At 35.2% G+C, this 72,089-nt stretch overlaps 3 protein-coding genes and 1 long non-coding RNA gene across 4 annotated transcripts; 2 read left to right on the top strand and 2 right to left on the bottom strand.

The window, feature by feature from the left end:
• Positions 1–23,041: 23,041 nt before the first annotated feature.
• LOC142643416 (L-type lectin-domain containing receptor kinase IX.1-like) lies at positions 23,042–25,669 on the top strand. Its single transcript, XM_075818031.1, has one exon. The coding sequence runs from the start codon at positions 23,336–23,338 to the stop codon at positions 25,358–25,360; it is 2,025 nt and encodes a 674-aa protein (XP_075674146.1). The 5' UTR covers positions 23,042–23,335; the 3' UTR covers positions 25,361–25,669.
• Positions 25,670–37,949: 12,280 nt separating this feature from the next.
• On the bottom strand, positions 37,950–38,709 carry LOC142642800 (uncharacterized). Its single transcript, XR_012845733.1, has 2 exons — positions 38,586–38,709; positions 37,950–38,451 (listed from the first exon to the last, which is right to left on the bottom strand). It is a non-coding gene; the product is annotated as an uncharacterized LOC142642800 (long non-coding RNA).
• Positions 38,710–38,782: 73 nt separating this feature from the next.
• On the bottom strand, positions 38,783–42,089 carry LOC142644175 (uncharacterized). Its single transcript, XM_075818845.1, has 5 exons — positions 41,615–42,089; positions 40,978–41,243; positions 39,991–40,078; positions 38,997–39,036; positions 38,783–38,880 (listed from the first exon to the last, which is right to left on the bottom strand). Exons 1-5 carry the CDS (start codon positions 41,876–41,878, stop codon positions 38,783–38,785), a joined length of 756 nt encoding a protein of 251 aa, XP_075674960.1. The 5' UTR covers positions 41,879–42,089.
• Positions 42,090–63,309: 21,220 nt separating this feature from the next.
• Positions 63,310–65,623, top strand: LOC142642421 (L-type lectin-domain containing receptor kinase IX.1-like). Its single transcript, XM_075816771.1, has one exon. It carries the CDS (start codon positions 63,366–63,368, stop codon positions 65,388–65,390), a length of 2,025 nt encoding a protein of 674 aa, XP_075672886.1. The 5' UTR covers positions 63,310–63,365; the 3' UTR covers positions 65,391–65,623.
• Positions 65,624–72,089: the final 6,466 nt, after the last annotated feature.

Here is a 72,089-nt window from a genome sequence, read left to right as displayed (position 1 = left end):
CTGGACCATATAAATTCATTCTTTTGTTGTCTGCTCTATCCTTTAACTCGCTCTTTCTCGCACTCGCCTCTCACCTGACGCTAATGCAGCGATGCTTACCTGGGCTCTCGCCGTTCGCCTAAGCTCTCGTCGTTCGCCTAAGCTCTCGTCTCGCTCACCAGTCACGACAACCAATGGTAAGCCTCTGCCTGAAAGCATGAATGATTCTTAAGCATGAAAAATCTCATGTACTTCGTAGTTTTTTAGGGTTGTAAAATACGGTACAATGGGTTTTAGCCTTTTAGGCTTGTGAGAGAAGTGAAATTTATGATTTTGATTTATTGGTGAGAGCTTGTGTTTGTGTTTGTGTCTATATTTGTCTTTGTGTTTGAGAGTGTTTTACTGTTTTGTATTTGGTGAGGATTCTGACTCTCTGAGTGTCGTGTGTATCATAGGCATAAAATAAAATAATAAATGACATATTGTTTTGGAATATGCTTGTGTTGGCTGAAAGTAGAAAAATATTATTTGGCATTTTTACTTTTTTTTTTTATTTGACTTTTCTTTTGCTTCTGCTTTATGTGTGACTAGGTTGGCACTGGTTTCTTGAATTATTTGGCACAAGTTTCTTCAATAGGTTGATATATTGATATTGGGCTTGAAAGCCCAATTTTTTTATTATTAAAAAAAAACAGTTTTTTTTTTAATATTTCAAACCGATCAAACCGACTAAACCACACTGCAAAAAATCGCACCGCTATAGCTCGAATAACTGACCCTAAGGGGTGTGCATCGATTCCAATTATGAAAAAACCGATCTCTATCAGTTCGATAATATATTTGGAAAAAAACTGCCCCTACCAAACCACGCACACCCCTATGACTCTATGTGCTTTGACTTTGAATGCTAAATTGGATTCTTAGAGAGGTTTATAGCACTGGTGTTGTCACAGAACACACATTGTATCTTGAGGAATCCCGTAGTCGTGAAGCATCTTCTTCATCCAGAGAAGTTGTGTGCAGCAACTCCCAGCAGCTATGTACTCTACTTCTGCCATAGAGAGTGACACTGAATTTTGTTTCTTGCTCATTCAAGAGACATGGTTGTTGCCAAGATAGAAATAGCCACTTGAGGTACTCTTCTGGTCATCCACACTCCCAGCCCAATCTGCATCTAAATACCCCACAAGGCATGCATTGGAATCCTTTGAGTACCACAAACCGTAATCCAGAGTGTCATTAACATATCGTATGATTCGTTTCACAACAGTCCAAGTGGGATTCCTTCGGAGCGGCTTGATGTTGAGCACAAACTCCCACGCTAAAAGCAATATTCGGTCTACTTGCCGTAAGATAGAGTAAACTCCCAATAATGCTCCTATACAAAGTTGGACTCACTTCTACTTGAAGGATCAAGATTAAGCTTTGTGGATGAACTCATGGGAGTGGAGGCATGCTTTTTGAAATCTAATCCAAACTTCTTAGCAAGATTTCTAGAATATTTTTCTTGTGAAATGAATATACCTTCCTTCTTTTGCTTAACTTGAAGACCTAAGAAAAATGTAAGCTCCCCCACCATACTTATCTCAAATTCTTTCTTCATCTCCTCGAAGAACTCTACAGCTCGAGCATTAGTGGTAGCTCCAAATACAATGTCATCAACATATACTTGAGCCACAAGAAGGTAGTTCTCATCAGTCTTGACAAATAAAGTTCGATCAGCATATCCTCTTTTGAATCCTCTGTCCAAGAGGTAATGCGTAAGCTGATCATACCAACTCAAGGTTGGTTATCCTAGTATGTAAGTATATATACTCTGTAGTTTATCAAAAGTATATATACTCTGTATTTATTTATTGATTAATGTTAAGCACATAATTATTCAGTCCATAGCAAATACTTTTGAAACTCTTTGTTCTCCCTTTTCTTTTCATTACATTCTTTTTATTTGGTTCATTGTATATTCAGGCTGATATGTTATATATTACATATTCTTACAATTCATTTTACTCTTTGTCTTTGCCTAATTTTTTTAATAGGTGATGAAGGATGGAACATCTAGTACCCACAATGACATACCCGAGTCTCCAACCACAAGTAATACCAATGCACTTCCTCCTATGTGTCCTAAAAAAAACAAATCTTAAGTTTGGGATCACTTTTCGATGATGGGTGATTGTGATCCTAATCACCCTAGAGCATCATGTAATTACTATGGTAAAGATTATGGGTGTTGTGGGAAAAGGGATGAGACTAGTAATTTATGCAATCATCTTTATAATCAATGCCCCACATTTTTAAGGAACGTGGCTTAGGTAGGCAACATCATTTCTCTATCTTCCATTTACTTAAACTTGATTAGATTGATTATATTATAAATGATAGCATGAATAATATAATAACAGTAACATTCATTTTATCTTATGTTGTGGATGATTGATTAGGTTGCTACTTGCTTTGGAGGTATTCAGCTTAATTTTTGGAGTGGTATTAGACTTAAAGTTGATTGATTTGGTCTATTTTGTGAAGAACTTTTGTTAGACTTGTGTTTATTTTCAGTGAGTTTAATTTTGATTACATTGTGGCTTTTGTGACAATGCACACAATTTCAAAGTTTATTTGCTAGGTTGGTATGTTATTATTTTGAATCTTTGATGTGATTTTGGAAATGTTAAGACTTTCAGTTTATTGATTTAATTTTCCTTAGTTGTAAGGTAGTAGCTTACTTTTTTCCCCCCCTTTTATCTTTTTTTGAGTAGACAATGTCTAATAGAGATGATATATCTCTTTTTCATTGACCCTATGTTTGTACTGGAATTGAGATTATTCAATGAAATTTGTCCTTAGTTGTTTGTGTGCATTATTATATTTTGAAATTATTCAATAACAAATTGTAATTTGGGATAAATTTTTTTAAAAGAACATTTTTAATGCTAACCCGCCAAATAGCTTGGGAGACTATAGTGACTTAGAGTGAGATCAGCATGGACCAACCTTATTTATTTATAAGTTATTATTACATGATGGAGCCATAACCATAGAAGGCAGCAATCACAATAATACAATTTTTTTTTTAAAGTAATGATTATTACTTACAATGTCTACACAGAGAATAAAATTGTGTTTTAAAAATATTATTTTAATTAAAATTATATAATCGTATTTTCAAAACAAGATTTTACAATTTTATAATTATAATTGAAATTGTGTTTTTACAAATAATATATATGATTGTATATAGATAGTTAGGCCAAAATGGGGATATACCCCTTTCATCGAAACTTTCCAGCAAAATACCTCTTGTTTGAAACTATTTAGAGATATGTCCCTATTTTAAACTCGATTTTTAGAAAATCGAGTTTCAATGAAAAACTCGATTTGGTGAAAATTGAGTTGTAGTCAATCAAACTTAAAAAAAAAAAAAAAACCAGCATGGAACTTGAGTTCAAGAAACTCGATTTTTGATAAATCTGAAACTCGATTTTCTAAAAATCGAATTTCAAAACAAGGACATATGTCATTTTAGCCATTTTGGCGAAAGAGGCATACCCTAAAAAGTTTCAAAACTGAGGTTGAACCATGATGACGTCATAATTAATTTAATATTTATTTAAATTATAAATAAATATATTAAATTAGTAAAAATTGAAAATTTAACTAAAATAATCCAAAACAAATATAGATAGTATTTTTTTATAACATAAATTTCATAATACAAATAAGAGTTTCTAAATTATTTTTAAGTTTTAGTACCCAATAAATTTTATTTTTATTTTTATTTTTATTTTATGAAACCCAATAAAATAGTTAAGAGAAATTATTACTTTGTTTACCCATGGGCACTGGCGGCGCCACATATAGGTCAGGGTGGTCCCAGGACCACCCTGACCTGAATTCTTCTTCTTTTTATTTTTTATTTTTTTTATATACATATAATAAAAAAAATTTATTTATCTACCTTTAAAAAAAATTAGGAACACTCTAAAAAAAAATTAGGAACACTCTCAAAAAAATTTTATGCCAATAAAATTAAATTTTAGTAGATTATTTGTTACATTTTGGCTGGTACCAGTTTTTAGAAGAAAAAAGAAAAACTCTTAAACTGACAAACTCGTCAGCACAACATGTCATTACTTGCGTCGAATGTCTAAAAAACAAATCCAGCTATTGCAAAGGTCACCCTTTCTTCTTCTTCCTTTTCGTCTTCTTTGCTTCGTCTCAGACGTTCTGCTAGTCTACCTCTTCTTTCTTTTTTTACTCTAGTTTTTGCTTTGTTAAGTTTTTTCTTTAGTTTGTTTTTTAGACTTTTAGCTTGCTAACCCCACCCACGTGACAAAACTCAAAAAGCTAACAAAATATTCTTTCAAACTTATTTATTGAGTCTTGCCTCTTCCCAATATGATATACATATATACACTCTTATTGTACTATTTTTTGTTGTTGTTTTTCATTATTTAATTACATATTTATATTTTAATATTCTAAAACAGTAATTGTTATGTAATAACTAAATGATTTGAGTGTCAAAAAAGAAAAACTAAATGATATTTTTTATTTGAGGTTTATTTATTTAGATCAATAACTTTATGTTGTATAAGAAAATATAAATATAAATATATATTATTTTTAATTTTTTTTTAAAACCCCGAAACACCCTGAAACGGTACGTCGAAATAGATCTGTACTGAAATATTCCGTTCCACTAAACAAACCGAAACATGGTCCAAAACGGTATTCATAACATTGCTTTCAAGCAAAAAGAAAAAGCTAAAAAAAAATTCGAACTTAAATCTAAAAAAGAAAAAATTGTAACAGAGAATCTGAAAAAAAAAAAAAAATTGTAACAGAGCAAGCCCACCGAGGAACACCCTGATAAATAATCCTGGAGCCGCCACTGCCCATGGGCCATGGCCAAGCCCATTTGACTGACGATCATTTTTTTTTTTTTCCAAACCCATTTGATTAGTCAGTGGTCACCATTTAATATGAATAAAAAACAAATAAAAATCAAATGCCAGAAGATCTGAAGATGTCAAATTGTCAATGCATTTAAAAATTGGTTAAAGCAAAATAAAGAACAAATCCCAGAAGGAAGTGCTTGACAGCAAGCAAGCATTATATGTTAGTAGTTGACAGCAAAGCAAATATTAGTGGTTGACACAATGACACTAAAGCAAGCAGCAGCAAAGATGTAGACTTCAGAAGCAGCGAAGAAGAAGACTGAATATTTCAAAAGCCAAAAATGCAGAAACAACATCAGCAAAAATGAAAAATGCAGAGAGAGAAAGAGAGCAAGCGAGACAAGGAATAAGAACTGAAAGATGGCGGTGTAATCTCATCTGATAGCATCTCACGTGGTTGAAGCTTCAGCCTTCAACAATGGCTGTAAATCTGTAAGTATCCAATAAAAACTTCTAATGGTCTGACCTGTGAAAACCGTTTACGGTTTTCAAACCCGGAAGGTTCAACCGCGGTCAGAATGGTTCACTGACTTTCTCACGTAGGCCGATTCTTGGGGTTTAAAGAACCGTGTTGATGAACGGTTTTCGGTTAACCCGGTCAGACCGTACGACCGGTCCGAGTTTTAAAACCATGCTTGTGAGTGGTGTACTCCATACATCAGGTGCATAGAATAATTCTCCAGTTCGATGATGCTCTACAAATTAAATTCACGTAGGATCTACTATTCATTTAAGAGCAATGAGTACCACATACTAGACTCTAACAATATTGAATAAATTTTCATGACACTCTATTTTCTATATTCCTTTCTTTCTTAAGAAACATATAAGACTTTTTGGGGGGAGGGGGTTGATAACAATTGCTGTCTGAATTGGGGCCAGATTTAATTTCCATAGTGCTAGGATTAATGTGGTGGTCCATATTGAAATAAATAACAAAGAAAAAATAACGAGTATAATGTAAGACAATCGTTTAGTAGGTGAAATGTTAAGATATTCAACTACGACCCACATTCAAGCTTGCGCAGGTGGGGATAGCATCACATGAAAAACAACTAGCAAAGAAGATCTGAGATCTTCACTTGGTCCACTATTGCGGTTGGCAGTAGCATATGGTTAGGACTTAGGAGTGGGTTTGATGGGAGATTTAATTTGAAGACAACATAGCTCGGCTCTAGTTGGCTATAATTTCATGTGAAAGTAATTGAGTAATTGAAAGGCCAAAATGGCAAAATACTTCCTTCGCCAAAATTTTCCAGCAACGTGCCCCATGTCTAAAACTATTTAGGAATATGCTCTTATTTTAAGTTTCAATAAAAAACTCGATTTACTGAAAATTGAGTATCTTGAAAAAACCAGCATGGAACTCGAGTTCCATGTTTTTTTTTTTTTTTTTTTTTTTAAAGTTTGATTGCCTATAACTTGATTTTCACCGAATCGAGGTTTTTATTGAAGCTCAATTTTTAGAAAATCGAGTTTAAAACAGCGACATGTCTCTAAATAGTTTCAAACGTGGTGTTTTGTTAAAAAGTTTTGTCGTAAGGATTATATCTCCATTTTGGCCGTCAAATATTTGTTAGGTGTCCATATCCCAAGCCTTATGTGAGCGTTATAAGTACCAAGCAATTTACATTTATTAATGGTAGTTGAATAGCTTCTCATTCCACCTACTAAATGATTGTTTTACATTATATCCGTTCCTTTTTTTTCTTTGTTATTTATTTCCATAAGGACCACCAGGCAAAAACAACAAAATATTTTTTTCGCCCAAAAATTCCAGCAAAATGTTTATATTCTGAAACTATCTAGCGAAATACCTATGTTTTAAAACTCGATTTGTATAAAATTGAGTTATAGGCAATCAAACTTAAAAATAAAATAAAAAATTATGGAACTCGAGTTCCATTTGAAAATTTTCAAGAAACTCTAGTTCCATGAACTCGAGTTCCTTACAAAATTCGATTTTAAGAAAACTGAGTTTCAAAATAGGGGCATTTTGCTAGATAGTTTTAGAATATGAGCATTTTGCTAAAACTGTTGAGCGAAAGGGGTATTTTGCCTTTTTGGCCTAGATAGTTTCATCAACAACAGTAATTAAAGATTATAGAGAAGTGTCCATGCTACAACCGTATGATCCTATAATCTGTTTTCTTTTATACAAAATTTCTCTTTGCACCCAAAAAAAAAGGTGTAAATGCACTTTTAGTCCCTACATTTTGGTATTTTTTCATTTTAGTCCCTACATTTTAATTTTACCACTTTTAGTCCCTAATTCAATTAACGCGTTTCATTTCGGTCCTTTCCGTCAACCTACCAACGGAAATTGCTTAGGTGGCAAACGGATCCCGACGTGGCCAATTAAAAAATAATGAAAAATTTTAATTAGCATTTAAAAAAATTATTAATCAATTTTAACGAAATTAAAAAATTAAAAACAATAAAATACATCAATTCAGATCTAATTCCTTTTGAACAAGAACACAATCACAAATTTAAACATCAACACAAGAACATAAAACACAACCCAAGAACTAAACACAAAAAACACAAACTCAAATTTAAATATTAACACAAGATCACAAACACAAACAACACAATAACAAACACAAACCAATTAAAAAGAGTAACTAAAATTTTTTTCTTTTTTTTCTTTTCATTATTTTCGGAAGAACAGAGTAACATGTTCTTTATGTTCTTTGAGAATGTTGCCTAGAAAATTAAAATAATCAATATTTTCTTTTCATTTATTACATTTTCCCAGCAAATAAACATGCAAAAATTCATTCAAAATCCCTTTCCTCCACCGTATCCTCCAACAAATCAAACCCATAAACCTAGAAAAATAATAAAATCCACAGAAAAAAACAAACCCAAATAAAATTGATAAATTAAACATGAACATATTATATATTTGAACAAGAACACAAACCTAGCAAATTTAAAACCCAAAAAATTAAATTCAAATCCAGTAAAATGAAATTTGAGCCTCCAAATCTCACATGCCAGCAAACCCAAGCAACCACCAACAAATTGGCAAAACCCAGCCCACCACCACTCCACTGACCACCCACACCACCAACAGATTCGAACAAAACCACCCACCTCCACTCCACCAACCACACAACCCCCACAACCTCAACCCCAAGTGGGCCTTACATCAAACAAGGCTTCCGCTCACGCCGGCGCCCCAGATCTAACCCTCCCTCTCCCAATACGGGACCCAGCTTTAGCCATCCCTTTCTCTCTCCCCCCAACCTCGCCCCCTCCTCCGCCAACTCCAACTCCGCCACGTCATCCTACGAAGAAACCTCGAATCACAGAAACAGAAACGTGACTCCTCTATGCTTCCACTACTCCTAGCTCGAGCAAGCCAATCAAATCGGGAGTGGCATGGGAGGGACGGTGTACCAAGTGATCCACAAGCCCACCGACAGGGTCTTCGCCCTCAAGGTCATATATGGGAACCATGACGACTAGATGCGCCACCAAATCTGCACTGAAATCAAGATCCTTCGCGACGTGGACAACCCAAAATCAGAACTGAGAACAGAGGCTTGGAAGATCAAAGCCGATCTCGACGTTAAGCTCAATTCCTACGATAAACTCGGCGCTAGGTTCACCCAAGGAAGATTTAGATCTTTAGAACTTTGATCCCAAATCCACAATCTGAGAGAGACTTTAGAGCTTTAGAAAGTTGAAAGAGAGAGGGAGATTTTGGTCCGAGAAAGAGATCTTAGAGATTTTCGTTTGGGTAAGCAAACCCAGATCTACGATCTCTCTCTCTTCACCCAACTTCCAATCCAATCTGGCAAAACCCAGATTTTCTTTTTTAATTTCGTTAAAATTAATTAATAATTTTTTTTTGTATTTAGAAACTGATGTGGTATTTTTTTAAATACTAATTAAATTTTTTTACTATTTTTTAATTGGCCACGTCAGCATCTGTTTGCTACCTAAGCAATTTTCGTTGGTGGGCTGACGAAAAGGACTGAAATGAAACGCATTAATTGAATTAGAGACCAAAAATAATAAAATTAAAATGTAAGAACTAAAATAAAAAAATGCCACAATATAGAAATTAAAAGAACATTTATGCCAAAATAAAATCTGTAATTAAAGATATCTTTTGACATTTCAACGAGATGGAACATGTGGACAATACGAGATGGAACGGGCGGCTATTGCCAACATACGTGGAAGTTGTGACACAAGGGTCAATTAAGGACAAGTCTTCTATTGCTTTTTCCAGTGACTTGGACAAGTCTGCTGTTGCTTTTTCCATGTCTATCCCATCACTGTGGAGCGTGGTCACCATCTCACACTGCTCAAGGATCTCCACCGGCTCATCTCTAGCACCACTTGCTTCTATAGCAACCATGGCATCCTACGAATCCAAAGTATTTTGAATCCAGTTGGATCGGTTGCTTGGAACTGAAGATTTTGAATCTGAGTTTAGCCCGGATTGTTTCTCCTCTGTTGTGCTGAGATGGCTTGGTGTAGTTTGTTTTTTCTTAATAAAAATTTCTGATTATAAAAAAAAAATTAAGGAAAAAGAGAAATATCAAAAGATTAATAATGAAAGGACACAAGGACATAGCATCAATAGTTCGGATATTCCTTATCTGTTGAAGATAAGTAAGGGACACATGATTTTTTCCCTTGAGAGTTTATTAATGGAGGGATGAGAATATAGTCTATTCTCTATGGTACTTATTCACCTGGTTACAAACAATGCATAATTGCCCTGGTAAAAAGAATGTTTTATATTTTTTTTATTAACAATTGTAATTGCCACATAATTTTGTAATTACCTAAAATCTTGTAGATGAATTGGTATTTTTTTTTTTGTGTTTCTCACTGAAACAATCAAAGGTTCAAATTAATCTCTCCAATTCCATTAACCCTATTTTTCATACTTTCTTTCTTAAGTTAAGAGCAATATAATTGGAAATGAACAAAAATACCAAAACTATATGGTTTGAGACACTTAACGGTAACCCATCAAACGGAAATAGATTAAATGACTAAATTGAAAATAAATGAAAGTTATATGACTAATGTAGTAAATAAACAAAAAGTTAAGTGATTTGATTTAATTTTGGACAAAATTAAGGAGTGCAACTTGTAATTTAGCCCGTATATTTGCATAAGTTTTTCAAACTAGTTTTTGACATTTAACTCGCTACTGGACAATATATCCTGCCAAAATGATCCACTTTTGGGAGAAAACAAAAACCACAACTAAAGAAGTTCATGTGGACAGCAAAGGAGAGAAACATATTGACAACGTATATATTGTTATTTATTAACTAATGATTACCATATTGTTTATACATTCATATCTAGATGGAAGTGTTTGGCCTCGTAATGCAGGCTTGTCACCAAGTGACATTAATGATCCGTTTGGATTAAGGCAGAAGGAGGGGAATAGAGTAGAATAGAGTATATTTAATACAAAATTAGCTTATTTTAAGTCAACTCTACTCTATTCTTCTCCACTCCCCCTCCTTCCTCCTTCCAAACAGGCCAAAAGAGTAGTTGGATTTTAGATTTGTCAAGGTGGAGCATTGACGCTGGTCTTTGAAGAGCAAGAAGTAATGCCTTTGTCTGTCTCTGAAGAAGATGAAGCTATTCATGATAGTCATGCCGGTGCGTTTAGAATGCCACTCGAGAGGATAAGAACGAAAAACAAAAAAATTACAATATAATAAATCCAATTACTAGTATTAATTTTCTTTAGTATGACAACACAAATAAGCTTGCTACAAGAAATGTATTCATTGGTCAAGCAGCGATAAACTTTTGTCTCATTTTTATTATTATACACAAGAGTGATTACCTAGTTCTCAAGATGGGAACAACTTGGATCATATCCACTTATTATTTATATATATATATATTCTAAGCATTATATATGCCTAGAACTTCTTGAATAACTCTTAGATAGGGACGCTGATTGACATAGTTGCCTGGGGGGTCATAGTTGCAACTAATAATGGTGCCACCATTGTTGCATCGAACTTTGGCTAAATAGAGCTGTAAAGGATGTATATTGTATAGTTCAAAATCATAAGGTTTGACTAAATAGAGTTGTTTGGCGTTTTTTCATAAATAACTATAAAATCCAAACAATATTATTAGTCAGCTAACGTTTGAAACTAATTTCATTTCTAACAAATCGAGTCCAATGGACTTGATTTTCGGCTTATAAATCGAGTACAGTGTACTCGATTTCCTATTGTAACACCGGTTGAGCTGGACAAGGAGTCCATGTAGATATAAAAATCGAGTTCATTGAACTCGGTTTTGGGTCAAAAAAATCGAGTCCTTTGGACTCGATTTCCTAGTCTGTCACACCACGCCTTTCACACTTAGGTCACGACACTTACGTCACGTGCGCACGCGAATAACTTTAAAGGAAATCGAGTCCAGTAGACACGATTTTGGGTCCCCCACCACTTTCCGGCCACATGGATAACTCGAGTAAATTAGATTCAATTTCTTTGCTTTTGAAAATCGAGTCTACTGGACTCGATTTCCGTGAATGGTCCCCAGCCAGTCCACGTGTCGTGTGGGTCCCAACTGGGACCTTTTTCTCCCTTTACCCGGCTCACAGATGCATCTTCAACTCTCTCATATTCTCTTCAGCTCTCTAGTGCCACCCTCAAGCTCACACTCACATTCCTCAAGTCTCACACAATTTGTCACATTAACAATAGTCTCTCACAGGTAATGTTTATACAATATTGAAAATATTTTTTGTTAGTTAATATTATGATTATTTGCTAAGTTTTTTTTTAAGAAACAATTAGAACGTATTAGGTACTTTTTTTTTGTTAGTGGAAATATTGTGATTAATTGCTAGTTTTTAAAAAAAATTAATATTATGATTAATTATTGGGAATATTTACTTTTTTTTGTTAGTGTAAATATTGTGATTAAAATATTTGCTAAGTCTTTTTTTTTAAAAAAATATTGTGATTAATTATTGGGAATATTTGTTTATTTTTTGTTAGTTTAAATATTGTGATTAAATTATTGAGAATATTTGTTTATTTTTTGTTAGTGTTACATATTGTGATTACATTATTTGCTAAGTTTTTTTTAAAAAAAAATTAATATTGTGATTAATTATTGGGAATATTTTTTTTATTTTTTGTTAGTGTAAATATTGTGATTAAATTATTTGCTAAGTTTTTTTTTTAAAAATTAATATTGTGATTAAATTATTGGGAAAAATTAGTATTAGGGGAATATTTAGTACCAAATTTTGTGATTAATTATGTTATTACAACATATTGGGAATATTTTTTTTGTTAGTGTAAATATTGTGATTAATATATGCTAGGTTTAAAAAAAAAAATATTGTGATTAATTATTGAGAATATTTAGTACTAAATATTGTGATCAATTGTTAGGAATATTTTGTACTTTTAGGTCTTTATCATGGGTATGAAATGGATTATGAGTTTGATACCTAAGATAGTTGTAGTCTTTTTAGCATAAATTATTTCAAGATATATTTGTTTAAGATTTGTAACAAAGATTTCAATGGATAACTGGTTGGTCTAATATTTAAGTTTGATACCTAGAATGATTTGGAATTTTAAAAGAATATGAAATTGGTAATGACTATTTTTGTATGTGACCTGAGGTGAGTATACGCAAAGTTTTGTGATTGATGTTGATTGAGAGTTATAAATTTGTAACTAACACAATTGCACTTGATGATCTATAGGTTGACAATGATCTATATAAATATATACTACAGTGGACTCCTTAGCAATGCCAACCCTTATGACGGATTTCCATTTCAAGGTTCGGGTATCTAGTGCTGTTATATGATGATACGCCGTAAGTTAAAGACCTTGAGTGATTTGAAGATAAAAATTATGGAAGGGCTGCAACTGAACCCTGCTTTGCATGACATACATATTACTTTCCGTTCTCCATATGAAGTCTTCAATCAATGCATTAATTACAGATATATGACGATAACAGAAGACAAACATGTGAAGATCATGTTTAACAAGATGCGTCAATGGGAACAAGTAGCAAATTTTGAGTTGTACGTCACTTTGGAGCCGCGTGCGGAAGTTGGCATAGAGGAAATTGTACAAACAACTACATCTCTACAGTTTGCAATCCTAGATGATCAATGCACCACATTGGGAGGCTATACACCCTCTTTTCAAGAGACACCAACAACAGTTGAAAGCAAACCTGGCAATAGATCTGAAGATCAATTTTGTCCACATTAAGGTGAATCATCTACACTTCCAGTAGTTGAAGATGAAGACGAACATTGTGTTAGGGAAGATCTTGATGATAGAGATGAGTATGAAGAGAGGATTAAGCGAGGCGACTTTGATAGGGGTGTTCATGACCATGAAATTCTCATATTGATGATATGGATGAATGTGATGAAGATGATGCAGACGCTATTGTTAGAGTTCAGCATGTTACAAATACGACCCCCGTTTATGAACCTCCCACCTCATCATTTTATGAAAATACTTGGGAAAATATGGTTGATCCTGAAGTTGGTGAGCAAGCATTTGCTTCTTCTTGGAATGCGGACATGAATTTTTGTACAGGGTTGCTTTTTGTGAATAAAGAAGCGATGAAACGTGCATTAACAATTTATGCTGCAAAGCATAACAGAAACTTTCTGACTAGTAGGTCGACTAAAACTAGACTGTATGAGAAATGCATGGATGGGTAATGCAAGTGGTACGTTGGGCCAGCCTTGTGTCCTGCTCAGTGACCACCTGTCCCACAAGGAGGTGCTTTTGTTATGCGTTTAAGTCGACCTTGTGGAGGTGAGTGTAACCCAACTACCTGCTCATTCTCGACATGCACATCTAGTTGTTTTGCTTGACTCCCAACAACTGAAGATCCTACAACTGCGGGGGAGGATGGTGTAGCAGATGAAATGTGAGTGAAGCCTGTAGTCATGGGATCTGTATGCAGTCCAGGAGTGGGCATGAATGACATGGAGTGAGTATGGGGTGGTACATGGTCTATATGACCAATGCTGTACGAGGGGGATTGAGTGTGCATTACAAGATGGGTCTCACTAAAATCTAAGCCGAGATCAAAGGATGGTGGAGTAAGTGAAAGATGAGCGGAGTTAGAAAAAGTACGTGGGGTGGGTGAAAGGATCTCGAGGTGAGAAGATGCAAGCGCAATGGGTCGAGGGATCTCTAGGTCAGGAACTGCATGAGCAGTATGTGGAGGGATCTCTAAGGAAGGAGATGCATATGGAGGTTAAGGGAACTCTGGGGCAGGAGATGCATGTGGGGGTAGAGGGAACTTTAGGGCAAGAGATGCATGTGGGGATGGAGGGGGATCTGGCCTACTGGCTAGCTGATAGGGTGCAGCACGCTAGGGATCTGGCCTATTTACAACCTGATGGGGTGCACCACGTTGACCATGGCTATGGCTGGCAGGAGTTGAGCTCATGCTTGGTTGTCCAGTATCTTCTGGCGCTTCTGGATTTGCCCCATCGGTATCTTCCAAGGGAAGTTGGGCAGTTATACGACGAAGGCATTCCACTGCCTTAAGTACAGCTGTAATCTGCTTGTACTCAGGACTATCTACTGCATAATGCGTCAGCATCTGCTTGTGACTGGCAACCTGCAAGTAAATAAATACAATTAGTATATCTAACACACCAATGGTGATATGCAACAAAATTTGAAAAGAAAGGTCGAAGTAATTACCATAATAAGAAGTGCAACGGTAGTGTGGTCAATGAACCTCCAAGTCACCTTATCGTACTAATGGAAGTATGGATGAGCAGGCGACATATCACCCTGTAGTCGTTCTCCATGACATAGTAATTGTGCTCGACTATTCCATACTTAGATATGGCCAACAAGTTTGTCCCTCCAATTCACATTGGTCTTCCCCCTCAGGTCAATGGCATGAAGGGCGTCGTCAGTATCAACATTTGGGGGGATTTCTTGTACCATCCCAAACTGACGAACAACACGGTCCGGTGTATGTTTCTCTACTAGCCAGAAACATACAAGCGGCACCCTTGCCATCTACACGTCCCTGCCTGTGACACAACGCAGGCAGGTGGCCTAATTCAGCTTCATATGGTTGCCACACCATTTGAAATAGCCAAATAAAAGGGCAGCACATTATGCAGTGTTCCATTATTTTCGACTATGCACTATTTTACAGTTATAACAGGATACAATAGACGTAAACAATAGAAGAAACACAATTTGGGTACCTGGTTGGGATGCATAGAATTTAGAAGCTGATGATACCGGACCAGACAGATTTCGGAGGGGCTATTCTTCGTGCTCACGACCCACATGGTCCTACAATCGTAAATTTAGCATTACATACCACTAAGTTTATACCAATAATGATTATCTAAACATATGATTAGTGGTGGAACTAGAAATTAGTAACACTTGTATTATACATCAATCATAACATATGACCTCAGTGGTTGTAAAACGATATATACAAATAAATAAAAAATCCTATTAATTTTCAAAATTTGAGGAATATCAAGGTATGAAATTTTATTTTCTATGTCTAACAATGTGTCATGTCATTTAAAATTATGGATTTATTTCTAATAAAGAGAATCGATGAAGGAAGAGACTTACTTAATGGACAATGGAGAAGGTGCAAATGGTGGGCCATATGTATCATCTGGTGGGAGGTCCATCCTTGGGCACAAAAAAGGGAATCTGAACCATGCCCAATACTGAACCAGTATCAAGGCCCCACCAATCTGACTGGCACCTCTGTCGGTTGCCCTGCATAACTCTCTGTACAACCATGCAAGGCAAGCGCTCCGCCAACTGTATCGAGGTGGATTGTGAAGGTCCCTCAACATCTGCAACCACATCGTATGCACCCTATTGCCAGACTTGTCAGCGAAAATTGTGTCCCCCAAGAGTGCTAGAATATAACACCGTGCATATTGATGCACAACCAACTCTGCTGCACCATCAGGCAACCCTTGGTCAACTTTTTGAAGTAGCCTGTTAATTAGGATCCTTTGTCCATTAAGCACCACACCACTATCGGGCTTCATTTTTGGAACTCGTCATTACGACCACCGCATTTCAGTGCCCTTGGATCCCGCACATGATAGAACCATGGTGATGAGATGCAATATGCCATAACTTTTGTATATATGATTGTAGCTATTGATCCCAAAATAAATAAATAAATAAATAAAGCAGTTATCAAGAGAAATTAGAATATCATCCCAAAAAAAAAAAAAAAAAACAACTGGAGAAAAATAAAAGGATGCAATGCACTTGACACATTTGTTTTTAGCCGTTTATCCTGCTACTTATGCCGTGAATGCTAGTGTAAACATTGCCATAATAGCAATACAACCCATTACCCACCATGTTTACAACGAATACATACATCAAAATTTGATTCTCTTTGGCTCTCACAATTCAATTTGGTTATCTTAGTCCAATGCTAAAAGACTGAAATAGTCAAACCTCTCTAAATCTTATCAATGGTAATGTCTTTAATTATCTAAGAACCTTTATGTAAGGGTGTGCAATAGTCAACCAATCTAACTCAACCCAACTAATGGGCACAACTATGCATTCAAAGCTAGTAATACCATTTAAAAACTTAGAATTTTAGAAATGAGAAAAAAAATATCAACATAATGTAAAAGGATAAAAAGAGAATATAGAAATTCAGCAGGTGATCGGTTTTAATTTTACCTCGCCTTCCCAAACAGCGCATGATCGATGTTCTTTTAGAAGCCTTAACACCGAACCCTCTATGGGACCAGGTTCGAACTCATTAGGGATCTCAGCAGCAACAACAGCCATACTGCACGAAATTTAGGGAGTCAGGAGTAATATAAACTTGAGTTTCACGTGAACTCGACTCTTTAACACTCGATTTCCCTAAAACAAAAACATAACCAAAAGGAGAAAATTGGCATAAGACACCCATTTTCAAACATATTCGTTAGTTAATATCGTTTTCAAACTAATTAGCAAACTAACATTTCAAGTTTCTTAGACTCGATTTCACTGTAGCAACTCTCAAAACAGTAACACGAAGCATGGGACTTCATCTAAGTTTTGTGTAAACTCAGTTTTCTTTATTTCTTTTCATTGGTGTTGTTTTTCTTTATTCACACGTTTGATTGCATCTTTGTTTTAGTAAATATATTTGTATAATAATTTGCTATTATCTAGTGCAGGATGAGAGGGAAGTCTTGCCTCCAAATTTAGAGGTTACAGGTGCAGCTACTGCTGTCACTACTGCTTCTCATGGGATTGAAGTAGCAGTGGAGTTTAAGCTAGTTGAGCATCCAAGTGAACCTCTTAACACTGATAAACCAATTCAATATCCATTACCTGAACCTTCAATTCTTAATGTAAGCTCAAAACTTGGTGTGCCTTCTAGAATGTTCTGTTAGACATTGCAAAGGGTGTAGGCAGATGTGTGTGTGTGTGTGTGTGTGTGTGGCACATTGTTGGTTTGGTTTGCTCTGGATAGACTAGTTTGGATAGTTAACATTAGAAACATTTTTTTATTTGCATCTCAATTTGACATTTTTGTCATCCTTATTAGCAAAGGAAGTATTTTCTCCAGTGGAAATCTGACCAAAAGATTGTCAAGAAAACTAAAAACAGCATGCATGATTACTTATTGTTTTGTGCATCATCAGAGTTTTGTAGAAAGCATTTTTTCCTTCAACATTAAAATTTGCTGTGGATCCAAGAACACAGTACAGGTAAGGCATTTTAAGGTATTAGAAGAATTTGCTAAGAAGCCTCTAGGGCATGAGGATAAGTATAGTAATTTCAAGTTTCAAACTGATATTCGGGGATCAATTAAAATAAAATAAAATACAACAAACAATCATATGGGTCATAATCACAAATAAAAAACAAATCAAACAAAATAAAAACAACAAACAATCATATGGGTCATAATCACAAATAAATAACAAATCAAACCATTGGACTTCATCTCATAAAAAATAAAAATTATCAATTTGTCAGAGTGAGAGTGAGAGGGAAGATTGAGATTGAGAGTGAGACGGTGTGAGTGTTTGAATTCTCCTCTAATGTGATGCATAGAATTGAAACCCCTACCAAGTCATAGAAGTCATTCATACAAGATATACAAGATATTATACTAAGTTAAAATCAAATCTCCATCAATAGCAGCCAAACACTCTAGGATGAAAACCAATCTCACTAGCAGATTATAGAGAAACAAATTCAATGCAGAGAAAATATATTAACACATATAATCTCTAATTAAAATTCAAAATAGGTATTAACTTCTACACTACATTAAAAAAAAAAAAAACAATGAATCTTAAACCAACTATAAATCATATATCATCATCACTATACAATTGATGAAACCGACTGGGCAAATACATTGAGTGCGATAACAAAGCTTTGTTTGACTGGTCTTGGACATGGAATCCCACATCTAGTGATTCCTTCCCAATGTTTATTGACTCTTCTTTCTTGTGCATAGCATTTAGTTTTCTTTGTATTTATTTGGCTGGTTCGTGCTTGTTTTGCATAAAGTAGTTTTCTCTAATAAAAATTTTGACTTATCAAAAAAAAAAAGAAATTGCAAAGAAAACAAAAGGTAAATATGATATGCCACTGCTAGTCTGCCACCCCTTCTTGTATTGCAGTATCTCTTCATTACAAGCAAAAATTTCCTACATAGAAACTGAAAAGGTCGTGTATAAATTTCAAATGAATTACCAGAAAACCAACAAGGTTTATACCTCAGAAGCATATCACCCAGCCAAAATTTATGCATGAATGGATCAAAGTAATATATAGCAAGCGTACATATTAGTTTGAAATTTAATTAACAATTGGAGTCTAAAGCTAAGTTTGCCACTCTACTTCAAACATCCAAAATCTAAAACAGAAGCTCATACTTCCGGGTATTTGTTTCGTTTACAATAATGATGCACTAGAGTTCAAAATTTTTGTGTAGTTTAATGATTTAACTATTGGATTCTTATAGACCTTCAAATCTCTATTTTAAATGATCTAATATTAAGTTTTCACCAATCTAACTAACAATCTTAAACATCACCTCATATGATCATCCACAAATAACCCACTTTCAATATAACACATTTTACAAAAGAGAGATAATCTAACAATCAAAAGAGCAGACATAAATATATGCCACAATAATGCTGTAGAGATATGGACACACCTTGAGCACATTCCATTATACCAATTATGTACTACAAAGATCACATTGAAGTTTTATGTGAGGACACTGCGAATTACTCACAATGAAGCTAACATACATACTAGCTGTCGTTCCATACAAAATTAAAGCTCTATATGGAATCAAAGATTTTCCCAATTCCAAGCAAAAAAATATGTACCTCTTGCACCAATCCTTTGCCTCTATCACACGTTTCTTTAGTGCTACAATTTGAATATGAAATGCTAGAGCCTAGAAGAAAAGAAAGGAACCCGGTATAATTGTGGAGCCACATCAGGCATTATTAAGTAATCAATAAAGAATGTAAAGAATAAAAGGACTGGCAACCATTTCTAAACAACAGGGTAAGACCATTTGGTTGGGGAAAGGTTAAGATAGTGAATTAAAGTATTAGAAAAGGAATCATCAAATTAATTGAACTAAGAATGACAAAAATCAATGTACTTTGATTTTTGATTCTTGATCAGACTTAATGTATTTGATTAGCTAGATTAATTTATCCCATATTATGTACAAACTTTTATAAAATGTGGATACTGTACCATATTATGTGAGTAATTAATTTTTTTTTTCTTTAATTTATTTTTGAAAAGTAGGTCAGTTGCCATGATGAAAGTGTATTTAATAATAGATGAATCCAAATTCTTGACCTTCTGACAAATAAAAATTTCCTCTTTTTCTGTTTTCTGCTGGAAACAAAATTAAACATGATGTAACATCTAATGTGGGCACTGCAAATATCAGTTGTCATAGGTAATGGAATAACACTATAATATTATACTAATTTTCTAGATTTTTTTTAGTCTTGTTAAATTGTGTAAGAGGGCATGTGAAAGATAATATTCTGCTTTGTTTGTTTAGAAAATGTCCTAACTTTTAGCGCGTGTTGGAGAGAGAGTGAGAGATTCTATGGAGCCCTACATTGACATCAGGGTTTCCAAAAAGAAAAAATTTAAACAAAAAGTCTAACTTCTAAAGTATGATTTTAAGCTAGTATTGCTCTATTAAGCCTTGGATTTACAATATACTAGAGTGGTGGATTATATATATTCTTTAATACAAATTTGGCATTGTTGCACTAAAAAAAAACACTGACCTATATCAGTGCTTCAATAACACCGCTATAGGTCTTTAAACCGCTGACATAGGTCCAGTTGGGCTATTGATCCAATGCTAAGATTACCTTAAGGACTTGAACCCCACTACTAGTCTACAAGGCAACCTTCCTTCACTCAGACCTTTCAAAATATGATTAAATCCTATATGGAATCCCTCTCTCAGAAGCTTAGTAGGGTATATATTTTTGGATAAAGGAGGGCTAAGACTTAGGAGGGCCTATATAGATATAAATATCATATTTTCAAACTGATTTCAAACTTTATAGCATTTGAATGCACAGATCATTATAAAGAAAAAATAGTAAGGCCTGTCATATAATCATAAAGTGTTTACATAGTCATGAACTCTAGTATATATGCTAAAAGAAAAGGAAATCATTCAAGCTTAACTTTCATCTCAACACTTTAGTGACTTTACTGTGGTCCTTCAAATCAGTACTACTAGTTTCGTATCTATATAGAAGTGAAAATATACCTTGAATTATACAATCCTCTTTTTCATACATAAGATACAACTTCACAGGAATAAGCAAGGAAGATTCTTTGTGTTCCTCCCATAATGAAAAAGACAAACACAAAATTATAATGTATCCTTTTTTGTTTTTCCTCTCTACTTTCCCAATGCCAGAATATTCCATGGCCGACCATTCACACTACTTCTTCTCCATTGTAGGACAAAAACTTTATATTATCATTCCCAGAAATATAGGACAAAGGGATAAATAACATATGGCTGATGATCCTCTTGTCACCTCACACTAAATATAGGACAAAGGGACAAACTACCCACTAAGTTTTTTTCTCACTAAAGAATGTTAAAGGCTGAATTTTTCTCCAAAACCCATTTCCTAAAGTGTCTAGTAAACATGAATATAACCATTAATTCATCTTTAGATTCAATAACTAAATATTCATACCATGGGATCAGAAAAAAAAAGTTTAAACCTTTGATCAAAGATCTAAGATTGGTAAATGATAGTATTAAGAAGCGATCAGTAGCAAAGGCAGATGTAAGAATTAAGAGACAAATGCAAGCAAAGTGTTAGAGAGAGAGAGAGAGAGAGAGAGAGAGAGATACCTTGAGAAACAGTGTTTGGTGGTAATGAATGGAAACCAAAATTGCGATATGTGTTTGAAAGCTTATTTGAACCTTTTCTTGACCAACTGGAGACGGTAATGGTAATTACCCAAGGAACTTGTGACAAACTTTAAAAGGAAGCTATATGTACAAAACCCTTTAAACAAAAAAAAAAAAAACAAAAAATAGAAAAAAGAAGAAGCAAGGAACTTAGATAGAATCAATTACTTGAGAGTGAGAGAGAGACCGTGAATGACCCAACAAGGCTTGAAAAGATGCTGGGATCGCAGAGATGGTGGGTCAGAAAGATGGTCAAAGTCCGACGAGGAGAGGAGCCATCGACGACAGAATGAGTCATCGATGAGGCCGAGCTGCTGATGAGTTGAGAGGAGAATGAGAGAGAGAGAGAGAGAGAGAGAGAGAGAGAGAGTCATGTGCTTGAGTGGGTTCGAGTGTCTGGATGTTTGAGAGTGAGAGACTGTGAGAGAGACGGTGTGAGATTGAGTGAGTGTTTGAATTTTTGTGATTTTAAGAGTGAGAGATGAGTGTGATCTGTGGTTTTGAGAGTGAGAGCGAGAGACTGAGTGTGTGAGGTGTTTGAGAGTGTTTTGTTGAGAGTGATTTGGTGAGAGTGATCTAGGAGTTTGAGTGTTTGGGACACGTGGACGGTTGAACAGAAATCGAGTCCAAGAGACTTGAGTTCTTAAAACGACTCCAATGCACTCGAGTTTTATATCTACGTGGACTTATTGTCCACCTCAGATGATGCCACGATGGGGAAATTGAGTACAATTTACTCGATTTATAAGCCCAAAATCGAGTCCATTGAACTCGATTTGTTAGAAACCAAATTAGTTTCAAACGTTGGCTAACTAATAATATTGTTTGGATTTTATAGTTATTTAAAAATTTTGGCCGAGTTGTTTAGCAAAAGCATCAAATAGTGCGTATAAATGGACTCGCCAAAATTTTTAAACCACCCAAGATAGTATTTATACGACCTCTTCGATCTTTTCATAAAATATTCATAAAATAAATAATTAATATATGTTTTAAGGTTACTCTTTTAATATAAATAGAAATAGACTTTAAAAAAATAGAAATAGAAATAGAAATAAAATAAGCAGTATAATATATAGACTTTGTATCAAAAAATGATAATAATAATAATAATAATATATTGACTTGTAGTTGAGTCAATAATTTTGAAGAAGGATGGTATATCAGGTTGATGTCGTAGCTTGTTGTGAAAATTGGGTGAAATAATCTGACTTTAACACAAGGTTTAAATAAGAGAGAAGAAAATATGACACAAGGAATTTACGTGGTTCGGCAATATGCCTACATCCACGGGAGGCAACAGAATAAATTTCACAATAACTGTGGAGATTACAATAACAGTTTGAAGACACTTTCACACAACTCAAACCCCAAATACACCCATAGTTCTCTCACAAATAAATAGAAAACACCCTACTGTATTTAGACAAATTACAAGACACTAACACTTCCTTTGTTATCTCTCTGTTTCACGCTTGAAGTATCTCTTGCTCACACCACTAATGTTCTCATTTGCTCCACCTCAATTTATAGCCAACCTTCATCCGAAATACAAATAGTTTCAACACATGAGAGTCTTCTATTGTGGAAGCAAGTCAACAATAGTGGCCAAGCAATCCTACATCATTTAACGCATGAGTGTAGTAATTCTTTACGCAAGCTTAAATGGTGAATTGCACATCTTTGACTTTGTTAACAAAGCAATTCGGCTATGTATGAATACACAGAGAGTTGGTGTTGTTCCTAGTCATTTTTTTTGACAATTCATAATTTAATACTTACTTGTAATATTAATACACGGAAGTTAAATTCAAGCCATTTCAACATAGCCGTCCAATTCTTTTCATATTTGATAACAATTGGCAAACCTCTAAGCCCCAAACCCACTTTCTCTAGCCATGGTTTTCCAGGCACCGAAGCTCCGTATCATCTACTTGTTAATAAGCATTTTCCTCTTGCTCATAAACCCTTGTGCAACTCAGATATTCTTCAACTATACCGATTTCAACAACAAACCTATAATCCGAACAGGAAACGCTTCGATATCAGGTTCAGTGATCCAACTCACGCCAGATGAAGTGGACAACTGGGGTCGAGCCACATATTCAGAGCAGATGCATCTTTGGGACGAGAAATCAGAAAAAGTGGCCAGCTTCACTTCCAACTTCTCCTTCATCATCGATTCTCAAGGTAAAGACAGCTATTCAGATGGGATCACGTTCTTCCTCTCAACCCCAAATTACCCTATTCCTAGCCCAACAGATGGCTCCGGCCTCGGCCTTCTGAGCCGCGGTCAACTGAGAGATTCCACTTTCCTGGCTGCAAATAAATTTGTTGCAGTGGAGTTTGATACATTTCGAAATACAGAATATGATTCACTGAATTCAGTTCGTGAACACGTTGGTATCAATATCAACAACATGAAGTCTCAGATCTCTACACCATGGTATTGTACTATTAAGGAGAATAGAACATATAGTGCAAGTATCAATTACGATTCTAGTACGCAAAATTTAAGCGTTACCTTCACTGGTTTCAATTATGATAACACCTCTATTCAACAGCACCTTTCTTTTGTAATTAATTTGACAGATCATTTACCAGAATCGGTTGATTTTGGGTTCTCAGCTTCGACAGGATTGATTTCTGAGTTGCATATTCTTTCCACTTGGTCTTTTGAATCGACAGCACCTTCTACGATTCAGCAATCGCCACCACCTCCTAGGATTCAGCAATCGCCACCACCTTCTGTGGAGAAGAATAAAGATGAGCCAAAGACAAAATTGGTGGTGGGCCTGAGTTTAGGTGTATGCATTTTAATTATTGGTTTGGTGTTGGTTTGCTTTGTGTATAGGAAAAAGTGTCGTGAAGGGAAAGGAGAAAAAGAAGAGGAGCTAGGCTTTAATCTTTCAATGGATGATGAATTCGAACAAGGTATTGGACCAAAGAAGTTTTCTTATGACGAAATAGTTTCTGCAACGAGCAACTTTGCAGAGGAAAATAAGCTTGGACAAGGAGGGTTTGGTAGGGTTTATAAAGGATATTTGAGGGTCATAAATTCCTATGTTGCTATTAAGAGAGTTTCAAGGGGATTTGAACAAGGGATAAAGGAGTATATATCTGAGGTGAGGATTATTGGTCGACTTAGGCATAGAAATTTGGTGCAATTAATTGGTTGGTGCCACGAGAAAAATGATCTTCTTCTAATTTATGAGTTCATGTCAAATGGCAGCTTAGATTTGCATCTTTTCAAAGGTAAAAGCTTGTTAACATGGGTGGAGAGGTACAATATTGCCCGAGGCCTAGCATCAGCACTGCAATACTTGCATGAAGAATGGGAACAATGCGTGTTGCATAGAGACATAAAGTCAAGCAACATCTTGTTGGATTCAAATTTAAATGCAAAGCTTGGGGATTTTGGCTTAGCTAGACTCGTGGACCATGTAAAAGGATCACAAACCACAGCTTTGGCAGGGACCATGGGCTATATGGCCCCTGAATATGTTTTCTCGGGCAGGGCCAGCAAGGAGACAGATGTATATAGTTTCGGGATTGTATTATTGGAGATAGCTTGTGGAAGAAAACCAGCTGAACCTTATGCAAAACAAGATGAAATTATTATGTTAGACTGGGTTTGGGAGCTTTATGGAGCAAGGAATCTTCTTAAGGCAGCTGACCCTAGATTGGGTGGAGATTTTGATGAGCCGCAAATGGAACGGTTGATGGCTGTTGGACTTTGGTGTGCTCATCCAGATTACAATGCCAGACCATCAATAAGAAAAGCCATTCATGTCCTTGATTTTGAAGTTACATTACCCATTCTTACCCCTCCAATTATAGTATCAACATCTTCAGCTAGTCTATTAGGAAACCACGATGCTTCAACATCTTCAACTAGTAAATCAGGAAACCACGACGCTTAGTCATCTAGCCCTATCATAGGTCAAAGCATCAAGACTCAGGGAAAGAAGAGGCAGAGCAGATCAGTGAAGATGTACATGGCTAAGCTACTTGTGGTTTTAGTCTATGTACTGTATTAGCTTAAATTGTGTGTAGTTTAGTTAGTCTTGTAAATAGTTTAGTGATGCACGTGATTGTGCACGTGTGAGCTTTTAGTTTTTCTGTTAAGAAGCTATTATAGTTGTTAAGTTAGTTACTTAGCCTCTGATTTTATATAAGGATCAATCCCATGTATCATTAAGCAAGTTAATGAGAATTTCATTCTTAGCAAATCTCTCATAAGCCCTGGTAGCAACACTGATTCCTCACAGTTCACAGCATATTCTAAAGCTTATGCATCTACTTAATAAATTCTATACTCGCACTTTGTTGATGCTAGGTAAATTAATTCTTGGAACATAATGCATTTAAGCTATCAAAGAGGAGGGAGAAGAGCCTGAACCTTTACTGAAGTCTGCCTAGAGTTTTTGCGTAAACAACTACAGCTTTGGAACTAAGAAATAAAATGTGTCTCTTACTACATGTCGTTTAGTTGTTCACAGTTTACTTTAGGGAAGTCACACTTATGTCACGTGACCAATTTGTTACAACCCTAAATATATTCACTATCTAATTCTTTGTAGATTTACTATTCATTATTGACAAGTATTATTACGTTCTTTTTACCCAGATTTTGATTGGTGGAGTGAGTGTTGGGTGCAGTGAATGGCATCATTGTTGTCCAGCTCATCACACTCAATTAGACACCTCATTAAGGCAAGACTCAAACTCTTCTTACCATTTCCTTGGGCAAAGACTTTTGAGTGTGTCTCACACGCAGGTGAGGTCAAAGGGTTGAAGATATTAATTGTGGTCATTCGGCCATTTGGTAATATGAGAACAGCTTGAGAGAGAGAGAGAGAGAGAGAGAGAGAGAGAGTTGTCTCATTAAGGCAAGACACAAAGTCTTCTTGCCATTTATTGGGCAGAGTTTGAGTGTCTCTCACACGCAGAAGAGGTAAAAGGGTTGAAGGTATTAATTGTGGCCATTCGGCCATTTGGTAATATGAGAACAACATGAGAGAGAGAGAGAGAGAGAGAGAGAGTTGTGCGTTTAGAAGAAAATAGGGGGAAAAGTGCAAACTGCAAAGGGTTGCGGTTTGTGAAAGAAAAATAGTAGGTGTAAGAAAAAAAAAATAATGAGATTTTTCTTTTGCCCTAAACTATATACAAAAAATTTATTTCAATTGATTTGAAAATAGTGAAATTATTAAGAGATTGTCTCATGGCTTTGAAAAGATTTTACTTGTAAAGTTTTGTGTTTTTTTGTGATTTGTTTCTACTATGTTACTAACATATATTTTCATTTATATAGAATTTTCCCAACAATGAGATGGGATATGTGTTTATAAGTTCAAATATTAAGTAACGTTCCTCAAAAATAATAATAACTAAACGTAGACCCGCGCAATGCGCGGGAAAAAAAAAACTATTTACTACTGTGAAAAATACTATTTCTCTTTTAAGAACTCAAATGATAAAGCTAAAAGCTAATGATTCATTAAACCAATATAATTTTTTCCTATCAAGGGTCTTAAATTTAAGTATGAATTTCAAATTTGTGTGCTTTCTAATAACAGGAAGTCTCAAACAATAGGATGATTAAATAAAGATGGATTGAGTATAAAAATAAAGTAAAAAAAAACCAATAAAATGGAAAAAATGCAATTTTAATTAAAAGTTAAAAGTGAAATTTCAAGTTCCATTACAATCTCTCACAACATATTTGGTTCACAAACTACAATCATTGTTACTCATACGGAGTTTGGATTGTGCACCTATACTTGCAGTTTAGAATCTTGACATTGAAATTGATAGATGGTAAATTCTCTTTAGAATCATGTATATCCTTCGAACCTCAACTACTTCAAGTACTTTGTTTGATCCACATGACTCCTGGAATCAAAACTCAAAATGAAATACTAAGGTCATCACCATAAACTATAAATGCATCTAATTTGACAATAAGATCTGAGAAACTAATCACTCACCAAATACAATTATTCCTACCAATCATAACCATTTGAGCCAAATATCTAAACTAAAAATCATTTAGATGGAGACGGAGAAATCAGGAATGAAACAACATTCCTACAGAATGCAATATAGAAAGAGAGGCAGAGACAAACCAACTCTTAAGAACATAAGTGCAAGAGCGTGACAACAAAGGATTAAGACTTGAAGAGATGCCCAAAGAACCAAAAGAGAAGACCACGGTGCTTGATTAAACTTAGGTTCCACTTACAACATTTACAAACCAATTAGCTGCCAAGTGCCAATACTCACAACTTTCAACAAACACCTGCTGCCCACCAAATTGATACCAAGTGAAGGCCTAAGGCCTTGACATAGCAACTTTGAAAAGTATTATAGGTACTATATAGTTTATGTTTCAACAATTTGTACCAATTTAATAATATGCCAAGGAGAGTACAACAAACATCTATTAGACAAAACAATAATACCTTACATGAAACCTAAGTCCAAAAAAAATATATATATAGAATAAAAAATAAAGAAGCTTGTTCTACAAATTCTCTCATGACTTTGATAGGGAGAACCCTCAAAGATAACAATATAGCAGTAGTCTTCCTATGCACTTTTCAACTTTGACAGCCCATGAACATATTGGAACTTCTTCAAATTCTTACATTGAAATGAAACACTAATCCATTTCCCTTTCTTAGACTTTGAAGCTTCCATGAGTACCATGATTTGCTTGAGAATAGGAAAATTTTTCATCTGTTTCAATGTTGTTGCAGACTCTGTTTCTTAGCATTTCTCTCCTTCCAAAAGCACTACATAAAGACAACATTCTATTAGACATCTTCTCAAATAAAATATGATCAATAAAAAAAAATGTTTGCTTCTCCTTCCAAAGGCAGCAACAGAGGGGTACACCCCAATAAGAAATTGAATGATTAATAAAATCTCTTAGTTTCTATTTAGTTAGCTGTGCCCCCACTTATTGAATTATTGTTTAAATCTATTGCCGGAGAAAATAAGAAGCAACTATTAGACAATATTGAATAAAAATAAAAATGCTATATTTTTCATCTCAACTATTCGACATACAACATTGTTCATTTTGCACAGATGATAAGTCCTTGACCCTAATTGCACAAAGATTAAACTCACATTGAATAAAGTTAAGTAAGACCCACTTTCTTTTTTGCTAAATAATCAAGTGAGAGTGGCCCTTACACACACTTCAATCATTGAATTTTTAATTCCATTTTAAAGAACAAACCACTTGAAAGATAAATATTCACATAAAAAATAGGCAGGGAAGGGAGGAAGTTAGTTTAAATTGTTAATTTTTTTGGTATAATTGGTCTTCTCTCTTGTTGGTTTTTTTTGTGTAAGTTATTATGTCCTACTAATGATCTTCACACATTACAAGTCACAGTGAGAGTATAGAAATTTGACAGAAAGTCTCAAACCCATTAATTTTTCTAAGCTTCACAGTGAAGTCTAAAAGGCATCAATAAGATCAAAATTAATTTAATCCTATAAAAGATCTAAAAAAAGTGTATAACCACGTCACTTCAAAAACATTTGAGGAGCAACATAATTGGCAATTTAAATATCAAATATAAATTAGAAGAAGAAAGATGTATATTAAGTAATGAAGCACACTTGCAGCCCATGCCTCAGTTCCAATATGGCAACAAACAGAAGCCAAATTCTCAGCCTCAATGCTTAAATCAAGGAGCTAATTTACCACAGATAAAGCATGAAAGATTGCCCCCTAATATCACGCCCAATGTTTGACTTTGTTCTTTGCAATTACCTTAGGAATATATTATACATTTACTTTATAACTTTTCCTTGTACAAATTACTTTCTATACATGATGTAAATAGAATTTCTCATAAACATATTTCAAGCCTGAAACACTGCCCACAATTCCAACAGTATTAAAAGCATGTAAAATTTTCAAATTGATCATACCCTTTCTGGCAGAAACAATGGTGTTTTTTGTATTGCATGAACATGGCAGTGACCACTTGGACTTCTTCTTTCTAGAGCTGCTAGGTACTGATTCGTCAGATGGAGCCAATAACGCCAAAGCTAATTCATCATATCAGCATAGTTGATTCCTATTGCAAAAAGCATTGAATGTTTCTTTGAAGTTTTAACTAAAAATTTATTTAAAATTGAAAGTGAATAAGTAAAACCTAAACAATGAGAGATGTGCATAAGGGATTCACCATCGTTGTCTAGTTTATGATTTTAATGGTGACCCAATCATCAGACCTGATAATGTTCATCATTGTTGTATCTTCATCATCAACTTGAGCCCTCGCATCACTATAACACATGGCATCAATTCAAAAGTAGAAAAAAAAAAATAAGACAAACAATTTAGCATGGTAGAAAAGTACATAGCCGACCCTCTAAAGATCTATAGCTTCAAAAGCATGAACACTCCAAAATCCCTATACTTAAAATAAAAATAAAATACATCTAAATATATTAATTGATTTAATCACTGTATCCCCCCATGTCTTAATTTTTTTAAAGAATCGACATATCACTGTGTGATCCATGTCCATATTTCTTAGTCTATAGTCAACCCCAAAATTTTGGGACTAATGCTTGGTTGATGTTGTTGTTTTAGTAAGAACAAACGATTTATGTGCACTCAGTGTGTCCATAATTACATCGAATTATCAGTTTTTGCTTTGCATATAACATAAAAATACCAACACATAAATGAACAAATCAATGTAGAATTTGATTATTAATATGAAACAAAAATTCATTTCAAAGATAAAACTTAAAGAAGGCCAAGATTAGATAAAAGTGGACATATATGTATATAACTTGCATTTCCTGGATTGGATCGTAGTTGAACATCATCAACAGTGCAATAGCAGTTGAGTTTTTGAATGTACTCATTGACTATCAATTGTACTCCAGGGGAACGCTTTTTCCCTACCGTTAATATCCATAGGAACAACTCTCTGCCCAAAATAAAAAATCAATTAGAATTTAGTTAAACTCAGAATTTGAAGGAAAAATAAAAAATAGATTTTATTTACCACAGATTGGCTCATGTATATGCTTCCTGAAATATGAAAGAGTAAAGTAAAGAAGTGGAAATTATTAGTAAAATAAGAAACGGTGGAAAATGTAAGAACCTGAGAGAGGAGCAGTCAGATTGGCATAGATTGAGATAACCATCCCGCCTTCCTTTTGTTTTTGATTTTGCCTAAAAGAAGAAGGGGGAGGATGGAGAGGCGAAATTGAGTCTGGTTTTTTTTTTTTTTTTCATAATAAAATCAAGTTTTTCATACGGCAAAAAAACATAAAATAAATATCCCTGCAAGATTCTATCCTATACTTATTTAATACCAACGATTTCCTTAAGATTTTAATAGAAGTACCTAAACTAAAGTCAACATTTTTAGTGATTTCTGTAATCTAATAAAACTAACAAAAACAAAACAAAACAAAAGCAAATATCTAAAATTGAGAAAACAAACATTTCGATAAAGAATCCAAAAACCCAAATCTAATCCTACCCAACAAAAAAACTCAATTAAAAGTAACGTTTTATACCCAAACCTACAAAATTGAGAAACAAATGTACCTTTGTCGATGTCGATTCCGGTGATCTGATGGTCTAAGTCTGGCAAGGGATCGTGATGACTGGCCGTACGAACTCTGTCTCCTTTGCATTGCAAGCGTTTTTTTTCCTCCTTCCCTTTCTCTGCATCGCTAGGTTTTTCTAGTTGCAAGCCTTTTTTTTTTTTACTTTAACCGTTTTCTTTTAGGCATACTCCATTTGGAGAGAAAATAGGGAAGATGAAAAACAAAGAGAGAGAAATAGGCATTTTTTTTTGTTCGTTTGGATAGAAAATAAAGGAAGGATGAAAAATCGGGAGGAAAATTTTCCTCCCGGGCTCACAAATATTTTCTTCCCAAATTGGGAGGAAAACTGTGGGAGAAAACTGGTCCTCTGATGGGGACCAGTCTTGACCATTTTATTTTACAAAAATGCCTCTCCCCCCAACCATTCTTCTTCTTCTTCTTCTTCTTCTTTTTTTAAAACGTTCGGACTTTTTTTTTTTTCGACGAACGTTCTCTCTTTTTTTTATTTTTTATAATGTAACTTAATCTAATTTTTACATTATAATAATAAAAATAATAATATAAATTTATATATATAATGTGATAAATTTTATATTATGTAATGAGTACAAATAAATCTATTTCTTACATATTATATAACAAAGGTATAATAGTCAATTTATATAAATTAGATTTTCCATCCTCCCACTTTTCTCTCCAACCGAACAAAAGAATTTTCCACCTTCCCACTTTTCCACCCCTCCAACCGAACACATAAGAGGGAAAACTAAAATATTTTCCATCCTCCCACAATTTTCCATCCTTCTACTTTTCCACTCCTCCAATCGAACAGACCCTTAATATATACAGACAAAGACTGTCTAACGGTGTTAATGCTGGGAAACAATATAATGTATCGCTTTTTAACTTAAACAGGACATAATTTAAAGTGGGCATTTTTTTTTACGTGGCAGCACCTCCTTAATTGCAGGAAAAAGTTTCTGCTTTTATATATAGTATTAGATTAGATTAGATTAGATAATAGCATATATACTCCTATATACACGATCTATAAAATTATGGTTAATGTGATGATCTTAAATCCTTTATGTTTGTGATGTTACTAAAATATAGTGACTAAATTAAAAAGATAATTATAAATGTATGAAACGATGTTATATGAGGTTCAAAGATTAAGAACCAAATCTACATTTAAGGGTAAAAAAAATTCGTGGTACCACGGTCTATCAATTTATCATTATATATCATCCCCATTAATTAAAAAACAGAAAAAAGGACAATTTATCGTTATCATATTGGACATACAATTTTTTTTTGGTAAACATATAGGACATACATTACAAATAGAATCTTTAAGATATAGGGACACTGATTGACATAGTTGCCTGGGGGGTCATAGTTGCAACTAATAATGGTGCCACCATTGTTGCATCGAACTTTGGCTAAATAGAGCTGTAAAGGATGTATATTGTATAGTTCAGGAGTTTTTTCATAAATAACTAAAGAATCCAAACTATATCATTAGTAAGCAAAGGTTTGAAACAAATTTGGTTTCTAACAAATCGAGTCCATTGGACTTGATTTTGGGCTTATAAATCAAGTGCCTTGTACTCGATTTCCCTATCGTAGCACCGGCTGACCTAGACAAGGAGTCCACGTAGGCACAAAAATCGAGTTCATTGAACTCATTTTTTGGTTCGAAAAATCGAGTCCTTTGGACTCGATTTTTAATTTCCAAGTATACCACAATTCACACTCAGGTCACGTCCGCACTTTAAAAGAAATCGAGTCCAGTAGACTCGATTTTTGGTCCCCACCGCTTTTCGGGCACGTGGACATAACTCGAGTAAAGTAGACTCGATTTATATGCTTTTAAAAATCGAGTCTACTGAACTCGATTTCTGTGAATGGTCCCCAGCCCGTCCACGTGTCATGTGGGTCCCAACTGGGACCTTTTTCCCCCTTACTCGGCTCACACCCTCTCTTCTGCTCTCACACCTCTCTTCTACTCTCATAGCTTGCCTTTCATCACTCACACAACTTTCCTCTCATCACTCACACAACAATCACACTCAACTTTCATAAACTCTCAGGTAATGTTTTTACAATATTGATAATATTTTTTGTTAGTTAATATAGTGGTTATTTGCTAGGTTATTTTTTTAAGAAACAATTAGAACATATTAGGAAAATTTTTGTTTTTTAGTTTGAAAATTTTTGTTTTTTTGTTTGTTAGTGTAAATATTGTGATTAATTTATTTGTTAGTATATTGTGGGTAGTTTATTTGTTAGTATATTGTGATTATTTGTTAGTTTTTTTTTTAATTATTATTATGATTAATTATTGGGAATACTTAGTACTAAATATTGTGATTAATGTTATTACAACATATTTGGAAATATTGTTCTTTTTTTGTTAGTGTAAATATTGTGATTAAATTATTTGCTAAGTTTTAAAAAAAAAAATTAATATTGTGATTAATTATTGGGAACTTTTAGTACCAAATATTGTGATTAATTATGTTATTACAACATATTGGGAATATTTGTTTATTTTTTGTTAGTGTAAATATTGTGATTAAATTATTTTCTAGGTTTTTAAAAAAAAATTAATATTGTGATTAATTATTGGGAATATTTAGTATTGGGGAAATATTTAGTACCAAATATTGTGATTAATTATGTTATTACAACATATTGAGAATATATTTTTTTTAGTGTAAATATTGTGATTAATAATATGCTAGGTTTTAAAAAAAAATTAATATTGGGAATATTTAGTACTAAATATTGTGATCAATTGTTAGGAATATTTAGTACTTTTAGGTTTTTGTCATTGGTATGAAATGGATTATGAGTTTGATACCTAAGACACCCATTACAGTCTTTTTAGCATAAATTATTTCAAGATATAGTTGTTTCAGATTTGTAACAAAGATTTCAATGGGTAACTAGTTGCTATAATATTTTTGTTCATCATATCTTATTTTAATGGGTTTTGAAAGTCATGCCTCTAGAATGATTTGGATGTGAGTATATGCAAATTTGGTTGAGGTTAGCATTGTTGGCATGTCATATCAAAAGTTTTGTGATTGATGTTGATTGAGAGTTATAAATTTGTCCCTAACACAATTGCACTTGATGATCTATAGGTTGATAATGATCTATATAAATATATACTACGGTGGATCCCTTAGCAATGCCAACCCTTATGATGAATTTCCATTTCAAGGTCCGGGTATCCAGTGCTGTTATATGATGATACGCCATAAGTTAAAGACTTTGAGTGATTTGAAGATAAAAATTATGGAAGAGCTGCAACTGAACCCTGCTTTGCATGGCATACATATTACTTTTCGTTCTCCACATGAAGCCCTCAATCAATGCATTAATTACAAATATATGGTGATAACAGAAGACAAACATGTGAAGTTCATGTTTCACAAGATGCGTCAATGGGAACAAGTAGCAAATTTTGAGTTGTACGTCACTTTGGAGCCGCGTGCAGAAGTCGGCGCAAAGGATATTGTACAAACAACTACATCTCTACAGTTTGCAGTCCTAGATGATCAATGCACCACGTTGGGAGGCTATATACCCCCTTTTCAAGAGACACCAAGAACATTTGAGAGCGAACCTGGCAATAGATATGAAGATCAATTTTGTACACATCGAGGTGAATCCTCTACACTTCCAGTAGTTGAAGATGAAGACGAAAACTGTGTTGGGGAAGATCTTGACGATAGAGATGAGTACGAAGAGAGGATTGAGCGAGGTGACTTTGATAGGGGTGTTGATGACCATGAAATTACTCTCAATCCTAATGTTGATGATTTGGATGAATGTGATGAAGATGATGCAAACCATACTGTTAGAGTTCAGCGTGTTATAAGTGCGACCCCCGTTTATGAACCTCCCACCTTATCATTTTATGAAAATACTTGGGAAAATATGGTTGATCCTGAAGTTGGTGAGCAAGCATTTGCTTCTTCTTGGAATGCAGACATGAATTTTTGTATGAGGTTGATTTTTGCGAATAAAGAAGCGGTGAAACGTGCATTAACAATTTATGCCGCAAAGAATAACAGAAACTTTCTGACTAGTAGGTCGACCAAAAGTAGACTACATGTGAAATGCATGGATGGGTCATGCAAGTGGTACGTTGGTGCAGTCATGAAGCCTAAACAGGGAACATGGATGGTCACATCTTATGGGGGTCCTCACAGTTGTATGACCCTTGGCATGGCTCTTGGTGGTAGAATGATGGATTGTAATTTTCTTGCAGCAGAATTTGTTCCAACGTTGCGAGAAAATCAAACGGCAACAATTCAACACCTTAGAGATTACATCAAAGGGAAGTATTATGAACATAAGCTTTCTTACTATAAGGTATGGGATGCAAAACAAAGGGCTATTGCAAAGATATTCGGCGATTGGGAAGAGTCTTACGAAAGGTTGAAAAAGTTATTGTTGGCATACTTGGATCAAGAAGCTGGCACCCGGTACTGGTATCTCACTGAACCGAGGGAGGAAGGTGTTACTATATTGCGATATGTATTTTGGGCTTTCGCTCCTTGCATTGAAGGATTCAGACATTGTAAGCTAGTAATCAGTATTGATGGGACCCATTTGTATGGTAAATATCGAGGGGTGTTGATGATTGCAATGGCCACCGATGCCAACAACAAGGTTTTGCCTCTCGCCTTTGCTATTGTGGACAAAGAGTCAGGGCCTAGTTGGAGGTGGTTTTTAGATTGCGTCAGGTTTGCACTGGGGGATGTGATAGCAAATAAGGACATCTGCATAATTTCTGACCGACATAAGGGTATTCGAAACGCAATTACAAACTGGCCTAGAGATGATCATGGACAAGTACGAGTATACCACAGATATTTCCTTCGACATGTTGCTAGCAACTTCAACACGCATTTTCAGGATGCCACTTTAAAGTCATTGGCCTTGAAAGCGGGGTATGCTACTCAGGAAGCTAAATTTGAGTTGTACATGCAACCTATCAAGGAAGCCGAGATCGAGGCCCTTAGGAAGAAATCAGCCACCGAACAACAGGTAAGTGAACCCGACCCATCCTTCATGCCATACACATATCTAATGAAAGAGGATATAGACAAGTGGACCCAGCTACGTGATGGTGGATACCGTTATGGGGCTATGACAACCAATGTCTCGGAGTGCTTCAATGGAGTACTCAAAGGTGCCTGTGGCCTGCCCATTGCTGCACTGTGTCATCAACATGGGCATAACCGTAGAAGATGTCCGCTTTCCCGTGGGGCTTCGACAAGCAATATTGACCCAACCTAGGTAAGTGATGCTTTTATATAAAATTTCATGATTGTATCAATTATCCAAGTTACGTAGATTAGTACCGTTGTTTTGGCTGTTGGTATCTAACGACAATATTTCAATTTTTCTCAAGTATGCAGATACTCGATTTTGGAATGCCATTGTAGATGTAAATTGTGGTTCTCTTTATTGTGTATTCGAACTTACTACTGGGTTGTATCGGCACAATTATTATTTTCTTTTATCACTGAATGCACTTGTAATCGAAGTATTCTGTATCCAATGTACCCGTTTCTATATTGTGATATTATGAATGGTTAATTTTTTCTTTCAATTAGTTGTTAATTATTTCTATTAGCTGTTATACTCATCTGTGTTGGTGCTTCTTGTTGAGACTATAAGAAAAAAAAGGAAAAAAAAATAAGAAAAAAAAAAACGGAAAAAAAAGTAAGCAAAAAAAACGGAAAAAAAAGTAAGCAAAATAAAGGAAAAAAAAAAGTAAGAAAAAAATGGAAAAAAAAAACGTAAGAAAAAAAAATGGAAATAAAAAAAGGTAAGAAAAAAAATGGAAAAAAAAAAAGGTAAGAAAAAAAAGTAAGCAAAAGAAAGGAAAAAAAAAAAGTAAGAAAAAAAAAGGAAAAAAAAGGTAAGAAAAAAAAATGGGAAAAAAAAAGGTAAGAAAAAAAAGTAAGCAAAAGAAAGGAAAAAAAAAAAGGAAAAAAAAAAGTAAGAAAAAAAAAGGATACGAAAAAAGTAAGGAAAAAAAATTCAGAAAAAAAAAACGTAAAAATTGACTTCATAGGGATCGAGTTTGTCCCAACTCTCTGCCTGGAAACTCGAATTTTGGGAAGTCGAGTACTCAATGTAAAACTCGAGTCCATAGGACTCGATTTATAAGTCCACAGAAATCGAGTTCTATGAACTCGATTTATAGGTTTTTTTTTTTTTTTGGTGGTTTCCTGTCAGGCCCTAACTGAATCCACGTGTCAACCTCACAAAAAATAATTGCCCCATTCAGTCCTCACTATTACCCTCATGATTTTATTAAAGAATAACTTGTCCAAAAAGCTGTGTTAGAAAGTGACTTTTTGATGTGCCAAATGCTAATTTTTTTTTAAAGTGTTGATGCTAGTGCTTTAATGCCTTTAGCATGAACCATGACACCTTTTGTTTTGCACTTAAATGAATATACCGTTTAACCTTCAACTATAACTTCTAGTTGAGTCTTCTTTCCTAATCAAAATCAAGAGATCATAGATGACGAAGGGTAGTGCTGAAAAGCCACCAGCTCAAGGCTCACGTTTTTACCTGAGATCATGCCCTCTACATCCATCTACTCACCCCAACCAATTTTTAGGAACAAAAAATCTTCCTAATTACATTATGTAGGAGAAGACAGGGATGACCCTTAGTTTGTTGAAAAAGGTAAGGTAGTATAGACTATAGCCTATAGACTCCATTTTTTTTTCAATTATGAATCCGTGTGGAGAACCACACCTGTGATACAAGTTTAAATTATCTTCTACCAATTTTTTTTCTCCATATAGCATAGGAAATAATGCAGAAGTTCCGCACGATACAATATATCACAAGCTGCAGTCAAGCCTCCATGAAAGATCACCTGATTCTATACTATAACAATTAGCAAAGTGTCAGAGAACATCAAATCTGTCAGGACTCAAACTTGATACAAAAAGTGGGACGTCGGTAATAATGTGCGAAGTGATAGATTGAACATAGCACTTGCACATACAAACAATGAAGTTATTGTTAACCACAACAATGGCTTTGATTTAATAAGGATTGGCATAATGACAATAGCCAAAAAAAGACTCACATGATATACAAAATGAACTTATGCCAACAAAACAAACTTATACCAATATCATACAATAAAACAAGAGGCAACGTTCCTCAATATGAAATTATACAACATCTGATATACCTATTCAACCAATTGAAGAAGTTTTGGCTGAAAGGTGAATAAGCGCACGCCTATGGTACGTGGTACGAAGCTTCTTGTATTTCTTCACAAAGGTCCCAAGGTCCACATCCCTATCTAAGAGCTGTTTGTGCAGGTTTTCCGATTCCTCCTCCGTCTTATTCATCGCATCTGAAATAACAAAAAATTATTTCACATCTCCATAACGTATATCTCTAAAATAAAATCAAGCTTGAGCCATTAAGTAATGAATAACCAAAGTTGGCCTATTCAACAGAACCTTGAGTTGTCATGATGAAGAATACCTTGTAGCCTTTGGAGAAGGGATTGAGGGGAATAGAATTTCAATGCCTCTTCCTTCTTTCTCTCAAGCTCATTGAGTTTTTCCTGAGCAGTAGCCAATTCTGTTGTCCGAATTATTCTGCATTGTACAATAGAATCAAAGGAGGAAAAAGTTCTTCAATTAGTTGACTAATCTTAAAGCAAGGAAAAATTTATTCAATCAGTTGACTAATCTTAAATCAACAAATGAAAGATGAGCGTACAAACTAACTTGGTTTCTAAGCTCCATAATCCAGGGTTCCTTTTCCAAGTTCTCCCCTAATATAAAAGAAAGTGTTAGTATCTCTCCCCCAAATGTAGTATTGTATTGCAACTACCTAAACCACATGCTAAAAAAGTAGATACATTGGGTGGGGAAAAGGACAAGCACTCACTCGCAAGTTGTAGAGTCTCCTTATGAAGTTCATCTCTTAACTGATAAGCCATAAAAGAACAGAAGGGCAAAAGATTAGAAAGACATGGAAACTCAAATATCATAAACAATAGAAATTCAGCATGTAGTGCATGTGAGTGCACACATTCTTGTATATGTAGTTTGCAGATGTATCTTTATATATTATAGCATACATTAATCCTCAACTATGCAAACTATGACTACAATCAATTAATGTTATTCGCGCTTACACAATTGATTTTTACATTGCTTTATCACATTTTAGTGACTTCAAGATGAAAATCTATGTATTGCTCCAACCAAATACAAGTAACCGAAGGACATACCAGCAAACAGCAAGCTAGAGACTCATGACCCCATCAATCAGAAACATCTCTGTCCTTCAAACACAGTTATCTCTCTCTCTCTCTCTCTCTCTCTCTCTCTCTCTCTCTCTCTCTCTCTTTATATATGTATATAATCCCAAACAAATCTAAGCAACTAACATTTTTTCCCTAAGTATCTATAATTCCATGTGTCATGCATTCCCTTTCTTTCATTTTGAATCAAATATGGACATATAGATAATCTGTAGACCATATCAGATAATCAGACAAGATTCTATTAAAGCACCACATATCTACAAGGGAATCCATGCCCGGCAGCCATAGTTGCTCACACACTTCAATAAGTTTCATCAAAGCAAAAGTTAGTGGTATGGGTCTGCCACTAATCTGGATAAACCCCTATCCTCTACAAACTTTGGGTGGGAGGTGATAGCACCAAAGGATTACCAGTTTTCAAAAATCCTCCATGAGAACATCTTTTCTTACAGCCATTGTCAAACTATTGCAGTTCCAAAGAAAAGGTACCACAACTAAGAAATATTTTAGTATAACCGTTTAGCAAACCAGAGTAAGCAACATGCAACAATTATATTCTATATTTGAGAATGTTAGATGAGAGAGAGAGAGAGAGCATAATCCACAACTTACATTGTTTTGAATTTTCACTTGATCAAGTGAGAGTAAGAAGTGATGGTATGCATCCTTGTCAGACAAAAGCTTACGTAATTCATCAACACTAAAGAAATTTATCAAGAAAACAAGAGATGATTAGAAACTACAAAAGTGAAGTTAGAAATCTCATAATATAATACAAGAGTGTTAATTATCTTAATTGGCACAACTGGAGTGACTAAGACACATGCATTAAATAAATGCACTCCAAGGAGGAGTGACTCAGATTTTCAATCACTTACTAAATAACTTAATATCTAGTAATAAGCTTTACAATTTGGCCAAAATATAATCAACATTAAAAAATAGTGTATTGGAATAAAACCTCAAACAAACAAAAGCAAAGTGCTGAGAAAACTTAATAGGAAATTTAGGGCCCGTTTGGTAGCATAGTTTTAACATATTTCAACACATTTTAAACAACATTACACACATTTCCACACACTTTTTCATCCACACGTATATCAAAAACACTCAAACACCATAATTCAAATTCAAACTACTCTCCCAAACACCCCCTTAGAATCCCAATACATAAATGATACAACAGAAACAACATTAATAGGAAACACGGTTAATTTTATTTTTGACAATCTTTAGACTGTCGCAACATACACGTCCATGATGAACTTTAATACTAAATGCCTGTTGGATGGCAAAATTAATATTAGAAAATGACAAATTACAAGGAGGAGAGTGCCTTATATAGGAGGCAGAGTTTTGGAAATTTCCATGAATGACAGGGTGGTTCTTGACAAGCCAAAGGTATAGTCCTAATTCTTAACAAGATTTCCCACACCCATTTTGCAAGCCATCTAAAGAAACATAGAGAATCAATAAACATATATTAATCTTAGTAATAAAGATAAGAAAAATGTCCTTAGTACCCTATATAACCACCCCCCCAGCCCAATGTAGCAAAAATATAGTTGGAAAAATTGATATATATAACCAAGCACCTACCTTTTATCCTTCAGAACAGCAATAATACCCGCAGCTTCAGTAGGTGAAACATGTGATGGTGACTGTGGCCTATCTGAAATCTTATGTGAACAGAAGCTGCTAGAAGAGGCACTGCTTGGTGTTCCTGGACAAGATGAAGTTGGGGAGCTAACTACAGATGGAGGATACCAAGACTGTGAAGAACCATCCTGTGGATGTGGCTGAGGTTGTTGGTCCTGAGATCCCCTGCAGGTAGAGGTTGTCTCCTTATGAAGTTCATCTCTCAACTGATAAGCCATAAAATAACAGAGGGGAAAAAGATAAGAAAGAAGTGGAAACTTAAATATCATAAACAATAGAAATTCAGCATGTAGTGCACACATTTTTGTATTTGCAGTTCGCAGATGTCTCTTTATATATTATAGCATACATTAATCCCCAACTATGCAAGCTATGACTACAATCATTTAATGTTATTCGTGCTTACACAATTGATTTTTACATTGCTTTATCACATTTTTTAACTCATAATATCAGTAACTTGAAATGAAAAGAATAAGGACAAGAGTATCCAATCTCTAATCCCTAATTCAAAAGATTGAACCACAAGAGTATCCAATCTCTAATATCTAATTCAAAAATGCCATGTGTTAAGTACCTCTTTGGGTTTCTTAGGCTCTTCTTTCTTTTCAGCCTTCTTCTCTTCTGGCTTCTTATCGCCACCGCTGCTGCTGCCGTCTTTTTTGGGCTGAGGAGAAACCAGCTCAACTTTCATCTTGATTTTTTCTTCCAATTTCTCTTTGATTGCCGTGGGGTCTACATTGGTCCCTTTTACCGTCAATTTGAAGGCACCACAATCTGTCTTCACCTCTTCATTCAAATCTAACCAACATTTTCCACTTATGCCTCTCCTAGAAACCATGGAAGGTCTTACTGCATTGCAAGATCATCAAAACCCCACTTTAATTTTTTACCAGGAAGTAGAAAGGAAATTGAAACATGGACCAAAAAAAGAAAAGAAAGAGGAAAGCAATTGAAACATAGCTACTATATAAAGTTATAAACATGGGGATAATTCGTGGTGTGTGTGTGTGTAAGAGAGAGAAAGAGAGAGAAAATGGATTAAGGAATTTTTATAACAAAAAAAAAAGCTTAAAAATATAAAGCACTAAGTAGTGGGCAACTATCCCAGCATTGCACCTGAAGTGATATAAAAGGGATTGCATCAATAAAAGCTAACCCTATGGCAGATGGGGTGCTGACCCTATGGCACTTGACGCTTATGCTGTCTTGTATAATGTTTGGTATGTGGGGGACGGGGTACCGCATCTCCTTGGTCAGGCTCCTTGCGTTGTTGCAAAGACGAAGTTACAAAGAAACAAAGGATCAAATGAATTTTAATACCAACCATAACAGCAGTCACGAAAGTATTCAAAGCTAGTAAATGACCAATCATACCGTAGGGCCAGCCTTGTGTCCTGCTTTGTGACCACCTGTCCCACAAGGAGGTGCTTTTCTTGTGCGTTTAGGCCAACCTTGTGGGGGTGAGTGTAACCCAACTACTTGCTCATTCTCGACATGCACAGCTGGCTGATTTGCTTGACTCCCAACAACTAAAGATACTACAACTGCGGGGGAGGATGGTGTAGCGGACGAAATGTGAGTGAGGCTCATAGTCGTAGGAGCTGTATGCAATCTAGGAGTGGGCATGAATGACATGGAGTCACTATGGGGTGGTACATGGTGTATATGACCAATGCTGTATGAGGGAGATTTAGTGTGCATGACAGGAGGGGTGTCATTGAAATCAATGCCAAGATCAAAGGATGGCGGAGTAAGAGATAGATGAGCGGGGTCAGAAAATGTACATAGGGTGGGTGAAGGGATCTCAGGGTGAAAAGATGCATGTGCAGTGGGTACAGGAATCTGTAGGTTAGGAAATGCGGGAGTAGTACGAGGAGGGATCTCTGGAGAAAGAGATGCATGTGGGGGTGGAGGGAACTCTGGGGCAAGTGATGCATGTGGGGGTGGAGGGAACTCTGGGGCAGGAGAAGCATGTGGGGGTGGAGGGGGTTGATTTTGCCGTTGATAGGGTGCAGCACACTGGCCATGGCTATGGCTGGCAGGAGTTGAGCTCGTGCTTGGTCGTCCATTATGTTCTAGCAGTTCTAGATTTGCTGTATCGGCATCTTCCAAGGGAAGATGGGCAGCTAGACGGTGAAGGCGATCCACTTCCTTTAGCATAGCTGTAATCAGCTTGTGCTCAGGACTGTCTACTACATAACGCATCAACATCTGCTTGTGCATGGCGACCTGCAATTTTTGTAATACAATTAGTACACCTAACGTAAAAATGGTAATACGCAACAAAATTTGAAAAGAAAGGTCAAAGCGATTACCGTAATAAGAAGTGAGGCACTAGTGTGGTCAACAAACCTCCATGTGACTTTACCATACCAGCCGAAATATGGATGAACACTCGACATAGCACCCTCTAGTCGTGCTTCATGACATAGTTTCTGTGCTCTCGTATTCCATACTTGGATGTGGCTAAAATGTCTAACCCTCCAATCCACTTCAATCTTCCCCCTTAGGTCTATCTTATGAAGGGCATCGTCAGTATCAACATCTTCGAGAATTTCTTGCACCATCCCAAACTGACGAAGAACACGATCCAGTGTATGTTTCTCTACTAGCTAGAAACATACAAGCGGCACCCTCGTCGTCCACATGTCCCGTCCTGCTACACAGAACGCAAGCAGGTGGCCTAATTCGGCTTCATATGGTTGCCACACCACTTGTTGTAGTAAAAAAAAAGCGCAGCACATTATGCAATGTTCCATTATTTTCAATTGACATATTTTACAATTATAACAGTATACAATATTCATAAACATTACAAGAAACACAATTTGAGTACCTGGTTGGGATACATAGAATCTAGAAGCTGACGGTACCGAACCAAACATATTTCGGCGGGGCTATTCTTCGTGCTCACGACCCAAACCAACCTACAATGAAGAAAGAGGGAATCAATATCTACCAATTATGCAATGTAATAAAAAAGAAAAAGGATATGTATGCTGATGGAAGCTTAAAAAATCCAGCATGTTTATTTTTCCTTAAAATACTACTACTACACTACATAAGCATCCTTAGTTGTAGAATAATACTTGAATAATGCTAAGTTCAATTATTTAGTAATGCTAAGTTCAAAAACTTAAGTAGTTGAATAATGCTAAGTTCAATGTGTCATATCGTTTAAAATGATGGATCCAAAAAAAATAGAGAGAATCGGTCAAGGAAGAGACTTACTTAATAAACAATGGCGAAGATGGTTATGGTGGGCCATATGCACCATCTGGTGGGAGGTCCATCCTTGGGCACAAAAAAGGGAATCTGGACCATGCCCAATACTGAACGAGTATTAAGGCCCCACCAATCTGACTAGCGTTTTTGTCGGTTGCCCTGCATAACTCTCTGTACAACCATGCAAGGCAAGCGCTCCCCCAACTGTATCAAGGTGGATTGTGAAGGTCCCTCAACATCTACAACCACATCGTATGCACCCTATCGCCAGACTTGTCAGCAAAAATTGTGTCCCCTAGGAGTGCTAGAATATAACACCGTGCATACTGACGCACATCAACCTCTTCTGCACCATCGGGCAACCCTTGGTCAATTTTTTCAAGTAGCTTCTTGATTTGGATCCTCTGTCCTTTAAGCACCACATAATTAGTAACAATTCCAAGCATTTGCTGACATTCAACAGCCTACCTCAGGGTACAAGTTCCAACAATTGCCTCACTATTGATTAGAATCCCCAACAGAACCTCCACGTCTTGTAATGTGATCGTCATCTCACCATATGGAAGGTGGAAGGTGTGGGTTTCAGGCCACCATTGTTCAACAAAGGCCGTTATCAAGTTATGATCAAGCTCTCTAAATGGGGTCCTATACAGCCCCTCTAATCCAATTTTCTTGACAATGTCGAGGACACAATCATCCACCATCGGGCTTCGTTTTCGAAACTCCTCATTACGACCACGACATTTCAATACCCCCGAATCCTGCACATAATAGAACCATGGTGATGAGATGCAATATGCCATAACCTTTGTATAAATGATTGTAGCTATCGTTCACAAAATAGACCATAAGTTCTTCAATTGGAATTTCCATGAGTTTATGACAACTTATTTAACGAAGCGTTTGTAGTCTCCTTATTTTTTTATACAAAAACCAAAAATACAAAAGCTATATATCAAGATTAAGGTTATGCTCAAGAAGAATTACATCAACAAAATCAGGAGTATAGCCTAAAATGAAAATGATAAGAGGTAGATAATTATTTAGAGACCATTTTGCAAGAGCATTACTATGCATTCAAAGCTAGTGATACCATTGACAAACTTAGGATTTTAGAAATGAAAAAAAAAAATCAACATAATGTAAAAGGATAAGAAAAGAATATAGAAATTCAGCAGGTTGTCGATTTTAATTTTACCTGGCCTTCCCAAACAGCGGATGATCGATGTTTAGTTAGAAACCTTAACACCGAAGGAACCTTGGGACCAGGACCGAACTCATCATCCACCTCAGCAACGGCAGCCATACTACACAAATTTTAGGGAGTTAAGAGTAATATAAGCCCATGTTCAAGATAAATTGGCAAGGATCTCAATGTATAGCCTAATATATTGCACAATTCTCCAAATACCACTATGCACACAAGCTCCATAAGAGATAATATTTATGTCAATAAGATAGAATCAAGTGAATAGAAAAACTAGCTAAATAGAAGACATCAACTTAAAACTACTAGGTAAGTTCGGGTGACATTGCAAGGAGAAAATTGGCATATAAAGATAATTTTCAAACATATATGTTAGTTAACATTGCTTTCAAACTACTTAGCAAACTAACATCTCAAGGTTTTTAAACTCGATTTCACTGTAGCAACTCGAAACTCAGAAACTTGAGTTCCACGTGAACTCGACTCTTTAACACTCGATTTTCCTAAAACAAAAACAGAACCAAAAGGAGAAAATTGGCAGAAGACACCCATTTTCAAACATATACGTTAGTTAACATCGTTTTCAAACTAATTAGCAAACTAACATTTCGAGTTTCTTAGACTCGATTTCACTGTAGCAACTACCAAAACAGTAACACGAAGCATGGGACTTCATCTAAGTTTTTTTCATCGCTCCTTGAAATTTAATTAACAATTGGAGTCTAAAGCTAATTTTACCACTCTACTTCAAACATCAAAAATCTAAAACATAAACTCATACTTCCGGGTATTTATTTCGTTTACAATAATGATGCACTAGAGTTCAAAATTTTTGTGTAGTTTAATGATTTAACCATTGGATTCTTATAGACCTTCAAATCTCTATTTTAAATGATCTAATATTAAACCAAAAGAAGAAGAAGCAAAGCTGTTTTATCAGCACTGCATATAAAGGTTAACTTATCCACAAGAATAGTGTGGCTTAAGGGTCAAATATTAGCATTACTAAATCTATGATATGAAACCTAAATAAATATCTTTTGGTTCTTCAACAACACTTTTATTTTCTATAGAATCAACCCACCAACTAAAGGTATCATCATGGGATACAAAATAACTCTTTTCAAATAATGGTATTCTCATAGCACTAGAATAGCTAATGATTTTCACAATTTCACCTAGCAATCTTACAAGGTGAGAAGAGCCTATGAACAAACACTTTGTTAGGATAACCATATTTTCAAATTTCTCTTCATTTGCACCGTTTGGTTCATTATATAAGAGGCAAATGAAAAGAAAGAAAGAACTTAAATTTCCACCCATCCCCAAAATTATCTATCGAAACTTGAAATTTGAAAGTAGGAGAGGCATAGAACAAAAAGTAAGTAGAACTTCCATTCTTCCTTTTGTTGTCCCTCCACTTTCCACATAACAAAAGTTATACAGTTTTCACCTTTTTTATTTCCTACTCTCCATTTTCTCTAAATACTAAGTTAAGCAAATGGAATGTAAAATTTATCTAGAAATGACAGTGGGAAGAAATGAGGGATGAATGTATCTTTTGTCCACAAACAGTAGGATTCTTAGCAAGCTTTGAAGTAAACAGAGAATGAAATTTTCACACACTTTGTCTATGTACTTGGTAAGTTTGTGTTTCATTTCAGTACTTTCAAGGTCTTATTAAAGCTAAAGCCAAATAGGATTTTGCACAGCTCTTCCTTGGATAAGGTCATAGCTGGATGCCATTTCTTCAACACTAAAGTGCTTGTTTTAAAAGTGCCAAGAAGGCCTTTCTAGAATTGAATTCATAGCTTTAAAGTCAGTGCATTTGAAGCAGGAACCATTACTTGTAGGAAAAAACCACAACTAATCAATCCTTAGTTTCTATGTGCAAGGTTCCTCTATAGATCAGCTCCAAACAATTGAATGCCCAAAATTAACTGTTTTGTTTAGTTTTCCAATTTGCACTTCTATCTTATCATTTTGAAATTTAATGGACAAATATGAATTAAATAACTTTGAAATGGAAGAGTTTTGTTTGAACTCCAAGTCTTTGAGCTCCTCCTTCTATAAATAAAAGGACTGATTTTTGCTTTCATGAATGCAACCCCAACTTCAGGATAGATGCTATTTCCTTTCTTCAATCCTTTAGGATAAATTTTATTACTGTCTGAATTCCCAAACCCACCACATATGTCAATATTAACTTCTTTGTCTCTCTTCAGTTTTGTTTCTGACATATATTCCACTTCTGGATAGCCTCAACAACCAATCTTGAATCACATTCTGGAGTTGACTCATGTGCAGTGCTTAATCCAGACACAATAGGTGTTGGATCTAGACAAGTTGATGTTCACAATGCATATTATACCATACAACTAGGAGGAAAAACCTAAAGGTAGTAATTTTCCTTTGAAGAGCTGCAATCCACAACTAAAGCATTGCCTTTGCAATTGTGGAAAGATGAAGCAATAGCCCCAAAAAGAGAACTCATCCTGCCAGTTGCATCTGCTGCAGCACGACTAATAGTGCCTTTCCATCCGTTAGTTCCATTCCTTATTCTATTGATTAAGTGGCCAACTAACCGCGGGCTTAACCATAACACCCAAAATGCCATTTTTGGTTGTAAAACTAGAGCATCAGCAGATTGGAAGTTTACTAATCCTCTAAAAGGATTTATATCAAACAAATTGCCTATCCCCCTTGATGAGTTAATCATAATCCAGTTGCTGTTGTCACCGAGGTTGATATCCAAAAAACATATAAGCACTTGACAATAACAACAGCATATTAAGGAAGGTACCAAGATAGAATTATCTAACACTACATTTGTAAAACCACGCTGTAGCTTGTAAAGATGTACATAAGATGCACCAGCATCAGATGCAGACGAGTTTATGTTGTGCCATAATGGTGAAATAGGACTCTTGTATGTCCTAAAATGGCTAATAACAACTTTTCCTACAGCATCTGTGAGAAAACAATAAGAAACCTAGGGAAAAATAAGTGAGATATCAAAAGGGATCATGCCAGTATTAGTTCATAAAATAACTTCTCTAGTAAATACCACAACAGCATGATCTACCAAAGACTAAGTTGCTACTGTGTTCGTTGAAGAGTAAAAATGGAGTGACATAGTTAAGAAATCAATTCATCATCTGTGCTGAAGAAAATGTTGCTACCATGTTCACTGACCGAAGGGAGGAAGAAAATTAAAATAAAAAGGTTGCTACCATGTTCAGTAGAAGGTAACCCACGCCTCAAAATGGACTTAATGATTCATATGATAAGTTAACCATAACTAGATTTGTCACACAACTTCCATTATGCAATATAATTCATTCACCTAGGTAAAGGGGAAGGCATATATATATATATATATATATATATATATATATATATATATATATATATATATATATATGTGGACTCAATGAGAAGAAAAAACAAAACTCAGGAAAATCATGTACCCAAAAACAAGCCATCAGGGACCCATAAACTTTAGGACATGAACATAAGATTGAGATCACAAGGAATGAAACCAAACAGCAGTAGGCAAAAAACTGTCACTCACTGGATCATGGACTTAATGATCAATGTTTCTATTCTGCCTATAGAAAGGGACCCATCAGAACAAAATTGTCTTGATATCTCTTTGATGCAATTGGTTTTGGGAGCATTTGCATGAATGAAACTTGGTCATGGACATTATTTGCATTCTCAACATCCCACACCTGGAATCTCCCTCACCCTCTAACTTGTCAAGCCCAGCCCAACCCATGTAGCTCTCACTTAGAAACAACAAATCTATATACATATTGTCTACTCAATGTGAAATTATGAAAGATGAAGTAAAATATTGAGTTAACAATTTCCAACCAAATAGCTATATTGTAATTTATTTTGAAATTTAAAAAAAATGAAAAATTAATTAATCTTTCACTAGAGCATAAAAGAACGACCTCACTCACACACTCTGCATGTCCAAATTCAAGTACATCTGGTTTCACATAATTATGAATTTAATTTATGTGCAAATTCCTTGCAAATATGGAACTATTTTCATGAACATTTGAAATTCTTATGCAGGAACAAGCTGTCAAGAACTAAATCCATTCACTTCTTTCTAACTAACCATACAATAACTAAATCGCCGTTTGGGCAGAGGCTTGCCGCGAAGTTGTTTGCAAAACTTCGCCAGACTGCCGTCTCTCCCGTGCATTTGCAGTTCTGACAGGTTGACTCCTAGTACCTAAGACTGAGATTTTGCCGGTTAAGTCTCGCGGGTCCAAAGAGACTCATTAAGGCCAAGGCCCGACCCAATTTAATAATTTTTTTAAAAAAAAAGTAAGAAGAGTAACGAGAAGAAGAAAGGAGAAGTTCAGTCCAATTTGTTGGCCTAATTTCAGATCCATGCTCAGTTAACAAGCCTAGCCCATAATTCAGGTTCTTGTTACAATTTTCTGTTGAGAGTCTTGAGACTTGGGTACGTTTGATTTTTTTTTTCTTTCTCTCAAGTTGCATATTACATTTATTAATTATTAAATGTTAGGATATATTTTCTTGAAACAAGGATAATTCAGGAGGTGCCTATTCTAACCTATTAAGTTAAAAGGCTCTTAGGTCGGGGTTCAAGTCTTAAGGAGGAAGATTCACACATATATATACTTATACTAGTTGCTAACCCGTGCGATGCACGGGAAAACTATTAAATATGAGTTATTGCATATTTTCTTACTATATCTGAAAAATACTATATTGTCCATAGATATTACAACTTAAAAATAACAGTTAGAATAAATTGGAACACAAAAATTGTCTTTCAACTCAAATGGTTATGAAGTTGCATTTTATAGTGAAGTCCAAGTGCTATATTTAACGGTTTGGTGCATCATAAAAATAAAAGATAAAAAATCGAAAAATATCACCTGACCCTATTTGTTCTTCTATTAATTAATATAACGAATTATTGTATTACATTGATATTGGATTCCTCCAATCTCATACCTCCTTCTTTTAATAAAAAGAACAAGTTAATATATTACATGAGGGTAGAAAATTCATAGGAAACTAAAATCCTAAAAATATTATACCTAAAGTTCACACTACAATGGCTCCTTTAGACCCCTTCTCTGGTACTATTACCAAGTACCAACAATGCAATTTTATGCTTGCTTTAAACCTAAAACTTTGAAATTAAGATTTGGTTACACCAATCAATTAGTTCAAATAAGCTATATGTACAGAACCCTTTAAACCAAAAAAAAAAAAAAACCAAGGATGAATCAATTACCTGAGAGTGAGAGAGAGACGGTGAATGACAGAGTGAGAGATATTCTGGGCTCGCAGAGATGGTGGGTCAGAGACCGACAATGAGAGGAGCCAACGACGACAGACCAAGCCACCGATGAGGCCGAGCCACCGATGAGTTGAGAGGAGAATGACAGACTGAGGGAGAGTCTCGTGCTTGAGTGGGTTTGAGCGTCTGTGGTTTGAGAGTAAGAGATGAGGGAGATTTTGAGATTCTGTGATTTTGTGATGTTTGAATTTTTGTGATTTTAAGAGTGAGATCTGCGAGGTGTTTGAGAGTGTTTTGGTGTGAGTGACCTGGGAGTTTGAGTGTTTGGGACACGTGGACGGCTGAACACAAATCGAGTCTATTAGACTCGAGTTCTTAAAACGACTCCAATGCACTCGAGTTTGAAATCTACGTGGACATTTTGTCCAGCTCAGCCGGTGCCGCGATGGAGAAATCGAGTATAATGTACTTAATTTATAAGCCCAAAATCGAGTCCACAAAACTCGATTTGTTAGAATCCAAATTAGTTTGAAACGTTGCCTAACTAATAATATTGTTTAGATTTTATAGTTATTTAAAAACAAATTTCCTATAGTTCAAAACCATAAGGTTTGACTAAATAGAGTTGTTTGGCGTTTTTTCATAAATAACTATAAAATTCAAACAATATTATTAGTTAGTCAACGTTTGAAACTAATTTCGTTTCTAACAAATCGAGTCTAATGGACTCGATTTTCGGCTTATAAATTGAGTACAGTGTACTCGATTTCCTATCGTAGCACCAGCTGAGCTGGACAAGGAGTCCACGTAGACATAAAAATCGAGTTCATTGAACTCGGTTTTGGGTCAAAAAAATTGAGTCCTTTGGACTCGATTTCCTAGTCTGTCACACCATGCCTTTCACACTCAGGTCACGACACTCAGGTCACGTGCGCACGTGAATAACTTTAAAGGAAATCGAGTCTAGTAGACTCGATTTTGGGTCCCCCACCACTTTCTGGCCACGTGGATAACTCGAGCAAATTAGATTCGATTTCTTTGCTTTTGAAAATCGAGTCTACTAGACTCGATTTCCGTGAATGGTCCCCAGCCAATCCATGTGTCGTGTGGGTCCCAACTGGGACCTTTTTCCCCCTTTACCCGGCTCACAGATTCATCTTCAGCTCTCTCATATTCTCTTCAGCTCTCTGGTGCCACCCTCAAGCTCACACTCACATTCCTCAAGTCTCACACAATTTGTCACATTAACAATAGTCTCTTACAGGTAATGTTTATACAATATTAAAATATTTTTTGTTAGTTAATATTATGATTACTTGCTAAGTTTTTTTTTAAGAAACAATTAGAACGTATTAGGTATTTTTTTTTTGTTTGTTAGTGGAAATATTGTGATTAGTTTATTTGTTAGTATATTGTGATTAATTGCTAGTTTTTTAAAAAAAATTAATATTATGATTAATTATTGGGAATATTTGTTTTTTTTTTTTGTTAGTGTAAATATTGTGATTAAATTATTTGCTAAGTTTTTTTTAAAAAAATGTTGTGATTAATTATTGGGAATATTTGTTTATTTTTTGTTAGTTTAAATATTGTGATTAAATTATTGGGAATATTTGTTTATTTTTTGTTAGTGTTACATATTGTGATTAAATTATTTGCTAAGTTTTTTTTTAATTAATATTGTGATTAATTATTGGGAATATTTGTTTATTTTTTGTTAGTGTAAATATTGTGATTAAATTATTTGCTAAGTTTTTTTTTAAAAAAAAAATTAATATTGTGATTAAATTATTGGGAAAATTAGTATTGGGGGAATATTTAGTACCAAATTTTGTGATTAATTATGTTATTACAACATATTGGGTATATTTTTTTTGTTAGTGTAAATATTGTGATGAATATATGCTAAGTTTTTAAAAAAAAAATAATATTGTGATTAATTATTGAGAATATTTAGTACTAAATATTGTGATCAATTGTTAGGAATATTTTGTACTTTTAGGTCTTTATCATGGGTATGAAATGGATTATGAATTTGATACCTAAGATAGTTGTAGTCTTTTTAGCATAAATTGTTTCAAGATATATTTGTTTAAGATTTATAACAGAGATTTCAATGGATAACTGGTTGGTCTAATATTTAAGTTTGATACCTAGAATGATTTGGAATTTTAAAAGAATATGAAATTGGTAATGACTATTTTTGTATGTGACCTGAGGTGAGTATACGCAATGTTTTGTGATTGATGTTGATTGAGAGTTATAAATTTGTCACTAACACAATTGCACTTGATGATCTATAGGTTGACAATGATCTATATAAATATATACTACAGTGGACCCCTTAGCAATGCCAACCCTTATGACGGATGTCCATTTCAAGGTCCGGGTATCCAGTGCCGTTATATGATGATACATCGCAAGTTAAAGACCTTGAGTGATTTGAAGATAAAAATTATGGAAGAGCTGTAACTGAACTCTGCTTTGCATGACATACATATTACTTTCCATTCTTCATATGAAGTCCTCAATCAATGCATTAGTTACAAATATATGGCGATAACAGAAGACAAACATGTGAAGATCATGTTTAACAAGATGCGTCAATGGGAACAAGTAGCAAATTTTGAGTTGTACGTCACTTTGGAGCCGCGTGCAGAAGTTGGCATAGAAGAAATTGTACAAACAACTACATCTCTACAGTTTGCAGTCCTAGATGATCAATGCACCACATTAGGAGGCTATAAACCCTTTTTTCAAGAGACACCAACAACAGTTAAGAGCGAACCTGGCAATAGATATGAAGATCAATTTTGTCCACATCGAGGTGAATCCTCTACACTTCCAGTAGTTGAAGATGAAGACGAACATTGTGTTGGGGAAGATCTTTACGATAGAGATGAGTACAAAGAGAGGATTGAGCGAGGTGACTTTGATAGGGGTGTTGATGACCATGAAATTACTTTCAATCCTCATGTTGATGATATGGATGAATGTGATGAAGATGATGCAGACGCTACTGTTAGAGTTCAGCATGTTACAAATACGACCCCCGTTTATGAACCTCCTGCCTCATCATTTTATGAAAATACTTGGGAAAATATGGTTGATCCTGAAGTTGGTGAGCAAGCATTTGCTTCTTCTTGGAATGCGGACATGAATTTTTGTACAGGGTTGCTTTTTGCTAATAAAGAAGTGGTGAAACGTGCATTAACAATTTATGCTGCAAAGCATAACAGAAACTTTCTGACTAGTAGGTCGACCAAAACTAGACTGTATGTGAAATGCATGGATGGGTCATGCAAGTGGTACGTTGGGCCAGCCTTGTGTCCTGCTTTGTGACCACCTGTCCCATAAGGAGATGCTTTTGTTGTGCATTTAGGTCAACCTTGTGGGGGTGAGTGTAACCCAACTACCTGCTCATTCTCGACATGCACATCTGGCTGTTTTGCTTGACTCCCAACAACTGAAGATCCTACAACTGCGGGGGAGGATGGTGTAGCAGATGAAATGTGAGTGAAGCCTGTAGTCATGGGATTTGTATGTAGTCTAGGAGTGGGCATGAATCACATGGAGTGAGTATGGGGTGGTACATGGTCTATATGACCAATGCTGTACGAGGGGGATTGAGTGTGCATGACAAGAGGGGTCTCACTAAAATCTAAGCCGAGATCAAAGGATGGTGGAGTAAGTGAAAGATGAGCGGGGTTAGAAAAAGTACGTGGGGTGGGTGAAAGGATCTCGGGTGAGAAGATGCATGCACAATGGGTCGAAGGAACTCTAGGTCAGGAATTGCATGAGCAGTACATGGAGTGATCTCTAGGGAAGAAGATGCATGTGGAGGTCAAGGGACCTCTGGGGCAGGAGATGCATGTGGGGGTGGAGGGAACTCTGGGGCAAGAGATGCATGTAGGGGTGGAGGGGGATCTGGCCTACTAGCTAGCTGATGGGATGCAGCATGCTGGGGATCCGGCCTATTTATAACCTGATGGGGTGCACCACGCTGACCATAGCTATGGCTAGCAGGAGTTGAGCTCGTGCTTGATCGTCCAGTACCTTCTAGCGCTTTTGGATTTGCCCAATCGGTATCTTCCAAGGGAAGTTGGGCAGTTATACGGCGAAGGCATTCCACTGCCTTAAGTACAGCTGTAATTTGCTTGTACTTAGGACTGCCTAGTACATAATGTGTCAACATCTGCTTGTGACTGGCAACTTGCAAGTAAATAAATACAATTAGTACATCTAACACAACAATGGTGATACGCAACAAAATTTGAAAAGAAAGGTCGAAGCAATTACCATAATAAAAAGTGCAGCGGTAGTGTGGTCAATGAACCTCCAAGTCACCTTACCGTACCAATGGAAGTATGGATAAGCAGGCGACATATCACCCTCTAGTCGTTCTCCATGAGATAGTAATTGTGCTCGACTATTCCATACTTGGATATGGCCAACATGTTTGTCCCTCCAATTCACATTGGTCTTCCCCCTCAGGTCAATGGCATGAAGGGCGTCGTCAGTATCAACATTTGGGGGTATTTCTTGTACCATCCCAAACTGACGAACAACACGGTTCGGTGTATGTTTCTCTACTAGCCAGAAACATACAAGCGGCACCTTCGCCGTCCACACGTCCTTGCCTGCGACACAACGCAGGCAGGTGGCCTAATTCAGCTTCATATGGTTGCCACACCACCTGAAATAGCCAAATAAAAGGGCAGCACATTATGCAATGTTCCATTATTTTCGACTATGCGCTATTTTACAGTTATAACAGGATACAACAGACGTAAACAATAGAAGAAACACAATTTGGGTACCTGGTTGGGATGCATAAAATTTAGAAGCTGACGATACCGGACCAGACAGATTTTGGAGGGGCTATTCTTCGTGCTCACGACCCACACGGTCCTACAATCGTAAATTTAACATTACATACCACTAAATTTATACCAATAAATGATTATCTAAACATATGATTAGTGGTGGAACTAGAAATTAATAACACTTGTATTATACATCAATCATAACATATGACCTCAGTGGTTGTAAAACGATATATACAAATAAATAAAAAATCCTATTAATTTTCAAAATTTGAGGAATATCAAGGTATGGAATTTTATTTTCTATGTCTAACAATGTGTCATGTCGTTTAAAATTATGGATTTATTTCCAATAAAGAGAATCGATGAAGGAAGAGACTTACTTAATGGACAATGGAGAAGGTGCAAATGGTTGGCCATATGCATCATCTGGTGGGAGGTCCATCCTTGGGCACAAAAAAGGGAATCTGAACCATGCCCAATACTGAACCAGTATCAAGGCCCCACCAATTTGACTGGCACCTCTGTCGGTTGCCCTGCATAACTCTTTGTACAACCATGCAAGGCAAGCGCTCCCCCAACTGTATCAAGGTGGATTGTGAAGGTCCCTCAACATCTGCAACCACATCGTATGCACCCTATTGCCAGACTTGTCAGTGGAAATTGTGTCCCCCAAGAGTGCTAGAATATAACACCGTGCATACTGATGCACAACCAACTCTGCTGCACCATCAGGTAACCCTTGGTCAACTTTTTGAAGTAGCCTGTTAATTAGGATCCTTTGTCCATTAAGCACCACACCATTAGTAGCAATTCCAAGCATATTCTGACATTCATCAACCCATGTCAAGGCAGTTATTCCAACAATTGCCTCACCATCGATTGAAATCCCCAAAAAACCTCCACATCCTGTAAGATGATCGTTGTCTCACCATGTGGCAAGTGGAAGGTGTGGGTTTCAGGCCGCCATTGCTCAACGAAGGCCGTTATCACGTTATGATCAAGGTCTCTAGATGGGTCCTATGCATCCCCTCTAATCCAACTCTCTTGACAATGTCGAGGATGCGATCATCCACCACTATCGGGCTTCGTTTTTGGAACTCATCATTACGACCACCGCATTTCAGTACCCTTGGATCCTACACATGATAGAACCATGGTGATGAGATGCAATATGCCATAACTTTTGTATTTATGATTGTAGCTATTGATCCCAAAAAACAAAAATAAATCGGTTATCAAGGGAAATTGGAATATCATCCAAAAAAAAAAAAAACAACAAGAGAAAAATAAAAGTATGCAATGCACTTGACACATTTGTTTTTAGCCGTTTATCCTACTACTTATGCCGTGCATGCTAGTGTAAACATTGCCATAATAGCAATCCAACCCATTACCCACCATGTTTACAATGAATACATACATCAAAATTTGATTCTCTTTGGCTCTCACAATTCAATTTGGTTATCTTAGTCCAATGCTAAAAGACTGAAATAGTCAAACCTCTCTAAATCTTATCAATGGTAATGTCTTTAATTATCTAAGAACCTTTATGTAAAGGTGTGCAATAGTCAACCAATCTAACTCAACCCAACTAATGAGCACAACTATGCATTCAAAGCTAGTAATACCATTGAAAAACTTAGAATTTTAGAAATGAGAAAAAAAATCAACATAATGTAAAAGGATAAGAAGAGAATATAGAAATTCAGCAAGTGGTCGGTTTTAATTTTACCTCGCCTTCCCAAACAGCGCACGATCGATGTTCTTTTAGAAACCTTAACACCGAACCCTCTATGGGACTAGGTTCGAACTCATTAGGGATCTCAGCAGCAACGGCAACCATACTGCACGAAATTTAGGGAGTTAGGAGTAATATAAACTTGAGTTCCATGTGAACTCGACTCTTTAACACTCAATTTCCCTACAACAAAAACAAAACCAAAAGGAGAAAATTGGCATAAGACACCCATTTTCAAACATATTCGTTAGTTAATGTCGTTTTCAAACTAATTAGCAAACTAACATTTTGAGTTTCTTAGACTTGATTTCACTGTAGCAACTATCAAAACAGTAACACGAAGCATGGGACTTCATGTAAGTTTTGTGTAAACTCAGTTTTCTTTATTTATTTTCATTGGTGCTGTTTTTCTTTATTCACACGTTTGATTGCATCTTTGTTTTAGTAAACATATTTGTATAATAATTTGCTATTATCTAGTGCAAGATGAGAGGGAAGTCTTGCCTCCAAATTTAGAGGTTACAGGTGCAGCTACTACTGTCACTGTTGCTTCTCATGGGATTGAAGTAGCAGTGGAGTTTAAGCTAGTTAAGCATCCGAGTGAACCTCTTGACACTGATAAACCAATTCAATATCCATTACCTGAACCTTCAATTCTTAATGTAAGCTCAAAACTTGGTGTGCCTTCTAGAATGTTCTGTTATACATTGCAAAGGGTGCAAGCAGAAGTGTGTGTGTGTGTGTGTGTGTGTGTGTGTGTCTGTGGCACATTGTTGGTTTGGTTTGCTCTGGATAGACTAGTTTGGATAGTTAACATTAGAAAAAAAAATTTATTTGCGTCTCAATTTGACATTTTTGTCATCCTTATTAGTAGAAAACTGACCAAAAGATTGTCAAGAAAACTAAAAACAGCATGCATGATTACTTATTGTTTTATGCATCATCAGAGTTTTGTAGAAAGCATTTTTCCTTCAACTTTAAAATTTGCTGTGGATCCAAGAACACAGTACAGGTAAGGCATTTTAAGGTATTAGAAGAATTTGCTAAGAAGCCTCCTGGGCATGAGGATAAGTACAGTAATTTCAAGTTTCAAATTGATATTCAGGGATCAATTAAAATAAAATAAAATAAAAACAGCAAACAATCATATGGGTCATAATCACAAATAAAAAACAAATCAAACAAAATAAAAACAACAGACAATCATATGGGTCATAATCACAAATAAATAACAAATCAAACCATTGGACTTCATCTCATAAAAAATAAAAATTAACAATTTGTCAGAGTGAGAGTGAGAGGGAAGATTGAGATTAAGAGTGAGACGGTGTGAGTGTTTGAATTCTCCTCTAATGTGATGCATAGAATTGAAACCCCTACCAAGTCATAGAAGTCATTCATACAAGATATACAAGATATTATACTAAGTTAAAATCAAATCTTCATCAATAGCAGCCAAACACTCCAGGATGAAAACCAATCTCACTAGCAGATTATTGAGAAACAAATTCAATGCAGAGAAAATATATTAACACATATAACCTCTAATTAAAATTCAAAATAGGTATTAACTTCTGCACTACATTAAAAAAAACAATGAATCTTAAACCAACTATAAATCATATATCATCATCACTATACAATTGATGAAACCGACTAGGCAAATACATTGAGTGCGATAACAAAGCTTTGTTTGATTGGTCTTAGACATGGAATCCCACATCTAGTGATTCCCTCCCAATGCTTATTGACTCTCTTCTTTCTTGTGCACAGCATTTAGTTTTCTTTGTATTTATTTAGCTGGTTCGTGCTTGTTTTGCATAAAGTAGTCTTCTCTAATAAAAATTTTGACTTATCAAAAAAAAAAAAAAGAAATTGCAAAGAAAACAAAAGGTAAATATGATATGCCACTGCTAGTATATCACCCCTTCTTGTATTGCAATATCTCTTCATTACAAGCAAAAATTTCCTACATAGAAACTGAAAAGGTCGTGTATAAATTTCAAATGAATTACCAGAAAACCAACAAGGTTTATACCTCAAAAGCATATCACCCAGCCAAAATTTATGCATGAATGGATCAAAGTAATATATAGCAAGTGTACATATTAGTTTGAAATTTAATTTAACAATTGGAGTCTAAAGCTAATTTTGCCACTCTACTTCAAACATCCAAAATCTAAAACAGAAGCTCATACTTCTAGGTATTTGTTTCGTTTACAATAATGATGCACTAGAGTTCAAAAATTTTGTGTAGTTTAATGATTTAACTATTGGATTCTTATAGACCTTCAAATCTCTATTTTAAATGATCTAATATTAAGTTTTCATCGATCTAACTAACAATCTTAAACATCACCTCATATGATCATCCACAAATAACCCACTTTCAATATAACACATTTTACAAAAGAGAGATAATCTAACAATCAAAAGAGCAGACATAAATATATGCCACAATAATGCTGTAGAGATATGGACACAGCTCGAGCACATTCCATTATACCAATGATGTACTACAAAGATCACATTGAAGTTTTATGTGAGGACACTGTGAATTACTCACAATGAAGCTAACACACACGCTAGCTGTCCTTCCAAACAAAATTAAAGCTCTATATGGAATCAAAGATTTTCCCAATTCCAAGCAAAAAAATATGTACCTCTTGCACCAATCCTTTGCCTCTATCACACGTTTCTTTAGTCATACAATTTGAATATGAAATGCTAGAGCCCAAAAGAAAAGAAAGGAACCCGGTATAATTGTGGAGCCACATCAGGCATTATTAAGTAATCAATAAAGAATGTAAAGAATAAAAGGACTGGCAACCATTTCTAAACAACAAGGTAAGACCATTTGGTTGGGGAAAGGTTAAGATAGTGAATTAAAGTATTAGAAAAGGAGTCATCAAATTAATTGAACTAAGAATGACAAAAGTCAATGTACTTTGATTTTTGATTCTTGATCAGACTTAATGTATTTGATTAGCTAGATTAATTTATCCCATATTATGTACAAACTTTTATAAAATGTGGATACTATACCATATTATGTGAGTAATTAATTTTTTTTCTTTAATTTATTTTGGAAAAGTAGGTCAGCTGCCATGATGAAAGTGTATTTAATAATAGATGAATCCAAATTCTTGACCTTTTGACAAAAAAAAATTTCCTCTTTTTATGTTTTCTGCTGGAAACGAAATTAAACATGATGTAAAATCTAATGTGGGCACTGCAAATATCAGTTGTCATAGGTAATGGAATAACACTATAATACTATACTAATTTCTAGATTTGTTTTAGTCTTGTTAAATTGTGTAAGAGGGCATGTGAAAGATAATATTCTGCTTTGTTTGTTTAGAAAATGTCCTAACTTTTAGCGCGTGCTGGAGAGAGGGTGAGAGATTCTATGGAGCCCTACATTGACATCAGGGTTTCCAAAAAGAAAAAATGTAAACAAAAAGTCTAACTTCTAAACTATGATTTTAAGCTAGTATTGCTCTATTAAGCTTGGATTTACAATATACTAGAGTGGTGGATTATATATATTATTTAATACAACTTTGGCATTGTTGCACTAAAAAAAACACTGACCTATATCAGCGCTTCAATAACACCGTTATAGGTCTCTAAACCACTGACATAGGTCCAGTTGGGCTATTGATCCAATGCTAAGATTACCTTAAGGACTTGAACCCTACTACTAGTCTACAAGGCAAACTTCCTTCACTCAGACCTTTCAAAATATAATTAAATCCTATATGGAATCCCTCTCTCAAAAGCTTAGTAGGGAATATATTTTTGGATAAAGGGGGGCTAAGACTTAGGAGGGCCTATATAGATATAAACATCGTATTTTCAAACTGATTTCAAACTTTATAGCATTTCAATGCACAGATCATTATAAAAAAAAAAAAAAAAATAGTAAGGCCTGTCATATAAGCATAAAGTGTTTACATAGTCATGAACTCTGGTATATATGCTAAAAGAAAAGGAAATCATTCAAGCTTAACTTTCATCTCAACACTTTAGTGACTTTACTGTGGTCCTTCAAATCAGTACTACTAGTTTCGTATCTATATAGAAGTGAAAATATACCTTGAATTATACAATCCTCTTTTTCATACATAAGATACAACTTCACAGGAATAACCAAGGAAGATTCTTTGTGTTCCTCCCATAATGAAAAAGACAAACACAAAATTATAATGTATCCTTTTTTGTTTTTCCTCTCTACTTTCCCAATGCCAGAAAATTCCATGGCCGACCATTCACACTACTTCTTCTCCCTTGTAGGACAAAAACTTTACATTATCATTCCCAGAAATATAGGACAAAGGGACAAATAACATGTGGCTGATGATCCTCTTGTCACCTCACACTAAATATAGGACAAAGGGACAAACTACCCACTAAGTTTTTTTCTCACTAAAGAATGTTAAAGGCTGAGTTTTCCTCCAAAACCCATTTCCTAAAGTGTCTAGTAAACATGAATATAGCCATTAATTCATCTTTAGATTCAATAACTAAATATTCATATCATGGGATCAGAAAAAAAAGTTTAAACCTTTGATCAAAGATCTAAGATTGGTAAACGATAGTATTAAGAAGCGATCAATAGCAAAGGCAGATGTGAGAATTAAGAGACAAATGCAAGCAAAGTGTCATAGAGAGAGAGAGAGAGAGAGAGAGAGAGAGAGAGAGAGAGAGACATACCTTGAGAAACAGTGTTTGGTGGTAATGAATGGAAAGCAGAATTGCGATACGTGTTTGAAAGATTATTTGAACCTTTTCTTGACCAATTGGAGACGGTAAAGGTAATCACCCAGGGAACTTGTAATGACAAACTTTAAAAGGAAGCTATATGTACAAAACCCTTTAAACAAAAAAAAAAAAACAAAAAAAGAAAAAAGAAGAAGCAAGAGGAACTTAGATAGAATCAATTACCTGAGAGTGAGAGAGAGACCGTGAATGACCCAACAAGGCTCGAAAAGATGCTGGGATCGCAGAGATGGTGGGTCAGAAAGATGGTCGAAGTCCGACGAGGAGAGGAGCCACCGACGACAGAATGAGCCACCGATGAGGCCAAGCCGCCGATGAATTGAGAGGAGAATGACAGAGAGAGAGAGAGTCTCGTGCTTGAGTGGGTTTGAGTGTCTGGATGTTTGAGAGTGAGAGTGAGAGTGAGAGACTGTGAAAGAGACAGTGTGAGACCGAGTGAGTGTTTGAATTTTTGTGATTTTGAGAGTGAGAGATGAGTGTGATCTGTGGTTTTGAGAGTGAGAGCGAGAGACTGAGTGTGCGAGGTGTTTGAGAGTGTTTTGTTGAGAGTGATTTGGTGAGAGTGATCTGGGAGTTTGAGTGTTTAGGACACGTGGACGGTTGAACAGAAATCGAGTCCAAGAGACTCGAGTTCTTAAAACGACTCTAATGCACTCGAGTTTTATATCTACATGGACATATTGTCCACCTCAGCCGGTGCCACGATGGGAAAATCGAGTACAATGTACTTGATTTTTAAGCCCAAAATCGAGTTCATTGGACTCGATTTGTTATAAACCAAATTAGTTTTAAACGTTGGCTAACTAATAATATTGTTTGGATTTTATAGTTATTTAAAAATTTTGGCCGAGTTGTTTAGCAAAAGCATCAAATAGTGCGTATATATGTACTCGCCAGAATTTTTAAACCACCCAAGACAGTATTTATACGACCTCTTCGCTCTTTTCATAAAATATTCATAAAATAAATAATTAATATATGTCTTAAGGTTACTCTTTTAATATAAATAGAAATAGACTTTCAAAAAAAAAATAGAAATATAAATAGAAATAGAAATAAAATAAGCAGTATAATATATAGACTTTGTATCAAAAAAAAAAAAATAATAATAATATATTGACTTCTTGTTGAGTCAATAATTTTGAAGAAGGATGGTATATCAGGTTGATGTCGTAGCCGTCCAATTCTTTTCATATTTGATAACAATTGGCAAACCTCTAAGCCCCAAACCCACTTTCTCTAGCCATGGTTTTCCAGGCACCGAAGCTCCGTATCATCTACTTGTTAATAAGCATTTTCCTCTTGCTCATAAACCCTTGTGCAACTCAGATATTCTTCAACTACACCGATTTCAACAACAAACCTATAATCCGAACAGGAAACGCTTCGATATCAGGTTCAGTGATCCAACTCACGCCAGATGAAGTGGACAACTGGGGTCGAGCCATATATTCAGAACAGATGCATCTTTGGGACGAGAAATCAGAAAAAGTGGCCAGCTTCACTTCCAACTTCTCCTTCATCATCAATTCTCAAGGTAAAGACAGATATTCAGATGGGATCACGTTCTTCCTCTCAACCCCAAATTACCCTGTTCCTAGCCCAACAGATGGCTCCGGCCTCGGCCTTCTGAGCCGCAATCAAATGAATGACGCCACTTTCCTGGCTGCAAATAAATTTGTTGCAGTGGAGTTTGATACATTTCCAAATGAAGAATTTGATCCACTGAATTCAGTTCGTGAACACGTTGGTATCAATATCAACAACTTGAAGTCTCAGATCTCCACACCATGGTATTGTACTATTAAGGAGAATAGAACATATAGTGCAAGTATCAATTACGATTCTAGTACGCAAAATTTAAGCGTAACCTTCACTGGTTTCAATTATGATAACAACGTTATTCAACAGCACCTTTCTTTAGTAATTAATTTGACAGATCATTTACCAGAATCGGTTGAATTTGGGTTCTCAGCTTCGACAGGATTGATTTCTGAGTTGCATATTCTTTCCACTTGGTCTTTTGAATCGACAGCACCTTCTACGATTCAGCAATCGCCAGCACCTCCTACGATTCAGCAATCGCCAGCACCTCCTGTGGAGAAGAATAAAGATGAGCCAAAGACAAAATTGGTGGTGGGCCTGAGTTTAGGTGTATGCATTTTAATTATTGGTTTGGTGTTGGTTTGCTTTGTGTATAGGAAAAAGTGTTGTGAAGGGAAAGGAGAAAAACAAGAGGAGCTTGGCTTTGATCTTTCAATGGATGATGAATTCGAACGAGGTGTTGGACCAAAGAAGTTTTCTTACGACGAATTAGTTTCTGCAACGAGCAACTTTGCAGAGGAAAATAAGCTTGGACAAGGAGGGTTTGGTAGGGTTTATAAAGGATATTTGAGGGTCATAAATTCCTATGTTGCTATTAAGAGAGTTTCAAGGGGATTTGAACAAGGGATGAAGGAGTATATATCTGAGGTGAGGACTATTGGTCGACTTAGGCATAGAAATTTGGTGCAATTAATTGGTTGGTGCCACGAGAAAAATGATCTTCTTCTAATTTATGAGTTCATGTCAAATGGCAGCTTAGATTTGCATCTTTTCAAAGGTAAAAGCTTGTTAACATGGGTGGAGAGGTACAATATTGCCCGAGGCCTAGCATCAGCACTGCAATACTTGCATGAAGAATGGGAACAATGCGTGTTGCATAGGGACATAAAGTCAAGCAACATCTTGTTGGATTCAAATTTAAATGCAAAGCTTGGGGATTTTGGCTTAGCTAGACTCGTGGACCATGTAAAAGGATCGCAAACCACAGCTTTGGCAGGGACCATGGGCTATATAGCTCCTGAATATGTTTTCTCGGGCAGGGCCTGCAAGGAGACAGATGTATATAGTTTCGGGATTGTATTATTGGAGATAACTTGTGGAAGAAAACCAGCTGAACCCAATGCAAAACAAGATGAAATTATTATGTTAGAGTGGGTTTGGGAGCTTTATGGAGCAAGGAATCTTCTTAAGGCAGCTGACCCTAGATTGGGTGGAGATTTTGATGAGCTGCAAATGGAACGGTTGATGGCTGTTGGACTTTGGTGTGCTCATCCAGATTACAATGCCAGACCGTCAATAAGAAAAGCCATTCATGTGCTTGATTTTGAAGTTACATTACCCATTCTTACCCCTCCAATTATTGTATCAACATCTTCAACTAGTATATTAGGAAACCACGATGCTTCAACATCTTCAACTAGTAAATCAGGAAACCACGACGCTTAGTCATCTAGCCCTATCATAGGTCAAAGCATCAAGACTCAGGGCAAGAAGAGGCAGAGCAGATCAGTGAAGATGTACATGGCTAAGCTACTTGTGGTTTTAGTCTATGTATTGTATATAGCTTAAATTGTGTGTAGTTTAGTTAGTCTTTTAAATAGTTTAATGATGCACGTGATTGTGCACGTGTGAGCTTTTAGTTTTTCTGTTAAGAAGCTATTATAGTTGTTAAGTTAGTTACTTAGAGGGCGTTTGGATCCGCCGTTTGTGCGTCTACGTTTTTGCTTTGCTTTGCTTTTTTTTTTTTTTTTTTTTCACCCAGCAGTTTATTTTGACTTTTCAGCCATGAACAGTGCACAAATACACTGTTCATGAGTCTCACAAATTTCACTTTTTAATAACTTTTTCATTAAAAATGGGTCCCACAAAACTATTCATATATTTAAAAATTATTTTGCTACAGTGTTTTCAGTTTTTAGTTTTCAGTTTCAGCAAAATAAGTTCTATCCAAACGGACCTTTAGCCTCTAATTTTATATAAGGATCAATCCCATGTATCATTAAGCAAGTTAATGAGAATTTCATTCTTAGCAAATCTCTCATAAGCCCTGGTAGCAACACTGGTTCCTCACAGTTCACAGCATATTCTAAAGCTTATGCATCTACTTAATAAATTCTATACTCGCACTTTGTTGATGCTAGGTAAATTAATTCTCGGAACATAATGCATTTAAGCTATCAAAGAGGAGGGAGAAGAGCCTGAACCTTTACTGAAGTCTGCCTAGAGTTTTTGCGTAAACAACTACAGCTTTGGAACTAAGAAATAAAATGTGTCTCTTACTACATGTCGTTTAGTTGTTCACACTTTACCTTAAGGAAGTCACACTTATGTCACGTGACCAATTTGTTACAACCCTAAATATATTCACTATCTAATTCTTTGTAGATTTACTATTCATTATTGACAAGTATTATTTCTTGTTACCCAGATTTTGATTGGTGGAGTGAGTGTTGGGTGCAGTGCATGGCATCATTGTTGTCCAGCTCATCACACTCAATTAGACACCTCATTAATTAAGGCAAGACTCAAAGTCTTCTTACCATTTCCTTGGGCAAAGACTTTTGAGTGTGTCTCACACGCAGAAGAGGTCAAAGGGTTGAAGATATTAATTGTGGTCATTCGGCCATTTGGTAATATGAGAACAGCTTGAGAGAGAGAGAGAGAGAGAGAGAGAGAGTTGTCTCATTAAGGCAAGACACGAAGTCTTCTTGCCATTTATTGGGCAGAGTTTGAGTGTCTCTCACACGCAGAAGAGGTAAAAGGGTTGAAGGTATTAATTGTGGCCATTCGGCCATTTGGTAATATGAGAACAACATGAGAGAGAGAGAGTTGTGCGTTTAGAAGAAAATAGGGGGAAAAGTGCAAACTGCAAAGGGTTGCGGTTTGTGAAAGAAAATAGTAGGTGTAAGAAAAAAAAATAATGAGATTTTTCTTTTGCCGTAAACTATATATAAAAAATTTATTTCAATTGATTTGAAAATAGTGAAATTATTAAGAGATTATCTCATGGCTTTGAAAAGATTTTACTTGTAAATTTTTGTGTTTTTTTGTGATTTGCTTCTACTATGTTACTAACATATATTTTCATTTATATAGAATTTTCCCAACAGTGAGATGGGGCATGTGTTTATAAGTTCAAATATTAAGTAACGTTCCTCAAAAATAATAATTACTAGACGTAGACCCGCGCAATGCACGGGAAAAAAAAAACTATTTACTACTGTGAAACATACTATTTCTCTTTTAAGAACTCAAATGATAAAGCTAAAAGCTAATGATTCATTAAACCAATATAATTTTTTCCTATCAAGGGTCTTAAATTTAAGTATGAATTTCAAATTTGTGTGCTTTCTAATAACAGGAAGTCTCAAACAATAGGATGATTAAATAAAGATGGATTGAGTATAAAAATAAAATAAAATAAAACCAATAAAATGGAAAAAATGCAATTGTAATTAAAAGTTAAAAGTGAAATTTCAAGTTCCATTACAATCTCTCACAACATATTTGGTTCATAAACAACAATCATTGTTACTCATACGGAGTTTGGATTGTGCACCTATACTTGTAGTTTAGAATCTTGACATTGAAATTGATAGATGGTAAATTCTCTTTAGAATCATGTATATCCTTCGAACCTCAACTACTTCAAGTACTTTGTTTTATTCACATGACTCCTGGAATCAAAACTCAAAATGAAATACTAAGGTCATCACCATAAAATATAAATGCATCTAATTTGACAATAAGATCTGAGAAACTAATCACTCACCAAATACAATTATTCCTACCAATCATAACCATTTGAGCCAAATATCAAAACTAAAAATCATTTAGATGGAGACAGAGAAATCAGGAATGAAACAACATTCCTACAGAATGCAATATAGAAAGAGAGGCAGAGACAAACCAACTCTTAAGAACAAAAGTGCAATAGCGTGACAACAAAGGATTAAGACTTGAAGAGATGCCCAAAGAACCAAAAGAGAAGACCACGGTGCTTGATTAAACTTAGGTTCCACTTACAACATTTACAAACCAATTAGCTGCCAAGTGCCAATACTGACAACTTTCAACAAACACCTGCTGCCCACCAAATTGATACCAAGTGAAGGCCTAAGGCCTTGACATAGCAACTTTGAAAAGTATTATAGGTACTATATAGTTTATGTTTCAACAATTTGTACCAATTTAATAATATGCCAAGGAGAGTACAACAAACATCTATTAGACAAAACAATACCTTACATGAAACCTAAGTCCAAAAAAAAAAAAAATATATATATATATATATATATAGAATAAAAAATAAAGAAGCTTGTTCTACAAATTCTCTCATGACTTTGATAGGGAGAACCCTCAAAGATAACAATATAGCAGTAGTCTTCCTATGCACTTTTCAACTTTGACAGCCCATGAACATATTGGAACTTCTTCAAATTCTTACATTGAAATGAAACACTAATCCATTTGCCTTTCTTAGACTTTGAAGCTTCCATGAGTACCATGATTTGCTTGAGAATAGGAAAATTTTTCATCTTTTTCAATGTTGTTGCAAACTCTGTTTCTTAGCATTTCTCTCCTTCCAAAAGCACTACATAAAGACAACATTCTATTAGACATCTTCTCAAATAAAATATGATCAATAAAAAAAAAGTTTGCTTCTCCTTCCAAAGGCAGCAACAGAGGGGTACACCCCAATAAGAAATTGAATGATTAATAAAATCTCTTAGTTTCTATTTAATTAGCTGTGCCCCCACTTATTGAATTATTGTTTAAATCTATTGCCGGAGAAAATAAGAAGCAACTATTAGACAATATTGAATAAAAATAAAAATGCTATATTTTTCATCTCAACTATTCGACATACAACATTGTTCATTTTGCACAGATGATAAGTCCTTGACCCTAATTGCACAAAGATTAAACTCACATTGGATAAAGTTAAGACCCACTTTCTTTTTTGCTAAATAATCAAGTGAGAGTGGCCCTTACACACACTTCAATCATTGAATTTTTAATTCCATTTTAAAGAACAACCACTTGAAAGATAAATATTCACATAAAAAATAGGCAGGGAAGGGAGGAAGTTAGTTTAAATTGTTAATTTATTTTGGTATAATTGGTCTTCTCTCTTGTTGGTTTTTTTGTGTAAGTTATTATGTCCTACTAATGATCTTCACACATTACAAGTCATAGTGAGAGTATAGAAATTTGACAGAAAGTCTCAAACCCATTAATTTTTCTAAGCTTCACAGTGGAGTCTAAAACGCATCAATAAGATCAAAATTAATTTAATCCTACAAAAGATCTAAAAAAAGTGTATAACCACGTCACGTCAAAAACATATGAGGAGCAACATAATTGGCAATTCAAATATCAAATATAAATTAGAAGAAGAAAGATGTATATTAAGTAATGAAGCACACTTGCAGCCCATGCCTCAGTTCCAATATGGCAACAAACAGAAGCCAAATTCTCAGCCTCAATGCTTAAATCAAGGAGCTAATTTACCACAGATAAAGCATGAAAGATTGCTTCTAATATCACGCCCAATGTCTGACTTTGTTCTTTGCAATTACCTTAGGAATATATTATACATTTACTTTATAACTTTTCCTTGTACAAATTACTTTCCATACATGATGTAAATAGAATTTCTCATAAACATATTTCAATTATTTTATAACTTTTCCTTGTACAAATTACTTTCTATACATGATGTAAATAGAATTTCTCATAAACATATTTCAAGCCTGAAACACTGTCCACGATTCCAACAGTATTAAAAGCATGTAAAATTTTCAAATTGATCATACCCTTTCTAGCAGAAACAATGGTGTTTTTTGTATTGCATGAACATGGCAATGATCACATGGACTTCTTCTTTCTAGGGCTGCTAGGTACTGATTCGTCAGATGGAGCCGATAATGCCAAAGCTAATTCATCATATCAGCATAGTTGATTCCTATTGCAAAAAGCATTGAATGTTTCTTTGAAGTTTTAACTAAAAATTTATTTAAAATTGAAAGTGAATAAGTAAAACCTAAACAACGAGAGATGTGCATAAGGGATTCACCATCATTGTCTAGTTTATGATTTTAATGGTGACCCAATCATCAGAGCTGATAATGTTCATCATTGTTGTATCTTCATCATCAACTTGAGCCCTCGCATCACTATAACACATGGCATCAATTCAAAAGTAGAAAAAAAAAATAAGACAAACAATTTAGAATGGTAGAAAAGAATACATAGCCGACCCTCTAAAGATCTATAGCCTCAGAAGCATGAACACTCCAAAATCCCTATACTTAAAATAAAAATAAAATACATCTAAATATATTAATTGATTTAATCACTGTATCCCCCCCAAGTCTTAATTTTTTTAAAGAATCGACATATCACTGTGTGATCCATGTCCATATTTCTTAGTCTATAGTCAACCCCAAAATTTTGGGACTAATGCTTGGTTGATGCTGTTGCTTTAGTAAGAACAAACGATTTATGTGCACTCAGTGTGTCCATAATTACATCGAATTATCAGTTTTTGCTTTGCATATAACATAAAAATACCAACACATAAATGAACAAATCAATGTAGAATTTGATTATTAATATGAAGCAAAAATTCATTTCAAAGATAAAACTTAAAGAAGGCCAAGATTAGATAAAAGTGGACATATATGTATATAACTTGCATTTCTAGGATTGGATCGTAATTGAACATCATCAACAGTGCAATAGCGGTTGAGTTTTTGAATGTACTCATTGACTATCAATTGTACTCCAAGGGAACGCTTTTTCCCTACTGTTAATATCCATAGGAACAACTCTCTGCCCAAAATAACAAATCAATTAGAATTTAGTTAAACTCAAAATCTGAAGGAAAAATCAAAAATAGATTTTATTTACCACAGATTGGCCAATGTATATGCCTCCTGAAATATGAAAGAGTAAAATAAAGAAGTGGAAATTATTAGTAAAATAAGAAACGGTGGAAAATGTAAGAACCTGAAAGAGGAGCAGTCAGATTGGCATAGATTGAGATAACCATCCCGCCTTCCTTTTGTTTTTGATTTTGCCTAAAAGAAGAAGGGAGAGGATGGAGAGGCGAAATTGAATCTGGTTTTTTTTTTTTCATTTTTTTTTCATAATAAAATCAAGTTTTTCATACGGCAAAAAAACCTAAAATAAATATCAATGCAAGATTCTATTATATACTTATTTAATCCCAACGATTTTCTTAAGATTAGAAATAGAAGTACCTAAACTAAAATCAACATTTTTAGTGATTTTTGTAATCTAATAAAACTAAGAAAAACAAAACAAAACAAAAGCAAATATCTAAAATTGAGAAAACAAACATTTTGATAAAGAATCCAAAAACCCAAAACAAAATCGAATCAAATCTAATCCTACCCAACTAAAAAACTCAATTAAAAGTAACGTTTTATACCCAAACCTACAAAATTGAGAAACAAAAGTACCTTTGTCAATGTCGATTCCGGTGATCTGATGGTCTAAGTCTGGCAAGGGATCGTGATGACTGGCCGTACAAACTCTGTCTCCTTTGCATTGCAAGCATTTTTTTTTCCTCCTTCCCTTTCTCTGCATCGCTAGGTTTTTCTAGTTGCAAGCCTTCTTTTCTTTTCTTTTTTTTTTACTTTAACCGTTTTCTTTTAGACGCCGTCCGTTTGGAGAGAAAATAGGGAGGATGGAAAATAAAAGGAGAAAAATAGGTGATGAGAATCAACAAGCATTCAAGGATCCATTGCATGTTCCAGTTGGGCCTATTACAAGAGCAAGATCCAAGAAGATCCAAGAAGCACTTAATGGGCTGATTCAAGAGATTTGGGCTGATTCTAACGCAGGATGTTCCAAGCTTGGCCCAAAGAAAGATGAAAGTGTAGTAAATTTAATTCAAGCTATTTAGGGCTGATCTGACTTAATTGGGAGTGATTTATGGCATGAATTAATGGCTGATTGACTTTCCAGCTCTGTATCAGTTAAGGCAGATTTTTTCCTATTTTGGATCTGCTAATTTCAGGCCGAATCAACTTTTATTTAGGGTTTTATTATTTAGTACGTTTTTTAGGTATTTTCCTTGTTTTTAGGTGCATTTAATGCTTTTTAGGTCAAACT

This window comes from Castanea sativa, chromosome 7 (genome assembly GCF_040712315.1).
Source record: "Castanea sativa cultivar Marrone di Chiusa Pesio chromosome 7, ASM4071231v1".
Taxonomy (NCBI): Eukaryota; Viridiplantae; Streptophyta; class Magnoliopsida; order Fagales; family Fagaceae; genus Castanea; species Castanea sativa.
Note: the sequence above shows the minus strand (reverse complement) of the source record. Positions and strands in the feature narration are given on the sequence as shown.

Coding starts and splice junctions, on each gene's coding strand:
- LOC142642421 (XM_075816771.1), top strand. CDS start 63,366: ATGGTTTTCCAGGCACCGAAGCTCCGTATCATCTACTTGTTAATAAGC.
- LOC142643416 (XM_075818031.1), top strand. CDS start 23,336: ATGGTTTTCCAGGCACCGAAGCTCCGTATCATCTACTTGTTAATAAGC.
- LOC142644175 (XM_075818845.1), bottom strand. CDS start 41,878: ATGGTTTCTAGGAGAGGCATAAGTGGAAAATGTTGGTTAGATTTGAAT. Junction 40,079..40,977: donor GCTGTTCTGAAGGATAAAAG/GTAGGTGCTTGG, acceptor AAATTTCTTTAG/TGTTGATGAATTACGTAAGC. Junction 38,881..38,996: donor GGAGACTCTACAACTTGCGA/GTGAGTGCTTGT, acceptor CTTTTATATTAG/GGGAGAACTTGGAAAAGGAA.